The sequence below is a fragment of the Camellia sinensis genome, chromosome 9, assembly GCF_055761805.1.
Source record: "Camellia sinensis isolate YWXY chromosome 9, ASM5576180v1, whole genome shotgun sequence".
NCBI classification, from domain to species: Eukaryota; Viridiplantae; Streptophyta; class Magnoliopsida; order Ericales; family Theaceae; genus Camellia; species Camellia sinensis.
In genome coordinates, this window is record NC_138969.1 from 186,396,938 (window position 1) to 186,469,026 (window position 72,089).

General features: G+C 32.8%; 4 protein-coding genes and 2 pseudogenes across 7 annotated transcripts in view; 1 reads left to right on the forward strand and 5 right to left on the reverse strand.

The window, feature by feature from the left end:
* Window positions 1-14,507: 14,507 nt before the first annotated feature.
* Window positions 14,508-17,383, reverse strand: LOC114268525 (uncharacterized; annotated as a pseudogene). Its single transcript, XR_014341358.1, has 3 exons — window positions 17,156-17,383; window positions 15,748-15,961; window positions 14,508-15,096 (listed from the first exon to the last, which is right to left on the reverse strand). The product of XR_014341358.1 is annotated as an uncharacterized LOC114268525 (transcript).
* LOC145798891 (uncharacterized) lies at window positions 15,761-26,947 on the reverse strand. 3 transcript variants are annotated; one of them, XR_014340719.1, is made up of 7 exons: window positions 26,856-26,947; window positions 26,655-26,746; window positions 23,817-23,964; window positions 22,984-23,513; window positions 22,783-22,862; window positions 22,044-22,248; window positions 21,037-21,217 (listed from the first exon to the last, which is right to left on the reverse strand). XR_014340719.1 is itself a non-coding variant. In XM_082888194.1 (6 exons), exons 3-5 carry the CDS (start codon window positions 23,369-23,371, stop codon window positions 22,102-22,104), a joined length of 318 nt encoding a protein of 105 aa, XP_082744320.1. In that variant the 5' UTR covers window positions 23,372-23,964; window positions 26,655-26,746; window positions 26,856-26,947; the 3' UTR covers window positions 15,761-15,971; window positions 22,044-22,101. The 3 variants fall into 3 exon arrangements, 2 of the variants coding, with proteins under 2 accessions (XP_082744320.1, XP_082744319.1); XM_082888194.1 differs by lacking the exon at window positions 21,037-21,217 and adding an exon at window positions 15,761-15,971 and having other exon boundaries at window positions 22,783-22,893; window positions 23,312-23,964; XM_082888193.1 differs by having other exon boundaries at window positions 22,783-22,893; window positions 23,312-23,964.
* Window positions 26,948-27,635: 688 nt separating this feature from the next.
* Window positions 27,636-30,268, reverse strand: LOC114268526 (PKS-NRPS hybrid synthetase cheA-like). The gene is made up of 3 exons (XM_082889638.1): window positions 29,196-30,268; window positions 27,898-29,116; window positions 27,636-27,812 (listed from the first exon to the last, which is right to left on the reverse strand). The coding sequence occupies exons 1-3, from the start codon at window positions 30,266-30,268 to the stop codon at window positions 27,636-27,638; spliced, it is 2,469 nt and encodes an 822-aa protein (XP_082745764.1).
* Window positions 30,269-42,279: 12,011 nt separating this feature from the next.
* LOC114268516 (tryptophan synthase beta chain 1) lies at window positions 42,280-47,830 on the reverse strand. Its single transcript, XM_082888195.1, has 5 exons — window positions 47,388-47,830; window positions 45,767-46,123; window positions 44,395-44,828; window positions 43,308-43,402; window positions 42,280-42,873 (listed from the first exon to the last, which is right to left on the reverse strand). The coding sequence occupies exons 1-5, from the start codon at window positions 47,748-47,750 to the stop codon at window positions 42,698-42,700; spliced, it is 1,425 nt and encodes a 474-aa protein (XP_082744321.1). The 5' UTR covers window positions 47,751-47,830; the 3' UTR covers window positions 42,280-42,697.
* An 8,610-nt stretch (window positions 47,831-56,440) lies between these two features.
* On the forward strand, window positions 56,441-57,201 carry LOC145798892 (uncharacterized; annotated as a pseudogene).
* Window positions 57,202-66,392: 9,191 nt separating this feature from the next.
* PCFS4 (PCF11P-similar protein 4) overlaps window positions 66,393-72,089 on the reverse strand; it is a 14,435-nt gene continuing 8,738 nt past the window's right edge. The window contains exons 5-7 of the mRNA XM_028209703.2: window positions 70,169-71,164; window positions 69,541-70,089; window positions 66,393-67,110 (exon numbers count right to left, since the gene is read on the reverse strand). Coding sequence (XP_028065504.2) covers window positions 67,066-67,110; window positions 69,541-70,089; window positions 70,169-71,164 — 1,590 coding nt within the window. The 3' untranslated portion in view covers window positions 66,393-67,065. The remainder of the gene's footprint in view (window positions 67,111-69,540; window positions 70,090-70,168; window positions 71,165-72,089) is intronic.

Sequence of the window (72,089 nt, forward strand, 5' to 3'; positions counted from 1 at the left end):
CCATAGCAATCGAGGCAGACACTACTCTTGCACAAATGAATCAACAACAAGCAAATGAATGTTGGAATAGACACTACAACAAAAAGAGTCTTTGGAGATGAAAACTAATGATGAAAATAAATTTTGTCACAAAAGATATACGTTTTAGTGAAGAAAATAATATTTCGTTTCCAAATGTACCATTTTAGCGAGAAAAATAAAATTGTCACCAATCCACCTACATAATAAAAAATTAGGTGACGAAATTATTTTTAGTCATTATTTTTTTTTTTTCATCTCCAAAATTTTTTCCCGCCATTAAAACATTTGGGAGCAATTGTGCCGCCAGTTAGTGACAAATTTTTTTGTCTCCATTAAAAATATTATTAGTGAGGATAAATATTTTGTCACCAAATATTTTAATATACAAAACTACATGCCACCAAATATTTTAATATACAAAACTACATAGTTTTGTGTCTTGAAGAGAAAATCTATTCCTCACCAAGTCCATTCTCTTGACCCAAATAATCTATTGCTATTTCATTTCACACACATAGACACCATGAACAACTTGAATGATTTTAATTTGGGAAAAAATATGGAAAATATAATGATTAACATCTAGGACGAATTACACTAACAGTCCCTATAGTTTGAGGCTCGTATCATTTTGGTGTGACGATCTCGCCGCATATAACATTTTCCAATTAATTAATCAAGGTTATTTGGATTTTAATTAGTTATTATTGTGATTTAATTGTGGGATTGATGAACATTATTGGGTCTGATTCATATATGGCTTTATAAAAGAGTTATTTTGGAGTTAGAAATTGAAACCTTAAATGGCTTAAAAAGGGGAAATCAATGAGCTAAATCAGTTTAATTTTGAGTATTGGACCACATGGGGTTTAATTAAATATTCGATTTAGTTTATTGAAATTAAGATTTGATTAATTGGGCCCGAGTTGGAGTTAATTAAATTATGAGGAATGGGAATTGGGATTATTCTAAATTAAATTCACTTATAAGGTGCCTAATTTGAATATGTAATTTATTGACGAAAATTTTGAATCTGATCAAAAATTGAAGCCTTAAATGATTTGAGAAACCAAAATTGATGATAGAAATAAGTTTAATTTGATGTTTGGAACCTTTTGGGAGTTTGAATAAAAAATCTGATTCAGATTGGTAAAATTAAATATAATTAATTGGGTCTTAATGGAAGTCATATTAGATTAATTAAATTATGCTGGATTTGTGATTAGTTATGATTAATTCAGTTATGTACTAATCAATATTAATTAAGGCTAAGTGTTGTTTAATTAAGCTAATCTTAATTAGAAATTGAATTGTAGAATGGTCTAGAGTTTGAGGGTGGGTGTGGGTGTGGGTGCGGGTACGGGTGCGGGTGCGACCCGTATAGAAAAATTCTATGTGTGTGTGCTAAGAAATTATGTGGGTGTGTTGCGAAGTATATGTGTGTGTCTATGTTAAGGGGTTAAAGGGTTGAAGTCATTTGTTTTTGCTTTCTGCTGAAACAACCAAAAGAAATCGAGAGAGAGAGAGAGAGAGCGAGAGATTTGTGTTGGAAATCCAATTCAAGAGTCCAAGAAAAAGAAGAAATAAGGAAGGAAAAGCTAGGAAAAGTGAAGAATTGAAGGGGAGTCCAAGAATTTATCAAATATTCATCAAGTTGAAGATTTTAGGTAAGAAATTAAAGCTTAAATTTTGTTGATAAATCACCTAAAAGCTGAAATTGAGAAGTAGTTGGTTTCAATTTCATATAATTTGGAAGAAATTAGATTAGAGTCATAGTTGTGGAAATTAATAATTTTGTGTTTGATTATACTTTCAATTAGTTCTATGAATGTTTTTACATGTGGAAAAATGATGAGTTTGATGGTTGTTTTGGAGATTGAGATTTGGGCTAATCTAGGGTTTGAATGTGATGTAAAAATTGGAGATTTTGGTGTTAGAGAATTTATATGTTGAAAATGATTTGATAAATGGTGGATTAGGTATCTCTATGACCTATAAATGATTTTGGAGGAATTTTATAAATGACTAAAGTGGTTTTACCTAAGTTGTTGAGTTTATTAAGATGTTGATTTTTTACTTTTGTGGTTTAATTGATGGTAGTATTGTGCATATAAATTGGTTGGACACTGCCACTCACCAACTACTGACCACCTCTCCTCGCCTATTGTTGTCCTGTCTTCTCTCAACCACCGACCACTGACTCTCTTCTCTCGCCCTCTTGTTTCGCCCCTCTTCTCTTGCAACGACATCACAACCACTCAAAAGTAAACTACGACTTACAAATTTACAATACATAATATTTTTGTGGGTTTATCTCCACTTGGAAGTTTCACTTGATTTTTTCCTTTATAGGGGTGACGAAAAAGGCTTTATTTTTCAACAATCATGTTAGGTTTTTGTTATTGACAATCCCGTTTGACAAAACTCCTTTTAGTGTAATTTTATTCGATCTTTTATTTAAATGAGGCTATGAGTATTTAGATGCAAATCCAACCCGAATTGTGTCTGTGCAAAGCAGTTTGTGATCTTAATCCTATCATATTTGCCACTTTGCAGTTGAAGTTGTTTGTTTACTCAAGCATAGATGCAATCCTTTTAGAAGTTTCACTCGCCTGCAAAAGTACTAGGAGTTATTTTTTTTACGCTCGAGTAGCCTTTCCTGCACTTAAGCGTAGATCCTTGTTCTTAAACATGTGTTTTAGTCAATCTGCTCGATCGGTCATTCTTGCGCTCGAGCGGAGATCACGATTCTATTGTTTATAAATCTATGATTAATTCTATTTCTAGGGTACGACTTACTGATCTTCTTCGTAGGTATTAGGGTTTTCATCTGGAGCTTCTTTGCTTGTTTCCTTTGATATCTGGGAAAGTTTACATCATGAATTGAGTGGATTATATCAAATGGGTTTTGTTTATTTTGTTTTATTCACAAAAGAGAGATTTGTTCTTTGGTGGATTCCGAAAAATTTAGGCCTGAAGCTTTGGTGGATTCTGGAGTGGCTCATTGTCGTGATTCGACATCGACATTGTGGATTCAACGTTAGACAAGACAATTTCGAGCTGAAGAAGGTGTTGAAAGAGACACATTGGGATCAGTTCAATTTGGGCATTGATTAGCTAGTTGATTAAGAGTACACTTGTGTAATTTCATTTTGTCTTCTTAGTGGATTGTTTTGTGGCTTTGGCCCGTGGTTTTTTTAATCACAATTGGAGGCGCTCCAATTGTGGTTTTTCACATTAAATTATTGTGTTTTTTAATCTTTGATTGTTTGATTGGAATTTTTATTTATTGTTTAAAATTGATACATAATCACAAATTAATATCTCCAAGATTTTAGATTTTTCAACTGGTATCAGAGTGGGTCGCTCTATTTTTTTTAAAAAAAACTATTAGGGCGAGATCTTGTTTAATTTGTGATCATGGATTTAATTCGTGGGGGAAATTCTATGGTTCGACCATCCTACTTGACGGATCTAATTATTCTTTTTGGAAAGCTCAATTGAGATCGTTTTTAAAATCAATTGATGAAAAATTTTGGCAATCTGTCATGTGTGGGTGGATTGAACCGGCGATTACCATTAATGAAGTAACTTTCTCCAAACCAATTGATAAGTGGGACACAATTAATTACCAAAATAGTAGCTGTAATAATAAAGCTATGAATTCTCTCTTTTGCGTCATCACACTAGAAGAGTTTAGTCATATTTGCAATTTTGAAGTCACAAAAGAGGCTTGGGATATCTTACAAACTATTCATGAGGGCACTCCTCCAGTTAAATGCTCAAAACTTCAAAGGCTCACATCTAGTTTTGAAAACCTTTCAATGAAAAATAGTGAGACCTTTGATGAATTTTATACGAAGTTGAGTGACATCGTAAATTCTAACTTCAATTTAGGTGAAAAAAAATACCAGAATCCAATATTGTGAGAAAATTTTTGAGATCCTTGCCCGATCGGTTCCAACCAAAAGTTACGGCTATTGAGGAGGCTCAAGATGTTAACAACCTCAAGCTGGATCATTTGGTTGGAAATCTCCAAACTTATGAGGCACATAGGAATTTCAAAAAGAAAGAAAAAGATGATATTGCTTTTAGTCGTGCTCATAGAGTTGGAAAGGATTCTGATGAGGATTGTGAGATTGATTCCAAGATTACGGATGCTTTCGTAAAACAATTTAAAAAGTCTTTTTTGAAACAAGAATCTAATCTTTTGGAATTAACTCATAAATCCAAAGGCAAAGATAAATTCAAAATTAATTCTATAGCCCAGAAGAAGAAAGGAAAGATACAAGGGAACTTTGAAAGAGTCCAATGCTATGAATGCCAAAGATTTGGCCACTTTGCTCAAGAATGCCCTACTCGTTTGAGGAAGAAGAAAAACTTTGCTATCACGTGGGATAATGAATAAGAGTCTGATAAAGATGAAAGTGATAACGAAGCACAAGGCGAAGAGGGGCATGAATAATTCCTTGCTTTCATGGCAGCTTCCGAAACTGACGGACGAATAGAGTATCTGAAGATGAATCCTCAAGGAGTGATGATGAAGAGCTTTAACAAGCTTATAAAAAGTTGTATAAGGAATCTCTTAACTTATCTAAATTGAATGACAAACTCACTATCAAACTCAAAGCCTATGAAAGTGAGAATGTCAAATTAAAGAAGGAGATTTCTAGGCTAGGAATGATGCCATTAAGATTTCTAGTGATCGACAAGCTCTTTGTGCAAAACTCTTGACTTGTGAGACAGAGAGGAATGAGCTACAACAAATCTATGTAACATTTGAAGAAAAGATTGAAACTCTCGAAATGTCTCAAGTTGCCTTGGAAGAACTAATGATCAAGAAAGATGAAGAGTTCAAGTGTGCTATGGGTAACATTGGTCTTTGGATCAAAGGATCAAAGACTTTGGACAATATCATTGGGTCTCAACAAATGTGTTATGACAAGAGTGGCATTGACTTTGGTGATAACAAAGAGCAAACACGAAGTGCATCCATATCTCATGATACAAGAACTCAAGGGCAGGGGGAGCAAAAAATTCAACAAGAGGAAAGACTTCCCAATCTTCTTAGAGTTTGTAAGGTCAAAGAAAATAAGGTATACCCTATTTTTATTTGTCATCATTGTGGTATGTATGGTCATATTCACCCTTATTGTTATGAGTTGCATGTGAGAGTGTCTTATACAGATAGAAGAAATTCTAACATCTCGTGGGGTAGAAGACACTTCATTGGTCATAGTGAGGTTAAGGGTTATACTAGACTTTACTATTTTGATTTGCTTGAGACCAAACATGAAGCGAGTTTGCATTTGCCTAGACCTTGGAGTAAGAGGTTGGAAACCAAGTCGAGACATGTTCCTATTAAAGGGGAAGGGAACCACAACGTCAAGACACCACCCAAGAATCGTAATTCTCATAACTTTGTTCATACTAAAGCAATTTAGGTAAGAAAACTTGACTTTATTCGTTTTGCTATTGGGTTTTTGTTTGTTTTTTTTTTTCTTTTTGGTTCTTTTAGTGTGTGCTTGTTCATTTTCTGTCTTGCTTTGTTTTGAAAAGAAAAAAAAATCCAAAAAGATTTTCTTAGTATGGTTTTGCAAGTTTGAAATTTTTGAGAAGTTCTTGTTGTATATTGGAATTGATAAAAATATCCATTACATGTTAATATGTGTGTACTTTCTCTGGTCATTACTCAGTTCAGAGTGTGTGTACTTTGATTAGTATGTCTCATTCTATACACACTCTTGAGTTAGCAAATTTTGAAATCTTCTGCCTTAGTGATCAATTCTCTCTATGGACTTCTAGCATTGTGTCTTTTTCTTTTATAGAGGAATTGACTTATACTAGCAAATCATGGGTGATGTTGAGTCTCATAACCACCTTCTATCTTGTTGCTTCTTCACGGTTTTCCCCTTAGTTCTTTCCAGCTAAGGCATGAGGAAAAGGGTACCTCAGAGTCACCAACCAGGCTATCTTTATTGTTTCCATGCTTATCTAGTTCGGGTTCCCTACGCTTGAGCGTGAAAGCCGCCAATGAGTGTGCAAAAGAAAGAAAGAAAATTAAAAAAAAAGATTCATTGATTGAGGGGGAGCCTTTGCTTTTACTTAAGAAATACCCCTTGATTTCTAGTGGTTTGACTTTCCATAGTTGTGTTTAGATTCTCTTGTCGGAGGTCCAGCTATCAGATCACTACTAGAATTTGAATCTAGTATTTGTCAAACTCCAAGAGTCACAAACACACTTTTATCATGGGATCTATGCTTTTCACATATTGCATCACTTTATTTCCTGAGGAATCTTCTAGAGACTGTGCACATTGTGTTTTCAAGTAATTGTGTTTCTTGGATAATCTTGTGTGTTTTAAGGTACAAATCTGAGATTCCTTGCTTGCTCCACCATATTATTTTTGTCTTTTTCTTCTTGTTCATTGTTTTCAGTGTTTGTGGTTGTTTTTAGTGAGGGGGAGTTTGGGTTTTGTTAGAATGAACTTACATTAATTGGTCTGTTAAGGGAGATTGGCATTAGTTGGTTTGCATGTTGCTATGCACTGCTTCTTTATTGTTTCCTTCTTGCATGCTACTGGTAATTATATCATCATATCCTTGCTTGTTTGATTTATGCTTTTACTTTAGTTGATTGAGCTTCCTTTGACAATTCATGACAAAAATGGAGAGAATTTTGAAGGGGAGTATTTGAGTGTTTTTGCATGGTTCTTAAAATCTCCAATTTGTGTGTTTTTGCATGTTTTCCATGTTATGCTTCAAGGTAATCTTGCCATATGTCTATTGCTTTTTCATATACTCTTGTGGCGTTAATAGTTGTTTTGCAGATCATGACCTTGAGAAAGAAGTTTGTTTTTATTGGCTGTAATGGGTTAGGGTGATTAGGATTTTATTTGTTAGGTGAGTTTTATCACGGCATTGCCAAATGGAGAGATTGTTAGGTTTTTGTTATTGGTAATCTCGTTTGAAAAAACTCCTTTTAGTATAATTTTATTCGATCTTTTATTTAAGTAAGGCTATAAGTATTTAAATACGAATCTATCCCAAATTGTGCTTACGTAGAGGAGTTTGTGATCTTAATCCTATCATGTTTGTCACTTCGCTGACTATGTCGGGGATTGAGCTGCAAAAGTATTGGGAGTTGTTTTTTTACGCTCGAGTAGCCTTTCCTGCACTCAAGCGTAGATCTTTGTTCTGAAACACACGTTTTAGTCAGTCCGCTCAAGCAGCCATTCTTGTGCTCGAGCGGAGATCACTATTCTATTTTCTATAAATCTGTGATTAATTCAGTTTCTAGGGTATGACTTACAGATATTCTTCTTAGGTATTAAGGTTTTCATCTGGAGCTTCTTTGGTTGTTTCCTTTGATATCTGTGAGAGTTTATATCATGAATTGAATGGATTATATCAAAGGGGTTTTGTTTATTTTGTTTTATTCACAAAAGAGAGATTTGTTCTTCGGTGGATTCTGGAGTGACTCATTGTCGTGATTCGACATCGGTGTTATGGATTCAACGCTGGACAAGACAATTCTGAGGTGAAGACGGTGTTGGAAGAGACACATTAGGGTCGGTTCAATTTCGGCATGGATTCGCTAAGTGATTGAGAGTACACTTGTGTAATTTCTTTTTGTCTTCTTAGTGGATTGTTTTGTGGTGTTTTTATTTTTATTTTTATTTTATTTTTATCACAATTAGAGTCGCTCCAATTGTGATTTTTCTACGTTAAATCGTTGTGTTGTTTAGTCTTTGATTGTTTGATTGGGATTGTTATTTATTGTTTAAAATTGATACATAATCACAAATAGATATCTCCAGGATTTTAGATTTTTCAAGTCAGAATTTGGATTTGGGTCACAGTACCGTTCATGGGTTTTGATTGATTCATCGATTAGATTCTCAAATTTAGATTTTTTTTCTTATGGGTTTTGAGGATTTTTATTAGGTTTTGCAGATTTTGGACTCTATGTGTATTTTTGGTTCTTGCTTGAGTTTGATGATGGGTTCTAATATGTTCTTTTTGAAATGGGTTTGAGAATTTTGGTGTTTTTTTTTTATTAAAAAATTGCTGAAATTTTGGTTGACGGTTCATTTTAAATTGTTCAAAATTTGAATTATTTTTCATATGGGTTACAGTACTCTTCATGGATTTTGGTTGATTAATTGATTGGGTTCTTGAATTTGGATTTTTCCATATGGGTTTTGAGGCTTTTTATTCAGATTTAGATTAGATCATTGAATGAATTTTCTAATTTTGGATTTTTTTCGGGAGATATGGTTGACATTGTTAATGGGTTTTAACTTTTCTTTTTGATTGAATTGGTCACTTTGAATATTTTAGTTGAGAATGTTATGGGACTTGAGTGGGTTCTTTGATGATTTTTTATTTTATTTTATTTTTGGGGAGTCCATACTATATGGCCCCAGAGGTTTTCAAGCAAAGTTATGGGTCGGAGGTTGATATATGTAGTTCTGGTGTGATTCTTTACATTTTGTTATGTGGGGTTTGTTAGGTTTTATTCTTGGCAACCCCGTTTGACAAAACTCCTTTCAGTTGTATTTATTTTTGCATTTTTTTTTCAGTAAGGCTATGAGTGTTTAGATGCGAATCCAACCCGAATTGTGCCTTTCAGAGAAGTTTGTGATGCTAATGCTTTCAAGATTGCCACTTCACTGATTATGACGGGGGTCAACTTGCGGGAGTCGAGGGGACAGCGCCCCTTGGCGGGTCTGGGGCAGCGCTACGACGGGGTCGAGGGGCAGCGCCCCCGAGGCAAAATGCAAAAATGCATTCCAAGTTGCCTGTCCGCTCGAGCGGACATTACCCCGCTCGAGCGGAGAATCCCTGGTTCCAGCAGTTTTGGTCGCCTGTAAAAGTATTGAGATGTGTGATTTCGCGCTCGAGCGGGTTCTCCAGCGCTCGAGCGGACCTCTGTTTTGTCACACGCATATTTTGCTGAAGACGCTCGAGCGGGATGTTGGGCGCTCGAGCAGACCGCGCGAACACAGTTTTTCGGATTTCAATAAGGATTGGGTTTTCTTCCAAATCTAGGATTACTTTTGGTTTTCTATAAGTAGTTGGTTTTCTCCCAAAACTAGACAACTCCTGAAGTCCTCCAGATCTTCTTTTTGGTTCTTAAGGTTTATATCTGGGGATATTTTGTTAGTTTTCTTTGATGTTTTATTGAGTGTTCAACTCATGGTTTAAAGAGGGTACATCAAAGGTTTTGTTTGTTATACACAAGAGAGAGAGAGTTGTTCTTCGGTGGATTCTAAAGAATTCGAGCCTGAAGCTTCGGTGGATTCTGGAGTGGCTCATCGCAAAGACAATTCCGAGGTGAAGACGGGGTTGGAAGAGGCACATAGAGGTTGGTTCAATTAGGCGTGGATTCGATAGGTAATTGAGAGTATACCTGTGTAATTCCTTTAAATCTTCTTAGTGGATTGTTTTGTGGCTGTTGCCCATGGCTTTTTAATCACAGTTGGAGGTGTCCAATTGTGGTTTTTCCACGTTAAAATCGTTGTGTTGATTTGTCTTGATTGTTTGATTGGGATTGTTATATACTACTTAAAATTGTTACATAATCACAAATCAATATCTAGGGAATTTTTAAATTTTTCAGGGTTCCTACATTTTGAGCAGGTATTTCTTTATGTAAAGGTTGTTGATATAAACATGATTATGGACCTATGGTGTCAATTGTCTGATAAATTGTATTGTTGAGTTGTTTTGCTCTCATTGTATGTTGAAAGAACCGAACAGGGTGTTGCTTTGGCAATTCTATTGGGGTGTTTGAGACGTATTCAGAATTTTCAGTTGAAGGTTGGAAGCAAAATGAATCTAACTGGGTGATTTGGACTTTTGGGTAAGTCTAAATGGAGGTTTTTGGGTTGTATTTATTTGTAGATGATGGGAGAATTAAGTTAGATAGAGTTTGTTGTTGCATTACCAAACGAAGAGTTTGCTTTTTTAATCTAATATATATATATATATATTTTGGGCAATGGGTTGGCTACTTCCTATGAGCAAACCAAATGGATCCAAAAGGGTTGGTTTAGTATTTTGCTTATGGAAGGATTTGAATAGTTGCAGCTATTTGATATTTCATTATTATTATTATTATTATTATTATTATTATTATTATTATTATTATTATTATTATCTTTTTCATTTTATTTTATTTTATCTTTTTTTTTTTTTTTTTTTTTTGCAGTTACTGGTCATAGCATTTTAGTGCACCGTGTTAACCCATTAAAGGTATCCTAATTCTTTAATAGGATGCTTGGTTTCCATTGGGAATTAAATTGTTTAGTTTATGATTTTTTTTTTTTTAAATTTGATATTGTCATTTCTAAGTTATTGAAAATGATAAATGATAAAAACATATATATTTATTTCTTATTGCAGAACATTTGTTTTGTCATATGGTTGCTTGGTCTAATTATTAGTTCCCTATTATTTATCATACATCATTTTAGCTACCATTTAAGTAGGTTTGTTTATGTAGTGTTGATTGAATTTTTTTCCTTGAGTTTCTTTATGGATAACTGAAAGAGGAGAGCACAGAAGTTGGGCATAATTGTTTGTGTTTCTTTATGGTTTTAATTTCATTTATATGAATATGAAATGGGTTGGAAAAATTGTTTGCTTTATGAAATAGGTTACTATGAGATAAGATAAGTCTTTTTTAATGCAATGGGTTTCTATGAATTGGTGACCATCACGACCAGAACCCACCCCTATGGGTTCATCATCGTAACCGGCTAGTAATCCTGATATTACCGAAGGCCTCTAAGACAGATTAATATAATAGTAGGGGCTAGTGGAAGCAATAACAAATATACAACATCCATTGAGCTGTGCAGACTTATATGAGACAGAAAAATTTTAAACTTTTATATACATATCTACACGTCATCCTTGCGATGTCATATACATACAGACAAGACAAAAAAGGACTTAGCCCTATTTACAAAATAAACGAAACTCATTTAACCAAACAAGAAGACAAAGCTTAAACTTTATACACTTAGCCATAAACGCTAGGCAAGTCCGGAATCTCCACGGGAGGCACATAGGTTGGCTGACAGAATGAAGAATCCAGGCAGCAGCTCTAGGACTAGTCACATGCCTGATCGCCTACATACATAAAATAATAAGTGAGCTGGAGCCTAGTGAATAATAACAAAGTAAAGGGTTTTTAATGAATGATGTCCATCACAGGATCAGAAATCAGAGCTTATATCAGAAACATATTCTTATCGAAAACAAAGTCTTATGCATATTCAGGTTTCAAATCAGAAATAGATTCAAATACATGTTCATATTCATATTCATATCAGAAATAGAGTCATATTCATATTCATACTCAAATCATGTGTGGTACTTCGTTTAGCGTAACATATCATGTTGGTCAAGCATATCAAGTTCCATAATGGAACCTCCGGTACCGGGTAACATATCTCATATATTGGCCACGGTATTATTTTTCCCGGGCGAGGGCCTGGGCCACGGTATTAACCCCCGGGCTAGGGCCTCATGACCATAAGCCACAGTATTATGTCCCTTGGGTGAGGGCCTCCGCTAAGGATACCGCAATTACATTTCAAAGAAAATTGGGCAATCATTCATTCATACAAAACATAGCATTTCAGAAACTTATCATCAGAAAATAATTAAAGTTAAACATAACTTTACAGTGTTATTACTCACAGTATTCAGATGATTGGTCCGCCCTTGTAGCTGACCCTACACAATTCATAATACACATAGAAATCAGGTCACAATATAATTTATTCCGTTCTTAACTTGTTTAATTCTCTTTATACCAAATTACACACCAATTTGCAATTTTTCAAATTCATCACAAGTCGCAAATAACATCCTTAACTCAACACACTTCTCAACACATATCTCAACACAATTCAACTCAATATTAGTCAACTCAAGTTAATTCAACAACACTATTCAACATAATTAACACTATTCAATATAATTCAAGGTGAACTCTTAAACCTTTATTTCATCATTTCACCTCAAAGCCCATGTCGTCCATATCATTAATAAATCATTTCCCCAATCTTCCTTTCACATTATAGCATGATTTACAATGCCCATAACAAGGTTCAATCGCTAATTTTTAACATAATTTTCAAACATTTTCAAAATTCAATTAAACTTATGTATGTATAATTCAACCTCTCAATTTCATGATTCTACTTTCAATTTGGACAAAATCTTTGATTATCATCATGAATCAACCTAGGGTTTTCAAGAAAATCAAGGATTTCAAGAAAAATCCAAACTTCCCAAACCATTGCTTTTTATTCCAATTTTTCCATTGATTACACACCTAAGGTTCATAATCCATCATTTTAACCCAACAATTGCACCCCCAACATTTCAAACCCTAAACCCCCAAATCTCATATTGGACACTATATGCTCAAAACTATAGATTTTGTATTTATATAGTCAAAATACCACAAATCCATCCATTAATGCAAGTATTGAAAGGGAACTAGGACCCCTACCTCAAGAATCAAGCAAAAGAACGAAGCACCAAGAAGAATCCTTCGCCAATCCAAAATCCAATCAGTTGAAAAGTGAGTTCTTCAAGCCTTCTTCACTTTTTGGTGGAAGATCTTGATCAACCCAAAGGGAAATGGAAGGCATTTGAGGTCAAAGACCTAGGGTTTTCAGACCTAGGTGAGAGGGATGAAGAGAGGAGATGAATAGTGTGAAGAATGATCTAGAAAAGTCCCTTTAAACTTGCTAAATTCGCGTGGTCCGCTCGAGCGTCGATTTTCCCGCTCGAGCGTACCTGCTTTCAGCACAGATTCCAAAACTTCAAACAGGTATAACTCTCTCATTCGGACTCCGTTTTAGGTCGTTCTTGTGTCCAAATCAAAGCCCCGGAAATAATCTTTCCAATGGTTCTAGCCTCACATCCAAATTCAAAGTGTGGACAAAGAAAAGGGCAAAAGAGTGACAGCTGCTAGTAAGAAAAATCATCCGAATTAAATTCTTGGTTCACTCTTACTTTACCATTATGCTACCACTTCGATCAATACCCCAAAATAAAATAAGGAGGCTCCAAATACACTAATAAAAATGTCAAGGACAATCTCACTTTCCACGCTCAAGCGTCGCTTTCCACGCTCGAGCACGCAGACCAACAAAGTTGTCCGCTCGAGCGACCACTCCTACAGTCAAGCAGGAATTCACAACTCTCAGAATTCCAGACCGTCTGCAAAAATGCTGGGAACCTCTCAAGTCCGCTCGAGCGGAGGGAAAAATTCCGAATCGTAACAGTGACTTCTATTTATTTTTCTGCTCTGAGATGAGATAAGTATTTTTCTATAAATGGATCTTTCATTGGAACAAGTTGTTAATAAGGTTGGGAAACAAGCATGTGGCTCCCTATTGGAACAAGCACTGACTACTAGTTTGAAAATTACTTTGAATTATGTATTTTCTGAACACTTAAGTTTCAAAATAGGCCATTGAGGGACAAAATAGTAAAGTATGAACAAGAAGGCCCGAGAAACATCATGAACACCTCGAGAGGAACCAATGTAAATTGTGAAAACTTATAGAACAAGCCCGAAACTCCCAATTTAAAAACTACTTTGAAATTTGTAAATTTCCAACACTTAGGCATTAAAATAAGCCATTGAGGGGCAAAATTGTTAAATCACTATAGGAAATGCTACTTTTGGCGACTAAAATATTGGTTACCAAAAGCCTAATTTTTGGTCGTCGAAACTCATTAGCAACTAATTTTTTTTTTTTTTTTTTTGTCACCAAGGTCATCGCTTATACCCTGTCGGCGATAGTATTGGTGACTAAATTATTTTTAATCGCCGAAAGTGAACGCTTGGCTGTTAAACTATGGTTAGTCAACAAAGGTTATGTTTTGGCGACTAAAACATTCGTCACCGAAAGTGAATGTTTGAATACTAAACTTTGGTTAGTCAGCAAAGGTTATATTTTGACGACTAAAATATTAGTCACCAAAAGTTCTCACATAAATTGAATTCAACTATTAGAGACTAAATTTTTAGTCGCTAATAGATTTTTTGTGGCAAATAATAATTCATTTTGTGACTACACATTTTAGTCGGGTAATATAATACATACATTTAGCGACCAAATAGTTTAGTCATTGTTACTTTTACCGACTACAAACTTTAGTCGCCAAAAGCCTCTTAATTTTCATTTCATTAGTTTTTACCACCAAACATTTTAGTCGCCAAAGGATGCCGTGTTTTTCGTAAGAAAAATATTTAGTCGGCAATAGCTTCTTCCCTGATTTTTAGCTACCAACATATTTAGTCGTCAAATGCTATGTTAATTTTTTTTTTTTTTTAATTTGTGAACCACCTTTATCCATTATTAGTGCAACCTACACCTTGTATAAACAATATAATCCATCAATACTGAATATATTATCAACCATTCGACAACGTGCACACATTTCACTTCCATCCATCCAAAAAATTCATATTAAACGTCCAATTTTAAATGTAATACAAATTCCATACGAACCAAGTACAATCCAACATAATCCCATGCATAATAGAGGGTTAATCAAATTTATTATCTAAAAGGAAATTTGTACCACACCAAAAATTTAATTTATACCGCCCCTAAAACTAATTTGTACCACGTCCAATGGGTTATGCTTAGGTTGAGTTCTTTGACAAGTAATGCTCAGCCATAACTGTAAGTATATCCTTCAACTCGGTGCTATCACCTGTGAATCAGATTCGTCCATCTGAGTTAAGTTCAATCTTTGATCTACGGGCCAAATCCCCAACAAGCTCCAAGAGAGGCAGTGGGGCATAAAATTCATTACTTGGATGGTAACTAAGGGAAGACTGAACCCCAGCGCCATATAGATTATTTCTTGTCAATGCTTGAGGCCCCATTAAGCTAGATAGCATAGACATATCCAGTTCACATCCTTTTACTTCATTTGACCCAGACATGAAGAACTGCATAATTTTCTCATTTCTTGAGCATTGTTCAGCAATCCCAAAGCTGAACAGTACAGAGTTTGGGTGGGTGTCTGCAACCAAAGTAATTAAGGAATATAGGATTTCAGAGCATAATACAACAATACAAAAATGTTAAAAAAAAGAGTAAGCAACACATAAAGAGGAATTGTCAACATGAAATATGAATCATGTTACTAAATTCTGATGCTTTTACATCTTTGACACACAAATCAATAGTCCATATTTTATAGATCAAACCAATCTCAAGTGTATTCCTCATATTTATTTCTATAACCCAATCAGGCAACTCCCTTTTTTTACCAGTGCCAGGTTCCTACTTGACATTAACACATTCACTACTGTCTTCTCATGAATGTCACATTTGGAAGTGAATTGATTTACTACATAATAGCAATAACTTGTAACTTTGTAACTAATTAAATCTTCGGATCAATAATTCAAGTAGCCTATCAACACAAACTCCCCATCTAATTAAGACATACTGATTTATTAACCATGAACAAGTGACTTCCACAAATAAGAACAAGAAATTCATTCACAACATTAGTTGAATTGGTGAAATGACCTTATATATGTTACAAAGTGGGCTCATCACCAACGCATTGGCCTACAGAGTAGACAATTGTATCACTTGATCTCACATAGTTTTCAAACCTCCCCATATTTATGAAAATTCATAGCAATATTAACAGTAAAATGACATTCAAATAGTAAAGAAAAGTAGCCAATTATGAACCTTGCATCGATAAGTACAGTCCTTGTAATGGCTTAGTCAACCTTGACAAGTTGGGTAGTCTCTGAAAATCCACTTATGGGTTTCCATGGCTCCTCACTCTGATATGGCCTCATATTAAGGGTATCTAAACTTATCATATCATGTCTCGATCCAGGAATATGACAAAAAGGTGGACAATCCTGCAACAACCTCAGATAATAAAGAATTCATTAATCAATTAAAGAAACATAATCAAACATTCAAGAAATTATCACTGATATTAGGACCAGGTTGGTTGCACTAAGATAATCTTAAACATGTAAATGGAACTAATTAAATATCTAATAGTTGTAATCTCATAATGAAATTGGCACTATGATATATAGAGAAAATGAATAGAGTTCAAAGCAACAAAACATGGTTGTCAAATTACTAAACGCACGTGAATAGATATGGAAACAAGAATAGTGGTGCAAAACTATAGCCTTGCAGATATAAAGAATCCAACCAATAATGGGCTTATTTCAGTCAATAAAATTTTGCACAACAAATACATCAGGAATGAATCTGCTTAAAGCAAAAAGACATCAAACTAACAAGAGGTTTGGACGACATCCAAATACAAGATTAGGAACACAGACCCATTGAAACAATGATTTCAATCCAACTTTAATGTGGGGATTATCTAGTGAACAAATTAACTCAACAAAAAGTGTTATATGTGAAAGTGTTGTATGCAACTTGCTTGTTTAGTTATTAAAATCCAATTTTACTATCATTAAAACTTCTTATTTGTCAGTATAGATATGGATATAAGACATATATATATATATATATATATTACAACTAAGGATATGTTTATTCTATAAATTCTGAATAAAGTAAACTACTCTTTAATCTCACTTTTTTCTCCTTATAATATTGAAAAACTACTATGGTACATGATTTAAAATACCCAAAAAGTATGGGATACTTGTCAAAATTAAATTCAAATATCAGATAGTTTAGAAATATCATATGCACATCCACAATTATCCGAATATCTGTATGGATACGACTCGCTTCTAGAAGTATTTGTGCTTCATAATTAATTCAATCCCATACCAACCTTATTCAATTAATCCAGGAGAATCATAAACAAAATACCAAAGAAGATTTGATATAGATACATATAATATATGTGAGCAACGTATATGTCATCAAACTCAAATGACTTGTTCAATATGAAAGTAAATCACAGGACTGCCATAAATCAACAACCCTAATCGTCACAACACAATAACTCATCATCAACCTCAATAAAATAAAAGTAAATTCCAACAAAATACCAAATACCCAGATATACAAATTCAATAAAATCAAATCACAAACATATGAATCGACCAATTATCTACCTTAGAGACCCTGCCCGAAACCAATTCAGGGTGGAACACAAGCCCTGGAGTTGGAGGGCACCCATGAGAAGCCATCAAAGAAAGCTTGAACATTTTTCTAAGAGAAACCCAGATCAGAAAACAAGTTTCTGGAACCACATCTCTCTTTTCTCGCTAAGGGTCACAGCATTTTCAACTTATCCAACACATACCTCAAATTCCAAAGATAATTATTGTGGTTTTTGGGGCTACGATTGAAACCCCAAAAAACAACAAAAAAACGAATTTGGGAAATTCTAGAAAATGGGTTTTATGTGGTCCGATTGATTTCGCAAGAAAAATAACAATTTAACAAGTGGGTTTTGGAATTTGTGGCCTTGAGAATCCAGATGGGTTATGCTTTAACGTTTGATTCAGAAGTATATTTTTTTGAGATCAATAATGGAGCAGATTTAGGAAAAGAACTTACTAATATATATATATATATATATATATTGTTATTTTCCTTAGGTTCAATGCAACAAAAATGCTGGAATTGATCAGAGGGAAGAGAGTAGTTTTTGTGGGTGATTCAATGAACGGAACTCAATGGGAATCAATGCTATGTTTGTTAATGGGTCATGACCAACATATCATAGATGGAGTATGGAAAAGAGGCCTGGGGCTGGGTCGATTATTAAACTCCAATCGATTCAGCAAGGTCTGTTCATCATCACCAAATGACAATGCTTCGAAAACTAGTGGTTTCATTGTATGAGTTGGGTGTAGTGTGATTTTGCAGTGAATTAGATGGATAATACACAAGATCTCTGTGATGAAGAGGTCGATGGAGATGGAAGGAACAATACTTGTTCCACTTCTTCAACATGTGGCGCCTCACAGTTCGGAATGGAGGAAAATAGAGAGAGGAAGACACAGAGACAAATCGACAGAGAGGAGGGCAGATGCGAGAATGAGAGTGAGAGTGAGAGAGAGAGAGAGAGTCACAAAGGCGTGAGGTAAGAGTGAGAGAGACAGTCACACAGAGGCGTGAATGAGAGTGAGACAGATCGATTTTGGACTTAATTTCTTAGGTTTACTTTTTTTCCCGATCAGTGTCTATTAGTCGCCAAAAAGAAATAAACTAGTTTTTCCCGACGAACTGGATAATTTAGTCACTAATTGTTTTAGGAATCCCTCAAAAATTGGAAATCCTCCCACCAAAAATTAATTACAATTGCTGACCAAATAGTTTAGTCGTTAGAAGTAAGATAAATAACGACTAAATTATTAGCTAAAGATTGTATATTTAGGGACCAAAATTTTTTGTTGTAGCCCAAAATCCTATTTTGAATGACTAAACTTAAATTAGTCGCCAAAAGTAACATCTTTAGCTATTAAATTATTCTTAGTAGCTAAAGATTGTACACTTAGGGACCAATTTTTTTTCTTGTAGCCCAAAATCCTATTTTCAACGACTAAACTTAAATTAGTCGCCAAAAGTAACATCTTTAGCTACTAACTTATTCTTAGTGGCTAAAAATAGAACTTTTCCTGACCAAAATTTCTTCTAGTAGCTAAAGTTTGTATCTTTGGCGACTAAATTTCTTTTGGTAGCTAAGGTGTGTATCTTTGGCAACTAAATTTTTTTTAGTCACCGAATGTGTAAATTCTTGTAGTGAATAAGCACGAAAAGGTCTAAAAAATATCAAGAACACCTTGAGAGGGATCAACATAAGTTGTGAAAACTTACAGAACAATCATATGACTCTTGATTGGAAAACATTTAGGCTTGAAAATAGGACGTTAGGGAGTAAAATTTTGAAATAGTCGTTAAAAGGCCTAGGAAACATCATGAACACCTTGGGCAAAACTAATATAAGTTGTAAAAATTTACGGAACAAGCACGATAGATTTTGATTTGAAATTTACTTCAAAATTTTTATTTTTTCTCTTCTAGGTTGCACGTTAACATATTTAGTCAATGGTTAACTTAACTTTTTTTTTTCTTTTTTAAATGGCAAATTGGAGATGAACGAATTTGATAATCTGCATAGCAAGAGCTTTTATTGATATTACCAAACACGTATCCATCACAGTGTAGTTGTACTTTTTGTTGAGAACACGCATTTTGACTATGTTGTCATGGGTTATAATTATATTATGATGGATCTTATCTTTTTGTTAATATTATTAAACATATATTTTCACTATGTTGTTGCTTTATACAAATGAAAAGGTTTTTATAATGATCTGTAATGGATATTATATTGAACAGGTTATTAAAATATGCACAAGTTATTTTGATTGTGTTGTTATAGTTTTTTATTTTACTAGAATAGATGTTATAGTTTAGATGTTATATATTAATTTTTTGATACTATGAGACATGTATTTTGCTTGTGTTGTTTTATGAAAATGAACAGTTTAATTTTATATTGATTTGTATTAGATATTTTATTGAATAGATTATTAAAATGCACAGGGATTGCTTATTGAAAAAATATATATATAAATTGCAAATATCCCCCCACACAATTTTTAAAATTTATTTATTATTGGCAACGAAAAAAAATTGATGCTAAAATTTGCTAATTCCAGCAAATAATTTCGTCACACATGTTCAGTATTTCGTCACTAAATTTGGGACCATAGTGACTCATGAAGCAGACAATCTTCGCAGGGGCACTATTATTATTCCTTATATCTGAGACACATCTTTAGCATCAACAAAGACTTCGACTTCTGAGCCACCGCCGAAAGAGACGCAAGTTACCTTTGATCAACTTGAAAAACCAATGTTTTCCATGCCTTCAAAAAAGCCGTCAGAAACCAGTCACAACGAGCATGCACCGTTATTTCCATGAGCTAAGAAATGCTAATCTTCTCAAAATCGTTCCATTAGTCATGAGGTAGAATTTTTACTAAAAGAGAACATAAAAAGCTTATAGTGATAAATTTTATATCATGGACTAGCATATAGTATAATATTCCATTGTATTGGTATGTTATATAATTCGGCATAATTGGAACCGTATTGCAAAAACATGTGACATTCTCATTACTTTTAAAAAAAAAAAAAAAGACTTTGATCGTATCCAATCAATCAAATCCATCATACCGCATAGAGGTATCTATTAGCTCAAGTTCATTTGCACATCGCATGATAGATGCATCATATTGCACTATTATTACACAAACATGTGCTTTGGTCGTATCTATACACATCCAATTTTTTTCATATCTCGTAAAGATATATATTTGCATTGTATTGCATTTTCACTTCAAGATAGGGACTACATAACCTCACATAATAGATTAATATGACCTGTTGCTATCTGATTTTCATTACAGTACGCATGAAAATCTCAAATGGAAATCCTCGTATGTGATTTGTCATCTAATACAAACAATACCTTCTCGTATGATTGGTCACTACTATAAAATCAAATAAATATCACACTTTTTTTTGTGTGATGTATGTTATTTAATCACACCTTTTAAATTTTATTAAAGTGTGATATTTGGGAGTGTGATTAAAAAAGGTCATTTTTAATCACACATTTTAAGTGTGCTTAATAACATTTAAATCACACCATTTAAATGTGATTAATAACATTTAGATCACGCCTTTAAAATGTGATTCATAGCATTTAGATCACACCTTTTAAGTGTGATTAATAACTAATAAAACCTGTGATAATCAACATTTAGATCACAGATTTTAAGTGTGATTAATATCTAATAAAACCTGTGATTAATAATCAAATGAGATCACGCGTTATATGCATTTTTCATCACAGTTAATACGTGTGATAAAAAAAGAGTTCGACATATTTGAAGAGTAATCAATATTCTTTTTGTACGCATATTTGAAAAATGCAATACACACTATATACTATATTTTGAATCACAACTATATATTAAATGGAATAACGTTATATATTTCATAAATGAAAGTTCAATATGTTCAAAAGTATATACAAAGGAATTAAATAAAAAGTTTTAAATTATGCTTACATATATTAAAAAATGAAAAAACTTGAAAAACTAAGTTCTTGAATTCTTTGACCATATTTTGCATCTCTCCAAGAAATTTCTAACCTGAAAAATAAAAACACAAATTAATTTAAGCATATGAATAAACTTACTATCTTTGTAGAAACTGTTCTTGTCTTACAAAAAACAATGTCCGACTAATCACACACCTTCAAATGTCTTAACATTAAATACCTCTAGCATAACATAAAGCATATAAAAACAAAATGTCACTTTACCCACAAAAATTGCAAGTTCAACAGAAATTTTACTATAACCAACAACTTAGTTATAGTAAAATTTGGGTTTAAGAAAATAATTGATCCATCCAAATTCAACCAAAAGATACTTATATTGCCTTTTTTCATAGAAACATCATATTTTTGTTTAGATCACCAATATGATGAATTTTACAATTACAAACAGAGAACACCGCAACACTTTTCTTCAAAGAGTTCCACTACCTAGTCGCACACAAAAATAAAATAAAATAAAATAAAATAAATACTGTGTAGCCTACACTGTGTAAAATTAAAGACATATATTTGATTAGTTCATTGTATTATGTTTATTTGTTTTTAGTATCTAAAAATGGTGTTTATTAAATCCACAATTTTAACATGAGTTCAACAGGTCTGGGAAAAATCCTAGCTCCACCCGTATTCGAAAGGAGCACCTAACATAATTTGTATCTTCACTAAGTGGCCACAATTTTCGGATCTCAGTGAAAATGATCTCATATGCAGAAATTCAATAACCTTTACGTACACTCCATCATGAATATATAAAGCAAATTGTATCTCCAGATAGGCTAAGTGGTTTAACAAATTCGTGTCAAGACATGTTGAATTAAGCAAAATTGGTGCACAATTTTCATGATAAGTGGACATACCTTGTAGAGGCTTAAAACTTCTATTGTTAGCTTGGTAGCATCATACCATGCACGCCGATTAACCACTTTGAGTAATTTCTGTCCGCTGCAAAGGACGAACTAAGTATTTCTTCCCAAGTGATGTATGCAAGAGCATTCTAGCAAAGCCAGGAACCACTTCCCTTGACAAGCTTACGCTAAGTAATACCACCCCCTTGATATCAACCTAGATAATGAATGACCAAAAATAGAAAAATAAGAACAAGAACCTTCTAAATACCCAAGAGGTCGCATACACACTTGCAAAATATTATCTCATTATGGCTCTGAAGCAGGCAACTACAATTAATCAGAACCTAAAGAACAGTTACGCATCGTCAAACCTATTAAATAAGCCAGGCTTGTCTAGTTAGAAAAAATCCAAGCTGCTAATCATAGAACTTAGGACCTAAGAATTACTAATTTGCAGAAAATGAATTAACAACAAAAACAAATAAGCCACGAATCATATTGGGGGCATTCAATAACAACAAACACGAGAAGCATAGACCACGTGGACAACTTTTGTTTTCCATATCAAAATTTGGTGGCTTTGATGCCATGTGTACTAGAATTTCCATTCAGTTATCATTTAGCTCTAAGCTGGCTCCCCCAACACATTTTTAGTGATTTTAAGCAACTGATAATTGAACATGTATGATACTATAGAAAAATTAAACCACGCAGACTGGATAACATCAGTTGGGCTTTGAATTGGTACCTTCAGATAGCAAAGTTGTCCTTTTATACGTGATAATGAGGTCAAGGCCAGAAACTTATCGCTAGAATTTTCAGCGCTAGCTGCATCCAGAGTAAGGACGAACAATTGAACCTAAGGTAGGTGTTGCCTTGTCAACATTGATAAACATTAATCTAAATACAGTAACACATAATTATAGTACTTTTCAACAAACTTTAGTACCTTAAAGCAGATAGAACGCAAACACCAGAAACTCTTAACAATTTGATGTTAAAATAAGAGACCAAAGAATTGAAGAGCTTCATTTATCAAACTTGGCTCAAACCAAAAACCAATTGCAGAGGAACATGAAGGGATTAAATACCTCAATAATGTAAAAATAACGCAGTAATTATGGTTATTTGATTGGAGTCCAAACCACGTACCATGTTGAACACTACGGGAAGACAACTTTTACTTTGTTTTCTTCTCTCATTTTCTCTCTCCGCATATCGAAGATCCAAACAAAGCATATGTAGAAGCTCACACAGATTTTACATCTAAGTCTTACCTCTGTTGCCCTTGAAGTGGAAGGCACGGAAGCAGAATCAACAGCACAAAGCTCATCCATAGATATGCTCGTGGATGCCTCAGTACTTTCAGAATCACTAAAGCTTGCAGAGTCTAAGAATTGCTTCCGAACAGGCTGCTTGCTACTACTGCCAGATGTTAACACTTGTCCTTTAATATTCCTCAACTCTGCCCCCAATAAACTTTCGTACAGTCCAAATAGTCAAGGGTTAAAGTGAAGACAAATCCAAGATCCAAACACAGCATAAGTATAAAGACATTGTAACTGTGGCTGAAGTAAATAAGAACTAGATATAGAAGGATTGAAAATCCTATGAAAACATCTCAAACAACAAAAATAGAACAATCGGATATAGAAGAGCAAGTTTTACATGAAATCAAGTTGATCTGTTGTTTCATGCAAAAATGACCTTAGTTGAAAATCCTATCCAAACATCTCAAACAACAAAGATAGACAAACAATAGAATAATCTAAAGGAAAGTACCTCAGTTCTTTGTTTCCAGCATAATGTACCTCTTATCTGGTTTCATATAATCATGAGCAAACATGATAAATTCTCTCATCCCATCAATGTATCGAGGTGACCTTCTATTATGAAGTTGCATCCAACTCCTATCCATGGTGCAAAAGAACTAAAGAAGAAAGAGAAGAAGAAAAAAAAAAAAGAAGTAATAAATGTACTGAACTAGGAGGGGATAAAGAACATAACATGCTTAAAAAATAGGATATACTAAAAATAGGAAATATGATACTACAACTGGATGTCAATCAATAATAAATAATTAAAATAAATAAGTCATTAACATTTAAACATAACACCAACAAAATAAAACATTGTTTAATACAAACCAATACAAATTAAATCCAACTCAAGCTAAAATATAACCAATACAAATTAAATTCAACTCAAGTCTTGTGCTTGGCCAAAGCAATTCAATCCTTTTTCATTATAACCTTGTTGATTTTGTGCTATTATGCCTCTACCTCTGTAAATTCTTATGGTCTATAAGGCCCTTATTAAAATCTCCGTAAAAATAAGATCGACAAATGGGGACGAATATTAATTTTTGTTTTTTTAAGCTCTTTTTTTATTTTTTTTAATTCACAAATGGGTCCTTATATTTTGATTTAAACTGTAGTAATATACATTAATTTTTTTATTTAAATTCAATTATAAATAAATAAAAATAAAAAATCCCTAGAGTTATATTTCATTAATATTTTTTTTCAAACTTATTATGAATTTTAACAACATATGCAAATTTTCTGATTTGGATTCCAATCTCCAAGATCTCAATACCAGTAACTCTCTCTAAAAATCATCTTGTTACCAATCAGGCCCTTACAAAAAAATAAAAAAAAATAAAAAAATCCAGGATTTCATTTCCAGCTCTAAGATGCAAGTAGATGAACACTCAGATCTTTTGTTATTAATAAACTACCCCACTATCCCACAACAAAAGTTAACAAAACAATCATTTGGGCCCTCAAAATTTCACTAAAAAACACTACTCGTAAATAATTTTAAATTTTTGGGGGGGCAAATGGAACTTTCATACCAAATCAACTATGGAACTATACCATTTTAGGATATTTATTCCCTCTAACATCATTATACAATTGATTTGCAATATATTAAGTGACCTGGTAAAATATGTGCAATCATCAATTGTAAGATATTCTTGGCTTGTGGGTGTGTGTCCGCACACTTTTTTCTTGATGATAAATGTGGTTAATTGTTGAAAATCCAACATGTGCATAAGGTACTTACAGTCACAAGTTGATGAGCATGATTACCTTTAAATAAATTCAACATTTATACTAAGTTTAAAACTTAAAATTATTTTTGGTCGACCTCAATTAAATAGATTAGCTACGTTATCCATTGAAAAAACATTATAGATAATCTTCATTAGACAAACTTAATTAGTTATTTGGTAGTTAAATTGCAAGAAGATGTTTATGGAATTGTAGATATATATATATATATGTGTGTGTGTGTGTGTGTGTGTGTGTGTGTGTGTGGGGATTGTAACAGTGTAGCCCTGTAATAGTGTTCTAATTTTGTGTTCCATTTTAAGTTTGAGCATCCATTGCCTTTGACAGTTGGGTTGGGTATAGTCCGGGCCAACTATTTTTGTAACGATATTCATTTATTGGGTATAGTCCAGGCCTGCTAGTATAGGGGCCAACTCCAAAGGAATCCACCACACTTGAGGCCTGTGGTAGTTGATCTGATCACCTGATTCCTTTATTTATACCTTGCACATGCATATGCATTGCATTGCAGGTCCAAATGTTTTGATATTCATTAAAATGTTTAACTCATGTTCCTTCATTGAAAAAATTTTGTTGTTTTCTATAATCAAAATTATTTGGTCAACAAATACAGTTTTTGTAAAGCTTTAACAAACACTAAAGTAAATCAATTAGATGTGGGTAGAGATGTGACTAAACACTATGAATCAAACTTAGGTTGCTTACAAAAGAAATATTAAACAAGTCTCTAGTACATTTGATCCCACATTAATGATGCTCTCAAGTCCTATATATATATACCCTTGCTCTGTTGACAGAAACTGACTTACACCTAAAAGATGTAGTTTAGCGGATTACTAGGTGTGTAGAGCTGTGTATCAAGGGGAAACACATGAGATTTCCCAATCCACACAATGAATATAGTTCCTGATATTTTCATTCTCTACTCTTCTTAGTAACAAATTTGTGTTTCAACCTTCCTCAAAATTTGCTTAAATCTGTGGTAACCAAACCAATGACATGAAATCATACAGCAAATTTAAAGGACAGAGGAGTGCAAAAAGATTTCATCTAGCAAATTCAGAGGATTTCAAGAATGAATGAAACGATTTCATCCAGCAAAATCAGGTAGTTTCTATTTTCCACTTCATTATGTCACAATTCATTCAACCAATACATTTGATTACAAATCACTGAACACAAGGAGCTCGGAGTAATCTATTCAACACCAATACAGAACTAATTTAACTTGAGACTAGTCCCACACGCTACTGCTAAGGATCAAACATGAAAATGTTTTTAGGTAGAATTAGATGCAGTTTTGAGTCCACAATATTATAAACCTCTTTGCTCGCTTACTTTCTGGTATTCTTATCTACCAGAAGATGAAGTATGGAAAATCATTACTTAGATCTGCATATTTCAATTTGGTAAATTTTGATTGAACAAACACATGAAGCTATACATGTATACAAAACCATGCACGAAACCGAGGGCTAAAATTACGATATCAAATCGATGATACGGATACGTACATGTATGTATATACATATATATGTGGTACCTGATTGGAATCGCTCCGCAGAGTCGCCGGGAAATCGAAGAATCGAGGAGAGATGAGGCGGCAATGGAGAGATCCAGCCCTGGAGAGAAATGCTGTGAGACAATGATGAACCACAGATCAGAATCCGTAGAGAAGAACCATTGAGTTCATATATCGAATCCGTAGAGAGTGAGTGATGAGAAGAAATTAGGGATTTGAAACCTGACATATGAAGAAATTAGGGATTTGACAGAGAGGGAGAGAGGGAGAGAGTGGGTACGAAACTGATGCTTTTTTTTGTTTTTGTTTTTGATACTCCCGATTAATATATAAAATACAATAACATATGATTTGGATTTATTAGGGACTAATTAAAATTGTAGAAAAAAGTGATTGATCTTTTTACAATCAAGTAAATTTGTCTAGAAAATGTAATAGTATGATTAAATATATATATATTTTTTAAATTTTTTAATTTTGTTCTTAAAAGTATAATTTTTACAGATAAATTATTTTTGTCTCTAAAAATTTATTTTTAAAACTTTAATTTGTTGTAGTGTTTGTCCATCTCCTTCTCACTCATTGTTATGCCGGTTGGGGTTTGGGTTTGAGATTTGGGGTATGATGGAGAGAGAGAGAGTGAGGGTTTTGAAGAGTTTTTGCAAGAGAGAGAGAGAGAGAGGAGGGGTTGGGATTTGGGATTTGTTAGTTGATGAATATTGTTTGGTGTTTTTTGTAAGATGACATTGTTGTAATGGTAACAGTGGTTAATATTTTCTTATTAAAATGGAATGACAACAATGGTATTGTAATGACCTTTTATTATTAGAATGAAATGGTAACAATGGTCGTTGATTTTGTAAATGATATTTTCTTATTACAATGGAATGGTAACCATGGTCGATAACATTCAATCCACATTGCAAAATATAACACATCAACATAAAAAACACATTCATTAATTTCTTCCATAATTGTAACATTGTCCAATGCATACATGTGTCATGCGACATCAACAACATCAAAAGTCTCTCGAGTAGCTACATTATCATGAATAATGTCCTTGAAATGTTGAATGCGACGCACATATGCATCATCCCAGTCCACAACGCAAGGGTGACGGTATTTTCTCCAATTAGTGGCAATAGGAGGAATTGGATGGCCTGGCTGCAACAAAACCTGTACCAAATATCAATTGACGTAGTGGTCATACCTCATAACTTCTTCTACATGCATAAACGCAATTGATAAGTTTCTGTTATACCTGCACGAAATAATTTCCGTTGACAAACCCAATGGCAATCTCACGTCTATCAAGTTGAGGTACTGGCACGGTTCTAAGAGGTAAAAAGGTGAGACATTGCTGTAAAGACAAGTGGTATAACACAAGATTGTAGCACGATGCAACAAGATGGCCCATGTCTGGCATAGTCATCCAATGTGAGTATCCAGGACTGTCTTCAAAGTATGACAATATGCTTGTCAATTCTTCAAACCTTTCATACGACCCATAAAGTGTAATGTATTCCTCTTTGTGTGTGTGCAGCTCACCCAATAGGTCACGCCTAACCTGAGCCCAATCATCTTCTGTATGACCAATTGAAGCAGCTATAGCCCTGAAACCACAATTCCCATCTGCAGCTACATCCTTGACAAACTTAATATATGGTTTTAACCCAATAGGGAAAGCATCAACATATGCACCAGGTTTCACTGTTCTAGTAATGTATGCCTTCCCTTTCGGGTTCACCTTCTCATTTCCCTTAACAGGTCGCTTCTTCTTGGTTTGCAGAGTAGAAGCTAATGTAGTGATTTGAGTGTCCCTAGGTGAGAAGGAATCATGTCCAGATTGCACTAACTCAAATGCACACGGGTCACGACGGGTAGAAACATTGATCTTCTTATGATCCCGAGGACGTGTTTTGGGCTTCACCTCCGGCTCAACAAGAAAAGTGCTCTCCGGATATACAATCTCTTTCAACTTCTTCAAAAGCTCCAATCGCATGGTTCTATCACTTTCATTAAACTTGTTGACAAACAACTCTACTTCTGCATGACAAGTCACCTCTGTTTCCTCTTCTTTCTTGCATATGGAGATATGAAGTTGCCTCCACTGTGAGTGTATGGTAGCAAGTGGTATAGGACGATCTTGTCTGATGTAGTCAGCAATCTCATGGGCGCAAGGTAAACCATGAGTGTGGCGAAGGACACATCCACAAGCTTCAACATCAATACCAATGGAATTGGCTCTCTTACTCTCGACAAGCAAATACTCCAATGCAGAGATAGACACATTCCCCCGTAGCTCCCTGAATTGAGAAGGTTTAAATTGATGTTGCACAACAGTTAGACTTTTCTCAAATGAAGCCTTGATATCAGTGTGTTGCAACTCAAGCAGACTGTGTATTTTCTCAAATGATGCCTGAAATGAGACTTGACATGAACCCAATTGTCTTTTAAGTTTTGCATATGCACTCTCAGCCCTGTTCAATTAAATGTAAGTCAAGTTAAAATCAAGTACATGGCAGTTATTAATAACATATTCAACAAAAGTAATGTTACCGGTTCGTTGTAACATTGCCACAATGCATACACGTGTCTGTCCATACCGCCACAAATTTGTCCTTGTAAGGAACCAACCAAGTATCCATGACATATTTGACTGCATCAGGATAACTACTGAATTCCTTAAGTAATGATTTAAGACGCTCCTCGTATTGAATTTCAGAAGATGAATACACTACAGAGTTCCACTCGTGGTTGAACTTCTCCCATTTTTGCTGTGTCTCAAACATTTTCTTGCATTTCGTCAACACATTCTTACTGATATGCCAACGACATAATAAATGTCTGGCACTTGGGAATATCTTCTGTATGGCATTCATCAAGGCTAGCTCTCTGTCAGTAACAATAACTGTTGGCACAACAAACCCATCCATGACATCACGTAATGTGGCTAACACCCACGCATAGTTATCGACCCTCTCATACTGTAAGTATGCAAAAGCTACAGAGAATGTCATTTTAGTTGATGTCACTCCCACAATTTCAAGAAGAGGAAGCCGATATCTGTTGGTTTTATATGTGCAATCCATAATTAATATACGTGGGAAAGACCGAAATAAGTCCAAACTGGTAGGATGTGCCCAAAACAAGTCAATCACAGTCATCGTGGACTCTTCAGACCGATGGCGCTCAATGTAATTATACTTGGCCAATTCACCCAATAAGTGTTGCATCTGTGATCTTCCAGCTCTCTGTACCACCCTGTTTCGATGGCGTACATTGTAAATGGTTTTAAGTGTGCTTACATTGAGGGCATCTCGCTGTTTCAAGGTTACTAGGATTTCTTTTGGCCGAACCATGCTCTTTGACATATCCATTAACAATGCTTTCTCATCCTTGGATAGCCTCCCCGCATATGAATGTCCCTCGAGGTGCTCCGTAGGTGGATGATTATGCGATCCGCATACTACAGTCAATGTCCATTCATCATATGTGGTAAACCTGTGAGCCCTCATATCAAAAGGACAACCACACTTCTTCGTACCGGTTATTCTTGATGTATTGTTGCCATCATGTTTTAACTTCTTTGTTGCTCTATATTGGCCACTCCTCTCACAAGCAAGATACATCCTGGGTCTTTTTTTCCATCCACCATAGTCTGATGTTTTGATTACAATGACCAAACCATTTCTCTTTCCAACTTCACGTACCCAGTTGAGCAATTCATCCTTACTTTTGAATACCTACAAAGTTAAATAAATATTATCAAACATTTACATTTGGTGAGCAATTCAAAACATAATCGTTATAATTTCGTAGACTGAACCTGTTCAGTTGTGAAATGAGTGGTGTAATCTAACACAAAATTCGCGCAAACCTGACTCCCTTGAGTTGACACATATTCCTGCATGTTTTGTATAACATTACAAATTTTTAATGGCATTATAAAGATTAATTTGCAATTTGAAACTGTAAATTTGGTATGCAGTTTGCAAATTTGGAATATAAAATGGAAAAAAAAAAATTTACTTCATTCGGAAGTAGTTGTCCGAATGTTTTTCCAAATTTCGGAAGTAGAATGTTGTATAAGTTAACATTTTTCGGACAACAACTTCCGAATTTATATAAATTTTTCGGACAACAACTTCCGAAATTTATCAATTTATTCGGACATCAACTTCCGAAAATACATAATTATTTCGGTAGTACATTTCCGAACAAAATAACAAAATTCGGCACTGGCTATCCGAACGACGCTGCAAAAAAAAAAATTTAAACTCACATTTCCTTCGCTCTGCTTCACATGAATACTTATTTGCTGATTTTCAGAAGACAAATCCTCCATCACAAATAAGTAATGAAGAATGAGGAAGGAAGAATGAGGAAGACAGCTTGTGGAAGGAGTGTGGAGCTTGTGCAAGGAGTGTACACTAATGAAGAATGGAGTAACTTTGGAGCTCTGGTATGGAGTCTGTGTGTGTGGATCATTTAGCAAAATGAGGAAGCAGAGGCATTGCAACGTCTGTGTGTGTATTGAGAGGATGTGTGTTTATTTGAATTGTGTGAGATGTCTATAATGGTAATTTTATTTAGGGATAAAATTGTAATAAAAATAAAATTCATTAAGTGTGTGCAAAGAGTGGAATTGGTGTGTGCAAATAGAGGCTCCCTTTGGAGAGACATGAAATAGAGAGAGAGAGAGAGAGAGAGGGAGATGAGGAGAGATAGTGTGATAGAGAGAAAGTGAAAGGGTTTTGTTCAGAGTTATGGCTCAAAATGACGTCACTTTGCAATTTCAACACCTAATATTTATGCTTTATATATACGAATCGATTTTTTAATTTTTAAAAATTACTCATATCCTTTGTAAAGTTATATAAAATTGATAAATGTTTTTAATTTTTTTACGAAACTAATTTTTAGTCTTTTAAAAAAAATCTTAAACAAATTTCAGAAAATTGAACCAAATATGACCACCAATAAGACTAATAGTTTTTTTTTTTTAAATCCGAAGAGAAGTTTGAAAGTTTAGGGATGAGCGAGAAAAAGGAAGGTAGTGGGAGACAACACGAAGGTAATAAGGGATTAAGTTTTTGTGACGAGTTTAAGGACCATCATTAATGAGCAAAATAAAAAGGCACTGCAAAAAAAAAAAAAAGGCAGGTAATGTACCGTCGCGTATAATATTACTTTTTGTCACAACCTTGGATTTTCTGTCTCTAATAATGGTATTTAGTCGATGCCTTTTTTGCGACAGTCAAATGCCGTCGCAAAAAAAATAATTTTGCGATGATTTTTTTGCCGTCACAAAATCTTGCTTTTTGTGACGATTTTCAAACCGTTGCAAAAAGTTTGGTGTCTAAAGTCTCATTTTCTAGTAGTGAGTCGTCCTTTATCATTCATGGGTAGAATAGAGGCGCGGATTTAGAAATTGTATATTTTATATAAAAATCAAATTGAAATATGTTATACAATCACACCTATTTAGGAAGTGTGATTAAAAAGTATAAGTATATATAATCACACTTTAATTAGAATGTGTGATTAAAAAGTGGTAGTGTATATATAATCACACTTTAATCAGAAGGTGTGATTAAAAAATATATAAATAATCACACTTTAATTAGAATGTGTGTTTTAAATATATATATATATATATATATATATATAATCACACTTGTTTAAAAAGTGTGATTAAAAAGTAGTGGTGTATATATAATCACACTTTAATTAGAAGGCGTGATTAAAATATATATATATATATATATATAATCACACTTAATTGAAAAGTGACATAAAAAATAAATATTATCACACTCAATCAAATTAAGTGTGATTAAAATATTAATCTAATTTTTTTTTATCACACTTCCAATAAAAGTGATATCTTTTTTTTTTTTTTTTTGGTCAAAGTGTGATCTTTAACTATTTTTGTAGTAGTGGGTATTGCAAGCATGATATATCATCTCATATGCATGATATAGTTTGCTCGTACGCATAATGGAATTTCAATATACAATTTTCAAGAAAAATAATTCAAAAAGATATCTATTTGCATGTCTGATTTTATTCAGATATCTCAAATGGAATCCTCATATGTGATTTGTTCTCCAATACAGACAAATACCTTCTCATATATTTGATATTGCAAAAATGAAATATCATCTCATATGCAAGATATATTTTGCTCGTATGCTTAATGAAAATTCCAACAACAAATTCCATACATTCCATGAAAATCCTCATATGTGATTTAGCATCCATAGAAACAATACCTTCTCATATGTTTGGTATTGAAAACATGGTGTATCATCTCGTATGCATGATATAATTTGCTCATAGACATAATGAAACTCCAATAAATAATTTTCATGCATCATTCTTATATAAATATTTGTCTAATTTTAGATAAAGGATCCAAGCTCAAATACAAGTGGGAAAAAAAAAGAATTTCAAAATTTCAAAAAAGCAAAGAGTACAAAAAAATTCAAATTACAAAAATACCCAAAAAATATGTATATATACATATATATAATTAAAATACAAAAAAAAAAAAAAACAGAAGAAAAAAAGGTCGTATGTCTCAGATTTCGGCAACGTGTAGAGCTCGGCGGCAAAGGTCGAAAGCAGACTTCACTTACAGACAGATACACTGCTCGACTCTACCGTCGGCTGCCTCACATCATCTTCATTTTGCAGAGGCCATTAATGACTTGTTTCAGCATTTGCAGGGCTTCTAAAGGAAATGTATCCCCATTGGCCATCAAAGGGGGTATACACAAGTATCAATGCTATTTCCATGATTGTTGCCCGGTACTTCAACTCCTCGTTTTGCCTCAGTTGGCTTACCTCCCGTTGAGCGTCTTGATACATACGCTAGAAGAGGGTAAGTTGTGCAGTCAGCCGTTGTACCTCATTTACCCTACCCTACAACCAGCGTGACAAATTGAATACAACAGTTACGATATCCACACACAACTTCAAGGTATGGGAATTAGCTTCAGTATCAGAATGAGCCACCATTAGTTGTTCAACTGACACTGATGGAAAGTTGGAAACAAGATGAGGTGCATTATAAGTAGGCTCTGAAGAGCCATTGCTGGGTATCTCTACCAATGAATCATTAAGGTTAGAAAAAGAGTAAGAAGACGGGAGAAAACCATGAGAGAGAGAGAGAGAGTTGTCACAGACTGACGATTTGCAAATTTTTGCTTCGTGTCTTTCTCACAGGCTTCGATTAAAAAGAAGATCGAGCAGAGGAAGAAAACAAAGAGGAGGAGATCAGGATAAGTGATGGGCGAATCGAGGTGTTGGTTAACATACGCCGTAGATGTTAAAATTGCAAATTCAAAATACGGCGCTCAACGTTTCTGGAGAAGGAGGAGAAGAAGAAGAAGAAGAAAGAGAGGTGTCTGTCGCTTCAATGAGGAAAAAAAAGAAGAAAAAGAAAAATAAAGGAAAAAAAAACAAACAAAAAAAATTAAAATATTAAAAAAGAGGGGCGGAAGATAAATAAACAAGAAAGTAAAAAGAAAAAGGAAAAAAAAGAAAGAAAAAAGAAAAAGACAAAATGAGAAAAAATAATAATAATATTCAGTACTCTCGGGGCAAAATGTGTCTCACTTTCAATCTTGTATAATTTTGATCAAACAAAACTATACAAAGAAGGGCATTTGTTGATACCCCATTTTGCCCCAAGTCTCAAGAATTTGTAGATATAGAACTCACTATTGGATTCGGAATGCCCAAAAGCCTTTGAGTACAAATTTTTGTTAAAACTGAACATTGGTTGGGCAATTTTTCAACAAATCAAGGAGGAGAACCACGAAATTATGGTGTACTGTGTTGCACCTAATTATTTCCTTGTTCGTTAAGCAAATCTCAACCGTCCAAATCAAGAAGTTCATGTGCCTCAACCATACCAAATAAAATTCTAAAAGGTTTGGAAAAAAAAAAGAAGAAAAAGAAGAAGAATAAGAAGAAAAGAAAAGTCGGTGGACAAATTCTACCAAAATAATTAGCTTTTTGACTTTCCAATCAAACAACATCATCATCATCAACCCATTCATTATCATCATATCTTCATCATGCCTTTCTTCAGCTCTATAAATAGAGCAGCTCAAGAGGGGAAAAGGGGAAGAGAGTTGAGAAAGAAAGAGAGGCTCGGGAAGAAATGCAGAATTGAGAGAGTTAGGGAAAAAAAAAGTTCATTTAAGAAAAATTATGAGTAAAAAAATATGCGTTAGCTATTTTGATTTTGTTTAAAACTATAGGTGGATATTTGTATACATTGTTCACCGTAATGAGCCATATTTATATTATCTATTTACTTCCTTTATTCCATTCAAGTTAATCTATCTTATTTCATTTTTATTCATTTTATCGTACTTGTATCATCATTGTATTATTTATACGTGTGTACATGTCTATCATAATATGTACGTGTATATATTTTGGTGGAATTACCCTCTATATATACATGTATATAAATAAAAATAAATAAATAATATTTACCATAATTTGTATGTATATATATTTTGGTGGAATTGCCCCTTATACATATATACATGCATGTATTAAATAAATATTATTTATTATAACATGTGTGTATATATATTTTGTAGATTGTGATTATGATTCTTCGTGATCGTGATCCATGTATGTAGTGTTTGTATATATATATATATATATGTAATGTATAGGCATATTTCAACATATGTATGTTTCAACAGATATATGTATGCAATGTTTATATATATGTTTCTATATACATTTATATATATATGTATGTATATATACACCTGTCCCCTGTAATGTTATTCTCTTGGTTCGGTTCTCTTTCTCTATATATCTATTGTTGTTGTTGATGATGATATGAAGAAACAAATTCAAAACAATGAGATATATGACAATATATATGTATTTTAACAGATAGAATTTCGTTTGATAAAATCAATTTGTAATAGTGTCTGTGGACGTCCTCGAACGTCCCGAGAGGATGAGTCTCATTCTGTTCATTTGGGCTCACCACAGTTCAGGACTAAAAGTCATGGTCTTGTATCTAATCTCGCAGAGTGTAATGCAAGACCGATGAATCATCAAAGAGTCCAAATCCGGCAAATCATTTTTGAAAACAGATTTTTTGAAAGAAGTGCCAAACATGGACTGTTGTGCCAAACATGGACTGCTTTGCCAGATACAGAGTCGCCACTTAAATATTTTATTTTGAGAAATTTAGGAAACCCTGACTCGTTGCCTAAGGCCACGTGTCTGTCATCACCAAAGTTGCCTTGACTCGGGAACTTGGGTACGATTGGGGAAGGTCACTTCATGAGCACCCCCGCTAGCCCGATCAAAGATCGGCCTCTACTAACCATGATATCAAGTTTTGAAAACATTAGGCATTCTTATTCCGGTTATTAGCCTAGATTTACTACGTGATGCGCACAGCATACAAGTATAGACTGGGTCGCCTGAATTGGAACGAAACATCTCATGTTTGTTTTGAAAACGGTTTGCTACTCGCAAGTAGGCTAAAATGTGGATTTGCCACCCTCAGGTGGGCTTAGAAAACATGATGATTTGCCACTCTCAAGTGGGCTTAAAACTCACAATTGATGAATTGTTCCAATCCAAATAACCCAACCTTCACCCACAGGCATTCAGGCAGGTATAGCACATAAGCAATTAGCCTCATGGTAAGCATGCTATCATGGCAGTCACTTACACACATGCAGGGATGCTAAAGCATAAACGCTAACCGAGTACTCCAAACCAAAACAGAAACTAGTTAGAAATCAATGCATGATCCTAACTATACAGAAATGCCTAATGCAACACATGCAAAAATGCAACTACAATAGGCTCGGCTATTCTAAGATGGCATATGATGATACTACAGCTAACACGTATTCAATTTGGAATTGAAATACGAATGCAGTTAGTATGATACGCCGAGCCCTGGTGCATGCAAGACAGATGAATGATGCAAACATGCAAGCATAAGTACGCTAATTGAAACATGCCCTAATCTAACCATCATAAGCTGGTAAATAAAAGGGAGAAAGACGTGGGGTTGGAAGACATACATCACACGCACGTACACTTATTACAATTGTGCCCTCGCTCGGAGGGTCCGAAAGAATAATACAGTCCGAATAAATAATTAAATATTACAAAACCCTAATTAATTAACAAATTAACTAGGAAAGCGGATAAACTAGCATGCAAGCTTATGGACCGCCTCAGCTCTGTTCCGAATAATGAAAGATGTATGCTTGAGTTGCCTGGCGCGGAAATCCATTGCGATGCGATGCCCCGATTTGCCTCTGTTTGCAATTAATCTCGGAATGCTATGCAAGGCTTTGGAAGGCTGTTGATTTCTGATTTGCTGCAACAGAGAGCAAGAAAGGGGCACAACAAAGTATTTTCACATATGTATGCATGACTACTCTTCAGGGAGTGTAGTCCTCGATCCTCGTGCCACCAATCACGTATCTCGATGCATGATGGCCGAGGAGTCGAATTGCACGACTCGATGTGATATGAATGCACATGAAAACATAGCAAGACCTAAACTCCATCATGGGTAATCCGGAGTGTCGGCGACCGGAAATTGAGACAAGTTCCGTCACTCGGAGTACGAAACGTCCCTCGTTTCCCGTGCTTGGGCTAACTCCTATCCCAAACACAATGCAAATGAGAGGGCATACACAATGCGACTAACATACAAACTAGCATACGCAATGCTATGAAATGGCATGCACAATGCTTGATGTAACATGGCATATACAATGCTCTAACATGCAACCTAGTATACACAATGCTATGGACCGAAATGGCATACACAATGCACGATGGACTTACACCAACATGAGTGGACCTCAGCCACACCCACATCAATGGCCATTAGATGAAAATGAGACAACCGAAATGTGTGCACACATGCACGAATACCAAGGACCGAACCTAAGGCATGGAATGCCACTCTACCAAAGCATGGCAAGGGATGAAAGATGGCATAAAATGATACATGATATAGCTCTGAAATGTGATAAAAGATGGTCCCAAAACATGCAAACATGTCACACAATGCAAGCTAGGGGGCCCGGGTACCGAAACTAGTGAAGTGCGTTACACTAGAGGTACCCAAAGCAATGCACCAGTGGCAAAACCAATCCCAAACAGACCCTAGGAAGGTCTGAAACAGTGGGAAAATAACCTAAAATGATGGCTCGGAATGCAACGAAATGAAGCTCATTCAATGGTCGGCAAATGGGGTATACAAGTCCGACTCTCAAACGCATTTAAAGAGATGAAAAAATGGCAACATGGCATTCAAACAAGCTCTGAAATGTGATGAATAATAGGCTCAAAACATGAACACACCTCAGTATATGCATGGAATGGATCTCAAAACTCAAAGCTAAGCATGGACCTTGAACTACAAACATGCAAAACTAACATCATTCGACCACAAAACTCAAAAATAGAGCTAGGGCAGTCCAAAATAAGCACATTATCAGCTTAAGGCATAGCCAAAATATGCTAGAATCAATGGCCTATAAAGCATGCAAAGAAAGCTAGTGAACCATGAGTTGTACTACACCTATATGAAGCATACGAGATCTTACTAAACCAGCCAAAAACAGAAGTATTTCATGCTAAAATATGCCCAAATAACCATTGAAGCTCAGTCAACACAAGCAAGAATGATGAGCCCCTTTGGAAAGCCATGCGAGGGGTTGTTCTACACATACATGATAGACAGACAAAAGGGCAAAACCACCTCTTGAAATAAGTTATGACAGCCCTAAAACTCACCAAAAAGGCCCTGAAATTAGTCTAGGAAGCATGCAATGAAAGGCCCCTTTAAAAGGCCTTGAATGGGATTGTTCTACACATGCATCATAGACATAAAATATGGTAAAAGAGGCTCCGGACAGAGCTAAGGCAGACCTTCAAACTCACCAAATTGGGCCTAAAAAGTGACTTCACAACATGCAAGTAAGGGGGCCCTTTGGAAGGCCAAAAGGGCTAACAAACAAGACAAGGAGAGAGGGGGTCACCCCCCTCTGATTTTGGCTCTCAAAAATACATCTAAGCCACTAAAAATTCACTAGATTTCAGTGGCCAAAAGGCCAAACAAAGGCCAATGCAAATACTCTAATGCATAGCCCTAATCATGAGGAAATGAAGCATGCCAAGAGGAAGATGACCCCAAACAGAAAAATAACCTTAATCAAACTTCAAGAAGGGCTCAAAATAAGACTTTTTTTAGTTCATGTAAAATCTCGGAAATGCTTGCAAGTAAGGCTAAGATATCATGCAAAATAAGTCCTAAAAGAGAGATGAAGCATACAAGGATGTAGGAGACCTCAAACAGAAAAGTATCCTTAATCAAATTTCAAGAGGAGATCAAAATAAGACACTTTTCAGTTTATAACAAAACCCAAAAATGCTTGCAAATAGGGCTAAGCTATAGAGAAAAATAATGCAAGAAAAGGGGAAATGGAGAGTTACCCTTGTAGCACAACAATGCAGCAACTTCTGGACTAAGTTTGTGAACCTTCAACCCTTGAAAATCAGTCCCAAAGTGCTGGAATGGATGGTGGAGGTGATAGGCTATGAGGTGTAGTGTAAATGACCAAGAACAAGGGTGTGTTGAGCTTTGATGAGAGAGATATGGAGAGTTGTATGTATATTCCTCAGCTGTTTTTTTCTAACCCTTGAAAATGGAAGAGGAGGCCTCCCTTTATAGAGAAGAGAGGCCAAAGCTTCTCTAAGAAGTTTCAAAACCAAGCTCAAAGATCCTCCATACACGTGTATAGAGGATCACTTCTGAGGCTTCCAGCTGGTACAGCTGGCTTACACTTAAAGAGACCAAAAAGCAAGAAGCAGGCCGACCAGTTAAGGTGGTCGGCCGGCCACTCCCCCTGGTCGGCCGACCAGGGGTCAAAAGGTTCAAGGAGAAATGCTGGCCGGCCACCCCAGAAAGGTGGCCTCCTAGATGAGTGCAACACAGCTGTATGGTAGAAAACCAGAAAATGTGACCCAAGAGAGAGAAAAATCAGCTTTTTAGCAAGGTTCAAAAGGTTCAAGAAGAATTACTGGTCGGCTTACCCATATTGGTGGCCTCCCAGATGAGCACAACACAATGGTGGTATGAAAAACCAGAAATTGTGGCTCAAAAGTGAGAAAAACCAGCTTTCTGTCAGAAAAACCGGTTGGAGGAGAGAGAAAAAGAGAAACCTGGTTTTCATGGGAAAAAGGTGGCCTCCCACCATACTACCACCTCCCTAGCAATAAAAATAGGGTCTCTACCAAAAATGGACCAAAACGGATGCAAAACGAAGGTTCAGGGGCCAAAACGCGCAGTTCGGGGCCCCGAAAACAGGCTGTTAGGCACCGGAAGTGGCGTATGACCACGAAAGTGGTCTCTTGGGCCACAGTGTCCCTCAAAAGAGAGAAAACAAGGTGTGTACCAAAAATCAGAGCAAACGGAAGTAGTTAAGCGGTCCCGAATCGAGGCATACGACCAATGGCTCCGAAAACCGAAAACTGGTCTCTACACGGGAAAAATGGCCTACGACCACGAAACGTTGCCTACGGCCACTGAGAGATGGTCTACGAGACCTCTCCCTCCCTTCGGGAAGTGAAGACAGGACCTGGTTCGCAAACCGAGACAAAGCACAAAAAAGTCCCGAAGTCCGGAGGTAAGGCTCGTAGCCGAGACTCTGAAACCTCAGAACAAGCACAATATGCATCATCACCGAGCGCTCAATTGGTGACGTCTGAGTCTTAAGGTCTGTCAAAAATAGGGTGTCTACAGCGTCAAATTCATAAATCAGTTGTTCAATTATCATTTTTCTTAGTTATTATTGTTGTTGTTGTTGATGATGATAATGAATGTTGTTGATGAAAAAGAAAAAGATTGCAACAGATTAAAAAAAAATTGGACAGATTTGTTCAAAAAATTGAACAAATAATAAAATTTGAACATATTAAATTCAAGAAAGATAGAGAAGAGAGTGTAAAAATTCAATAAATAGAGAGAGATAAAGTGATGTGTAAAAATTCAACAGATAGACAGAGAAAAGAGAAATAGAGAGAGGAACAGTTAGAGAAAAAGTTTGAAAATGGCTTGAATTTGAATAAATAAATAAATAAAAAGTTATAAGAATTCAATAGATAAAAAAATATTTGAACAAATAGACAAAAAATTTGAACAGATAAAGAAAAAATTTTAGATAGATATAAATTTGAATATATAGGTCTCGTTTGGGAACATACTAATTTAGTAACTTTTTGGCTATTTGGCTAAAATATAAGTTAAAAAAACTAGTATGTTTGGGATGACTTTTTGACTTTTTACGAAAAGATGTACAAAAAGTAGAGAGAAAATAGAATCTTTGATTTTTTGGTATGAGTTGTTGGCTTTTTAGTTTTTTTAGTGACTTTTTGATTAAACGGGCCACTTCCCAAACGAGGCCTAGTCAACGAAAGTCAAATAGATAAAAAAAAAAAGTCAACAGATAAATTAAAGGATAAAATTGAAAACAAAATGTTCTTGTGAACAACAAAATGACTTTTCACCAAACTATTTTACAAAGAATGGACTCTCACTAACAAAAAAAAATATTCACTGGACCTAATGTATTATACCCTCCTTATCTTAGATTTTTTTTTTTAACAATTTACTCAATAAAATTATATTAAAATTGAAATGTTGCTAAATGTAATTGATTCAAAAAATACTTGAGGAAGTTTTAAATCCACCAGCATCTAGTGTTGATCCATCGTGATGTTGACCAATGCACACACAAAAAGATAAGATAATGTAATAGCAAACTTTAGTGGTGAGAATTTTTCCGAAATTTGATGGATTGGAGGATGTTAAAATATTTTTATTAGAGTCAGGGTTGTTTGGGGTGTTCTAAATAAGTACACTTTTTATCTTTTTAGATTAAAAAATTAATGAAGAAAATATAGATGTTTGGGTTAACTTTTTGACTTTTTATGGAAAAATGTGTTATAAAAAATTGTAAAAATTGATTTGTAGGAGAAAATTAGGATGGGGGGTTGTGCAGCCGTAATTGTTGACTTTTGATGAATAGTGTTAACTTTTTAACTTTTTGAGTAATTTTTTGACTTTTTGACTTTTCTTGAACATGCCAAACTTGACCTCAATTTCCTTGTCTAGAAGAATTATCAACAGCTAATTCCTATGGCCACATTGATTTTGGGATGAGTATAGTGTGACAAGTCTATTTATTGCATGATAATAAAATTATTTTGAATTTGATTCAATTTTTGTGATTTGAGATAACTAATTCTCAAGAGAGGTGACACAACTTATTTTTGAATAATTGTCTTGTAAAATGACTAAAATATTCCCATCGAGATAATTTATTCTACCACTATCCACAAATCAGACATATTATATTCTCAAATCTTGGGATTGGCTTAATGCCTTATCATATGTCAAAATAAATAGAGAAGGTTTGGGCGATCTCTTTTAGAGATCAAGATCCAACATTGAATAGACCATATAATTAATCAGAGAATAATCACAAACAATCTTATGGGTTGATGAATATTCAAAAAAAAATTCAAAAATTTCAAATGTAAGAGACCCATGTGATCATAATTAGGTTTAAGTATTTATTGAGCATATACCTATACAATATGTTACATTTCGGGCACCATTGCCACTTCGTCCAATTTTTTTTTTTTTTTTTTTTCTCAGCAAAACTAAGCTTTATTGATGAAGAAAACAAAAATGATTACATTTGTCACTTCATCCAGATTAATGGTTACATTTGCATAAATGCTATCCTACATCAGATTTTAATGATGTCTAATATAAACTTTTTAAATGGTGTATGACACTTTTATTTAAGAGATGTCTTTCGAACTTTGGAGTGTGAATGGGCAAAACGATGAGGCTGTGATTCTTGGGCTAAACCATAGTCGATAATTCTTTTGAAGGTAGAGACTGTGCCGCCAATTGTTTGGCTTATTGTTGAGTTAGATCAAAGCAAACTATGGGGTTCCACTTAGTATAGTTCATAGTTGAATACTGTTCTAGCATCCTTATCTCCACGCCCACTACAATTAACTACAACTTTTGTGCCATGGGGTAAAGTAGGGCAAAGTTTCTCTAGAAATGCCAATGCATGAGAGGCCTCCAAGGCTGGAAAAATTCCTTCAAGTCGGCATAGTCGTCGATATGCTGTGAGCCAAAAAAGAGAGATCAAACTTCTATATATGGCCAATTAAGACACAAAGATCAGGCCAGAACAGTGGTAGGCTTAGAAATTTTGTTAAGCAGACAATTTAAAAATACTGTTTTAGAAGGTATCATGAATTTTTGAGGGCAAAAAAATTATCTTCTATCATGAATTTTTTAGAAGTTTAGGGAGCCATGTAAAATTTCTTAATATTACAGGGTCAAAAATACTGTTTTTTTCTTTTAAATACCCCAAAATCTAGGGATCCTCATTAAATTTGTCCCATTTTTTTTGGTTTTTTGTATCTTTGTTTATAATGCAAAATTTCAGAACGATCAAGGTACATTAGAGACGTAAAGAAGGGATTTTAGAATAGACCATCCGGTGTTTGAAGATTATAAATTTTATTTCTTGTATTCAAAGTTAGCAATCTTACCATCAATGGCTTCTTGGTCAGTGACAGTGTAGAACTCTGCCCTTCCAATGTCTTTAAGGAAGCTGAGCTCTGGACTAACCCCTGGGTACTCCAATCTGCATTAAAAAAAAAAAAAAAAAAAAAATTGAAGTGTTTGTTTGAATCATGATCGAAATTTTTGTAATACTTATAATGTGCAAAGGAAGAATTTTGGTCTTAATCAATTATATATGACTAGTCATCTCAGTAACGCTGTATTTAGTTATGGGATTTGTGAATGGATTTTGAAACGGAAAGGAAAAAGATAAGTGAAATATAAATAAAATATATTTATATTTTATTTAGTTTCACACTATTTTTCTTTTTTTTTTTCTAAATTCATTCTCAAATCTCTCAGTCACGACGTAAATGTAAGTTTGAGATCCATCGTTTGTTGAGAGTCTAAGACTCTCTTCTTGGAAATCTAGCAAAAGCGGATCTTGAGATGACATTTGTTGCTATGGCCAACGATGATTAGTCAAGGACCAAAAATACCCACAGTAATCTCAAGCCACAGTATAATTAATTAAAATTTTAAAGGCAAAAATTTTAAATATAAAATCGATTTTTAGGGGCAAAATATCTTAAACGCTATATCATTTTTATATTTTGAGCTACGAATTTTGTTAGTGGTGAATTAGTTTCTTTTGAATCCAAATTTTTTTGGGTCTAAAAAGGCAAACATTTTTTGAATGAATCTTTTTTATCCCTAAAAGTACATTTTATTAGCATCATTATTAAAAAAAAAGAAAAAATTCACTAAAATTCAGTTTTGGTGATAACTCCCGTGACGATGAAAATTAGTTTCCTAAAGTTTTCGTAAGTAATTTTTTACTTTTAAAGACGAGAAAGTCTGATTTCTAAAATTTTTATATATTGCAGTATCATCTAATAATTTGAAAAATACTATTTATCACTAGATTTATAATTCATATATAGTACCTACTCTATTTAAAAAAAATAAATAAATGAGAAACTACAATTTAGATGAAATATTCCGATGATATGTAGATTCGTGCTATAATTTTCTCATGCATAGCTATCAGAAATCAAAGTTGCAAAAGCATACCCAACACCAATAGAATGTGCCCCAACAATTTGCCCTTCATCATCTTGCAGCAAGTAGCTCATGGCTCCATGATATACCCCAACTTCACCTCTAACCAGAGTTGCAGAGTGTCTCCCACTGTCTACGCCAGAGCCACCGGCCTCAACTCCGATCAGTCTCACATCTTCATCTCTCAAAAATTCATGGAACAACCCGAGTGCATTGGAACCGCTTCCGACGCAGGCAACTAGGACATCAGGCTTGCCGCCCCACTTCTCCATAGCCTGTTTTCTTGTCTCTTTTCCGATGATCGACTGGAATTCCCGAACCATGGTCGGAGATGGATGAGGCCCTACTGCTGTTCCTGCTAAGTAGTAGCTTGTTTCAAGGTTCCCAACCCAGTTCCTTATTGCTTCTGAGGTTGCATCTTTGAAGTTTCCATCAACAAATTTAACCTACATACATGCGGAAGTAAGAAATTACTCATAATTCGAATAACAATATTATGTACACAGAATTAGAATATAAAAATTGTATAAAAAATACATTATATGGTTATTATAAAATATATTTTATGTGTTCTAATTTTGTATACCTACTCAGTTCACAAAAAGTGTGCATTTTCTTTGGTGTTTGAATAGACTAGCTCACTGATTGTGAGAGAACGTAAGTCGCGCAATACTGATTCCAAAATTGTGAGCCCCACTCTTTATAGTTAATTGATTGAATTGGACCGTCTACTCTAAAGGAGTGAAATTAAACTTAATAATTAAAATAGACTGCTTCTCACAAGTCTAGTTCGATAATCTGATCTAATTATTTTGTATTTTTTTATATAAAAAAATTAAATTGATCAATAATTATAAGAATACGATTTCATTATGTTTATATTAAAAAAATAGAAAATTAATTTTCAAAATCATACTTGTTCTTTTTTTTTCCTTTTCTTTTTTTAAGGAAAATTATGATAAACTTATGCGTCTATGATTATCAAATTATGTTAATTCTTTTTACAGATAATTTACGGTTAGAAAGATTACAAAATGAATAGACTAAATCATCATTTAAAAATAAATTAAAAAAGCTCTTTACGCTTTTGAGTTCTACTTGAGAAAATGGACGAGAAAAGTAATTTTTTTTTTAATTTTGAAAAAAAAAATTAAGAAAGAACAAAAAAATTCAGAAACAGTTGCATTTTTTTTTGTTTTTGTTTTTGTTTTTAAACACTTTTTAGATTAGTTTACAAAAGACACACTTGAAAAAAAAATTAACATAATTTTTAAAAAATATCACTAAAAATAAAAAGAATCCAAAAAATAATTTTTTTAGTAATATGCCAAACTTCACTTAATTTTAAATACAGTAACAAATAAATAAAATCAATCTACTATACCTGAGCACCTAAAAGATTCATTAGGAGTACATTGGATGATTGTCTCTTCATGTCTAGGCTACCCATGAAAATGGTACACTCCAAAGAGAGTTTGGCACAAGCCGCTGCGGTTGCAACCCCGTGTTGCCCTGCTCCGGTGGCTGCCACAATGCTTTTCCGGCCCATTCGCTTGGCAAGCATTGCCTGAGCGATGGCGTTGTTGATCTTGTGCGCTCCACCGTGGTTGAGATCCTCTCTTTTCAGATAAATTTCTGGTCCTTCACCGTTATTATTCTTGTAGTGATTTGTGAGCCTTTGAGCAAAATATAGAGGTGTTTCTCGTCCAACATAGTCCCTTAGGGCAATTGCGAGCTCCTCCTAAATGACATATTTATTTCAACACTCAATTAGTTTCTTTTATAAATTATCCTACTAATCAAACTAATCCTTAATAATTAAATAACAATCTATAAGACTATTCTCAAGATGATAGGCCTTTGAGAATTAAGGAAGATTACAAAAAATCATACATGTACAATCCCATGTTCGAAAAGACGTGATTGAATACATTATCGTATTATTATTACTAATATTTTTAATAAATGTTTTATTTTATCGTACTTGATCCCAACTCACTATAGGATTGAGTTATCTCACTACAATATAATACATAAATCCTATTTTCTCCCCTATCTTGACAGACTATCTTATGATACATATATCCTATTTTCACACTACAATATGATACATGTATCCTATTTTCTAAAAAGACAATAAAACATGTGTCAATTGTTGAATAGTGAAACAATGGTGGAAAAATGACTGAGTTGCACTAAAATGACTGCACATTTTGTATGTAAAGTACAATAATGAGACCTTGTACTGTTAAATAGACCACCGACAATGAGTTCAAAAGTGACTTTGGTCTCGATTAGAAAACTTGGATGGAATAAAATTTGTTTTTATTTTTTATTTTAATTAAATACATATATATATATATATATATATATAGGATTTGGAACCCTTTTAGTCTTTGATGTGAACTTGAGAATGTTATTTGGAGTTATGAGATACAGCACGAATTTTATTTCGATAAATTGAATTATTCATTTTGTAATCTATCTGGTAATCGTAACTTATGAAATATATCGCATTTGTCCAAAACAAAAGTACGATAAAAATATTTTTAAAAATAAATCATTTATTTTTTAGTAACAAGCACGGTAAGTTAAATAGGTTATGAATAGTATAGACTTAATTTTTTTTATATAAATAACATATACGAAGGATCTTACAAAATAAATATTTTAAATTATTAAAACAGGATCTTAATAAATCCAACAATGATATAATGTCGGGTGGTCTAATAATTTATTTATATTTTTATCCATTCCTTTCATTTTAAGGATGGTCCCTTATTTATATTTTTATCACGAAAGACCTTCCATTCATTGTGGCTCCGCTGCTACAATCACCACTCTATCGTTGCGACATCGAAAACCACCATACCACAAATATAATACTACAGCAATTTTAAATTCATAACGAAGTATAAAAAAAAAAAAAAATAGTAAAACAAAAAATATTTTCTTTCGAACCTACTAACAAAGATGGAAACAATAGAAATGAAGTGATGACAAACCTGAAACTCAGCATCATGCATGGCCAAGTTAAACTCAGCTTCAAGCTTGTCCAAGCAAGTTATTAATGTCTCGGGGACGAACCTCCCTCCATACTTTCCAAATTTTCCAGTACTACCGGCTTTTCTCTCTTCCGGCTCAAGCAACCTCCGTGTCAATGACTTCGTCGTGATCATATGTGGGCAAATCACTCCTCCACTACTCAATGTCTCTTTACTTGTCACTGAAGGCATAGCCGGAGCCACGGTCTGGGTATCATTCTCAGACTGTGCCTTCAACGGTAAGTTTATTTTCATCGACACTATTGATCCAAATCTAGAAAGCTTTCCTTGAGGAAGAAAAACAGATTGAAAATTGCATGCCATGTATGGATAGTATATTGAGAGAGAGAGAGAGAGAGAGAGAGAGAGAGAGAGAGAGAGTGAGTTGGTTTTGTTGTTTGATGATAATTTTGAGTATGAAAAGTGGGGTACTTATACAGCAAAATTGTGGTGGTGGGACACGCACGTGGGATGTACTACGTAAAACATGATTCTCGTTGTGGGTGGATACAATGGCTTCTCACCTACGTGGTACCAACCAGCGAAGTTGAGTGTGACAGGACGTCCTAACATAAGCTATATAACACATGACAAAATTAATTACCCAAAAAAAACATATGACAAATAGTAGCATCAGTGGCGGAATTGGATTTTAACTCACAGAGCATATTATTGAGTTGAAATCTTAACAAAAATTATAATTCAACTTAATTTTTATATTTTGATATTAAAAAAATGACATATAAATTTATTTTTTAGATTTTTTTTAGACCTAATGATATGTTAATAAAATGATTGGTTGACATTTAAAAAATAAATGAGAGAAAAAAAAAAAGTTAACTTAGATATTTTAATAGAATGTCATATCATTGGAACTAAAAAATTAGTATAATTTTTAGGCGTGTGTGCTGTGTAAAGCAGAAAGAGATTATCCCATATGCTATGAGGTGCCTTCCTTTTATAGACGGGAGTGGGCCGAATAAGCCCAATAGTTGGGCCATTGGCAAGCCTTGTTTGGGTTAGGCCCAATGAATTAGTACCTCTAATTTTCTGGCTCCCGCATCTATAATTATCTCGTGTATAGCACGGGTGATAGGTTAGTTATTATAAATTAAAATAAAATAATTAAATTAAAATTTTGATAATAGTGCAAACACAATGAATTTAGCCTTGTCTATTTTTGAGTGGTGAAAACAAGATGGTTAGGTAAGTGGCATGGTTCGGTTACACTTTCATTTCTTCTTTGGTTTTTTTGTCTTTTTTCCTTCTTTTTTTTTTTTTTTTTTTTTTTTTGCTTTCTGTTTTTTTTTTTTCCCTTCTTTTTAAATGAAGTTTTCAAAAATAGTGAAATAGATTCCGAAATTTTCAAATTTTTTAAAAATAAAAAAAATGTATTTTTATTATAAGTTTTCATTTTCTCCTCTTTCCCCCACCATCTATGGCCATTAATTTCAAAATATTTGTACACACAAAACAAGTATTTCTTATTAAAAAAAAATAAAACAAAACAAAACAAAACTTATTTCCTATTTTGTGTAAACAAAAAACTCAACACTGACAACGTTCTAAACCATTATAGCTTGTCAATTTTCTTTTTCTTCCTCCAAATCATTCCAAATTTGATCCTCAACTCTATTTTATTTAAAGCGAATTACACTAATCGTTCCTATAATTTAAAATTTGTATTATTTTAATTCTTAACCTTTCAATTGTAATACATTTGATCTTGAATTTTGAATCTCATTCCAAATAAGAATAATTGAAGACACTGTTGCCCCATTTCAAAAGCAAAGTCGTTAATTTGATAAAATATAAACTAGTTTGACAAAAATAAATATCAAAAAATTATTTTTTCCCACCAAAGATAAAATTATATAAAAATGATAAATCTTTTACGTTTTATTTTTTTACCAAATTAATTTTTAGTATACGTTTAGATGATTATTATGTAATGGGTGATTATTTTTGTTGATTTTTTTATGATTATCATGTAATAGATGGCTATATTTATTATTAACAGATATTTTTTGATGATTATCATATAATGGATGATTATTACGCTTTTAATATGTAATCGATATGCTTAACATATGTAATGTTTTTAGTTTTGAACTTTTTGATTTAATGGATTGGTTTAATAATAATATCAAAGTTGTCTTTATGTTCGCCATATTTGACTTTTTTAAAAAAAAATAGAAACTAATTTAACGAAAATAAATGTCAAAAAAATATTTTAAAATTTTATTTTTACCTTTCCAAAAGATAAAATTATATAAAATTGATGTGTGTTTAATTTTTTTTTCTTAGAAAAAAATTTTGAAAATAGATTATGAAAACCAAACAAAACGTAACTTTATAATCAAAAAAGTTTCAGTATTATTCATTAAAAAAAAAAAAAGCCATTACATTTCAAATAATATACAAGTTAAACTAACACAAAATAAGTTATATGACGACTTTGTCTTTAAAATGGATCGTTTACAAAAGAAACATTTTTAATTGTTCTTACTTTGAATAATATTCAAAATTGAAAATCAAATGTATCACAAATAAAAAGTTAAAAATAATAGTAACATAAGTTCCAAACTATAGGAATGATATAATTTGCCCTTTTATTTAGTGCTTCACGTTTTAATTAGCCATCTCACAGCCTCTGTTTCTTGTTGATGAGGAATATATGAAGAGGCAATTCACATGAAACTTGTTTTGTCCATTGCATTTGCATCATATGATGAACTATCAAGAAATCAATGCCACACTTTTAAATCACCATCACACCATTAAAATCTGTTCTTTTGTGTGGAAAATGTTAGTGCCTGGTTGGAAATCTCTCTATCTCTTCTCTCTTCCTGTGATGGCTACAGTTTGTCACAACCCAATACCCTATCCATCCTTTGGGGTGTTTGGTTTGGAAAGAATTACGTGGAAAGAGTGAAAATGAGGAGATATAAAATATAAAATATAAAATAAAAACATGCAATTTTTTCAATATTTTAAAATGGATGAATCAAATTATTAAATTTAAAAATTAACTAGAGTGAAATTTAAGCCAAATTATGGGAATTAAAAATTTAATTTATTCTTCAATTTTTTACCCAAAAAAATGATTTTTTGAATTTTTTTATATTTAGTGAGTTTTTAAAACATTTTTTCTTAAATATTTTACTTTTCAAATATATATAAATTTGTAAATGAACAGAGTCGTTCGTGAACAGGCTCAAATTCGGCACAGTAAGATTTCGTTTGAACTCAGTTAGTTAAATTTTGTTTGCATTCAAACACGAACTCATTAAATTTTTAATAAATAAGTCCAAATATACTAAAATTCGGCTCGTTACCTGACTCGTTTAATATTTATTATTTATATATTAAATAATATAAAAATATGTATAAAAAAGGAAAAATTATCAGAAAATCCTATTTACCAATCTATTACTCTATCTAGTCCCACATTCATTCTCTTAGATTGACAAGTTATGTTTAGTGAACAAGCAAGTCTCATTTTAAATTTATGTGATGTGTGTGTGGACGGATTTCACCCTTTTTTATTTTTTCTTTACAGATGTATATTGAGATTGATTGCAGATTTTGTGGGATACGTTTTTTCTTGAATATACCGTTCCTTCTCTTGGAGTAAGTGACTTGCCTATTTGTTGGGTTCTCTATCCTCTTTATCTCAATCTTTCCACGACCCATCTCTCTCTCTCTCTGCAACTCCAAAACCGCAACCGCCGTCGCCGTAGATCAGAGTAATGAAAACAAGGGCTTTTTTCAATGAGGAAGGAGAAGAGAAGAGAGAGAAGAAAGAGAGGGGTGGGTGGGTTGGTTGCTATATCGGGAAAGAGAGAGTGAAAGGGGACTGTTGAGTTACTAAAAACAAGTGTTTTGCCAATTTGATGAAAGAGTCTTTGGGCTCTCTGTTTATTTTTACTGATAGACACTCATAATGTGTCAATGGCCATCCATTTTGAGCTTTGACAGGACATAACCATAGAACGAGGACGTGGCCAGTTTTCATGCTGTCATTCTCAAGCAAAGTAAAGGGTATTGTGGATGAATTAGCCGGGCCACCGTAGCGTAGATCAATTGTGAAGGTTATTCATGGATCTAGAGGGGTTTTAGATTCGGTGTGTATGTTGTAGAATGTGGGATATTTTCGGTGTAGAGTGTTGTAGAAACGTGACACAACCCACGTCAAAAAAAAAAAAAAAAAAATGTGTCAAATAATTTGTGTTCACGTCACAACTCACGTCACAAAAAAAAAAAAAAACAAAAAAAAAGGGTCAAATTACTTGTGTTCACATCACAACCCACGTCACAAAAAAAAACAAAAAAACAAAAAAAATGTGTCAAATTACTTGTGTTCACGTCATAACCCACGTCTCATGTTTTGAGTGTTACACACTTACTAAATTAAAAAAAATATTAGTATGCTTTTTCGATCAGCGTGGCATACAAACACCCATTCACCTTATCCCATACAAACCCACACCAAATGTTAATCAATAATACTAGCAGTGGCAAAACTGTCAACAAACAAATTAAGGGACCACCCAGTCATTAAGAAAACATCCAGGACCTTATAGATTACAAGTTCATAAAATGGGATTTACTGATCAATTCCCCTATAAAAAATAAGATAAATATGTTATTTATATATTTAAAAAAATATAAATGTAAATAATAGTTAACTATAAATAGTACATTTATATAATAATAGTGCTAGAGATTATTATTTTGATAAAATATTGACTTTTTTTAGCATGTTTATATATATTGTATATATAATTGTATAATCAAAATTTTAATTATAACTTTAGTCTCATATGTAAGTATGAGTTTATAAATTTTTTAACTCGTTAAGGCTCATGAACAGGCACAAGCTCGTGTCAAGTCTAAGTTAACTCGCTCAAGCTTAATTCGTTAAATTTTTATTGAGCTCAAGTTTGAATTTGAACTTGTTAAAATCTTAATAAACAAGTCCAAACATACTAAAGTTTGACTCGACTTAACTCGTTTGCAACCCTATGTGCATCTAAAAAATAAAAAAATTCGTGTCTCACTCTCCAATTTTTATACAACTTTCTCACAAAATAAATAAGTAATCCATTTTAACCCTGTTCATAAATAAAAAATAAAGGGCTAATTAATGAATGATCGTAACTGATGTGCTTTATTGTATTTTGACTATAAATTTTTAATTTTTTTAATTTGATTCACAAATTACAAAATGTAAATTTCAATGATCACATTGTCTAAATTTATTAACAAAACTTGAGATATTTTTCTAGATTTACAACAAAAATAAAATAATGTTATATGTACTAACTAATATACTGACAGTTTATGACATAATTTTAGAGATTTTGAGTATTAATAATTTGTATAATAAATGGGATCAATAATAATAATATAACACTCGTTAATACATTAATTAGTGCATGTAGCACCATCGGAAAAAAAAAATTCAACTAAAGTAAATGATTAGGGATTAAAAAGCAACAAAACTCATACATTGGGACTATATGTGAGTATTTGATCATTTTGATTTTTTTTTTTTAAGCCATACGAAATTCCTAAAATACATCTTTTCCTGTTAAAAAATTTGGACAGTAGGATCATTTAAACTACATTTTATGGTACCCATCTAAAAATTTAAAAAAAAAACTACATTTTATAGTTTGAGAACTAAATTAACAAAATTACAAAATTCAGAATTAAAGTGCAATAAAGTGCTTACTTTAATAGTGTATTTAGTCCACGTATTTTTATTTTCTTTTTTCTTTTTTGGGGGGAATGCAAGCAAAAATTAAAAATAAAAATAAAAAATAGAGTAAATTAGAATGATCTCTCTTGAAATTTAGACAAAATATATCTAGCCTTACATTTTTAATTACACTGACCTTCCTTTTAGTAAGGCTTAAGAGACCGAGACTAATGTAGATAATGTAAAGATACAAAAATAAATATTGTAAAATATACATTTCAATGTAAAATAAATAACAAAATCATTTTTTTTTTCATTCATATAATTAACGAATTTATGATGAAAATTGTATTAAGTATTTTAAAATTAAAATCTTAGGAAAAAGAGCTCAATATAATTATATTAAACTTAGGAGACTCACTGCAATTTTTTCAAAACTCATTAGAATTTAGTATAATTTACCCTAAAATATATGGATAATGTTATAAGGTACGTACCATATAAAAGTTGTGATATTTGTGGGTTTGATTGCCACAAATAATCCTCTAAAGTCTTAACTAAAAAAAATGAACATCGCATAAGATATAATCAAAGAGTTTCTAAATCATAACTAAAATAATGTTATAACTAATATCGCAATGAGTCATAATTAAGACCACAATAGATCATAATCAAAAATAACAAAAATCGTACCTAGAATGCATATAGTACACACCTCATATAAAATTTTCCAAAATATACATACAGCATACAAGGATAACACTAAAATAGTGGAAAACCATTGAATAACCTATATAGAGAAGGAATAAGTCTATAAATCCAAACTTATCTATCTGAAATTTACCCCCCGAATAAGTATGTATGCTTGGAATTAAGTATGTGTAATGTATTGTTTTATGTATTGAATAAATCTAAATTATAATATAATAATTCTTGGTAATTTTTAAATAAGTAAATATGAATTTATTATATTACTGTAAAGAGAATACATGTGTCAACCATTTAAAACAGGCAAGGCCCTTACCCAAAGTCCCATCATAAAAGAACAAACAAAATGCATCACCAAGTCAGTTTTTTAAACCCTACAGTTGACTACTTTCATCACCTATAGTGACTTCTCTCTATATTATTTTTTTATTTTTTATTTTTTATTTTTTTTTTTGTGAGTTTTACTATATGGCTCACAATAATGATTTAAATTATTTATCTTGTAAATTTTGTAATAAATATCATATATATATATATATATATAATTTTATTAAATATAAATAAATAAATTATATTTTATTTTATAAAATTGACTATTAAAGACATGTAGTTAGACTCTTTAAGTGCTCATTAAAAAGATTGAATTTACAATCTCTGCTTTCATTAGCTGCACATTAACAACAATATTAGGAATACTTACAATCTTACTAACACTTTTAGCCTCCGTTTGGCAAGAAAAAGCCCAGGCTTTTTTGGCTAAAATAGCCACAAAAAACAAAATAGGCTATTTTAGCCACAAAAAACAAAACATCAAATCCAACCCATAATCATTACAATCCTCTCTCACAAAAAAAGTCAAAAAAGCCAAAAAGCTCTTCCCAAACCAGGCTAAAATAGCCCAGGCTAAAATAGCCAAAAAGCCAAAAAGCCAACCCACTTCCCAAACGGAGGCTTAACACACTCACAAGGTACACAAGTTTCGATAAAATCAACTATCACTTGGTATGGAGCCCACATCAACTTGTGAGTGTGTTAGTAAGATTGTAAGTATCCCTAGCATTTTTCGCACATTAAACTGGTTACTTCAATGTGCTCAAAACAAGTCAAGAGTCGTGAGAAATGTAAACAACTCTTAGCCAAATACAAAAGTGTTATTGTCATGAAATTAGATAAAAGTTCTACGAAATGTAGACACCTCTTAGCCCAATACAAGCATGATGTTGTCACGAAATTAATAGTACAATGGATTTATTATGGCAGACAAAAAAATGAAAAAAAACGAAAATTGATATGAGTTAAATCACACGGTTTGTTTTGATTTTTTTCAATGTATAGTTTGATCCTAATTCTTGAGATAAGCAAACTGTATTTAGTGGCTTGGTCCATAGTTTTATAGCTACGGAACCATATATTAAAAAATAATGTCCAATTAGTATACATTAATGTGTATTGAGAGAGGAAAGATTGAATACATACGTAACTTTTAGTATAATGCACAAAGTGGTAGTCTCAAAACTTGAACTCATAAGCTTAATGTTATTAGGGCAAGTCTTCACTATTAAACCAATGATCACCCTTTACGGAACCATATATTACTTACCATAAATATTCAAATACTTAATTATTATCCTACTTTTATACATAAATTGTCAATCCTCTATTCTTGCAACCGTGTTAGTAGAACTAATTGTAAATAATTATCTAAACTATTATTGTTTATAAAATAATGACATATTGCTTGACATTAAAACAAGTTGTGAACAATATTTGTGATCACGTTGTAAATGACAAGATTTTTAAAATTTGTGATTTCAAACTAAATCAAATCACATTTTACTAGTTGGATTTAGTTTGATTCTAAGATTTTTATAGTTTGATTTAATTAAATTTCTTAGAATTGTAAATGATGGTTTGATCTTGATTTATTCATAAACCGAACCATATTTAACCGTAGGATTTATCAAACGATTGTGTGTCTACTTAGTACTAGAGATGTATAATTGTTTTATCCAAATTATAAAAGGAAAAGTAAGTAAAAATAGTATACAAACAAACAAACTTATAGGTCATGTTTGATTTATAAGACTAATAGTAAAGGTATTAATAATCTAATCAAATTAGTGTGGTATTTACTATCCAATTGAATTAGTAGGATAAATTATTCTCTTGTCCATTATTTTATTTGCATTGGATAAGAAAACATATGAATGTAGAATTGCACATATATTTATCTTCTTTTTCAATCTTACCCTCCATCAATATTTCTTCACAATCTTTACTTTATCAAAATTTCTTCATAAACATGGTTTTCAAAAAAATTATAAATAAATAAATAAAAGCAAAATAAAAATATAAAATACAAATGCCATGTTTGGTTTTTTTTTTAATATAAACTAATTTGATAAATAAAGAGAAAATTAATCTAAAATCCCTCTCCCATTTTTAATAATGGAAAAGATTCACGATATTATTTTATGACGTCTAAGATCCCTCAATTCCACACCCATATATCACAGAGAAATTTGACTCCCTCAAATCAAATCAGTCCATAAAGAAGAAGCTGCGAGAGAGGATGAGGCAGTGAAGACGGTGATCATACCACACGATCCAAGCCATTCCCAGAGAGTACACTGGCTGCAAAGTCTTCGCCACAAACAGACTCCAAGGCCGCATCCCCACCGCCATGTTAGCACAAGACAATAGTGGCCACACCACCACCATTACCAACAGGTTGGCCTCCAGAAAACACCTCGTCACCACCGAGAGGAAGCAGATTCAGGCCATCCTCAACTCCGTTCAGCTCCCCTTCTTCTACTCCACCACTTTCCCTCTCTAGATCTGCGATGGTTTTGGTTCCTCCACTCTCCACGAATCCGGCACTGTTCTCCCCATCAAGATTTAGAGGAATGAGGATAGTGGAAAGATTTTGAATTTGGTGTTTGTTTCGACTGATAAGGGATCGGAGATCGGAGTTGAAGGTTGATGTGCCGATTGTTTTCAAATGAGGTGTTTGTCCTGGTCTCAAGAAATGAAGTACTTTAAAAAGAATAAGGACCACTTTAAAATATCTAGACACTAAAGATAAAGTGTTCATGCACGATATTGAGGTTCACCCATCGTTGAAGCTTCTCAATAAAGATGAGAGTATTCCCATATGCAAAGTTGTGGCAACGACATTGGAAAACTCTGAATCTGCACTGTAGGCACCGGAGCAGCACGATGCAAGGAATTTGTAGTTTTCACTAGCCCAAATCAAGAATTTTCAAACTATGAAATTCGCTTAGCTGTTGTAGTGCTTTCAGACGCCTAGTGAAAATGATTATGACTTTTGTTCACAACATAATCAAATGCAAGTTAGTTTTTTTTTTTTTTTTTTTTTTTTTTTTTGGGTTGACAACTAGATCATTTTTGCTGTTACAATAAACATGTAGGGTGGTGTGAATTATTGTCAAATGTTATTGAACAATTTTAATGAGATGACTATTTTAATGGGACTCTGTAGATGCACATCTTCGACCAAACAGATGTTGTGTTTTCTTAGCGGGATTGTCTTTCACTTTTGTGCATAACAATCATTGCTTTGTTTTGTGTATTGGATTGAATTTCTCTGGTTTGGACTAGAGAAATTCTCTGGTTTAAACTGAAATTTCTTTGGGTTGGTCTAGAGAAATTCTCTGGTTTGGACCGAATTTTATCTGGTTTGGCCCAGAGAAATTCTCTGGTTTGGATTGAAATTTCTCTGGATTGATTTGAGGGATCTTAGACATTATGAAAATATTGTATGTCCTTTATGCTATAAAATCTTAATGCCAAAGATTCTAAAAAAAAAATCCCTAAAATAAATATCAAAAAATATTTTAAATTTTTATTAATTATTTTTAGCCTTCTGAAATATAAAATTATATATAAATAATATGGATTTTAATTTTTAATCAAGGGTAAAAGAGTCTTTTTATTTTATTTCCCAACTCAGGATATATAATTACATCCCTACCCCATTATTAATAATCCTACAAATTTGTTGGATTAATTATCTATTGAATTAATAATCTAGAAACAAAATTTCAAAACAAACGCAGGATTATCAGACCCACGGATTAATAATTTCAATCTCATACTCTAATCCTGTCAATCAAATATGCTCATAATGTATAATATATGCCCAACCTACTAAAAAATTCATGTCATTGTAGGAAAATGAAGGCTTGATTTGGAAATTGATTTTTTTAATAATTTTTAGTTTTTTATCAAAAAAAATTATATGCAGAAAAAATTTTAAAAAATAAATTAACTTTTTATATTATTTTTTTGACTTTTTAATAAATATTTGCAGTGAGTACTATCTAGTAATCAACCTAGACACGTTCATCAACTTATTTTCACTTATTTTTGTACTATGTTCTCATTTTTTGCTCTTTCCCACACCTATCTATGGCCATTAATTTCAACAACTCATCAAATATTTTTTTTTATTTTTTTTTCATTTATTTTCAAAATATAAACACACGAAACAAGTATCTCTTTTTTACAACCAAAAAAAAAAAAAAAAAAAAAAAAAAAAAAAGAAGGCAAAGCAAAACTTATTTCCTATTTTGTGTAAACGGAAAACTCAATACTGGCGTTTTAAACCATTATAGTTTGTCAATTTTTTATTTATTTTTTTCCAAACCATCCCAAATTTGATCCTAGCCTCCGTTTGGGAAGTGGGTTGGCTTTTTGGCTTTTTGATTTTTTGGCTATTTTAGCCTGGGCTATTTTAGCCTGGTTTGGGAAGGGCTTTTTGGCTTTTTTAACTTTTTTTGTGAGAGGGGATTGTAATGATTATGGGTTGGATTTAATGTTTTGTTTTTTGTGGCTAAAATAGTTTATTTTGTTTTTTGTGACTATTTTAACCAAAAAAGCCTGGGCTTTTTCTTGCCAAACGGAGGCGAATTACACCCATCGTCCCTATAGTTTAAAATTCGTATTACTTTGATCTCTAACATTTCAATTGTCTTACATTAGATCCTGAATTTTGAATCTCGTTCTAAATAAGGACAATTAAAGACATTATTGCTTCATTTCAAAAGCAAAGTCGTTAATTTGATAAAATATAAACTAATTTAACAAAAATAAATATCAAAAAATTATTTTTAAATTTTTAAAAATTATTTCTACCCATCAAAAATAAAATTATATAAAAATGATAAATCTTTTACATTTTATTTTTTTACCAAATTAATTTTTAATATGTATTTGGATGATGATCATATAATGGGTAATTATTTTTGTTATATTTATTGTAAACATATATTTTTTGATGATTATCATATAATGGATGGTTATTGCGTTTTTAATTTGTAATCGATATGTTTAATATATATATAATGTTTTTCGTTTTGGATTTTTTTGATTTAATGGATTAGTTTAATAATAATATCAATATTATCGTCATGTTTAAATTTTTAAAAAAAATAGAAACTAATTTAACAAAAATAAATGTCAAAAAAAATTTATTTTAAAAATTTATTTCTACCCTTCCGAAATATAGAATTATAAATTATGTGTGTTTAATTTTTTTTCTTCGAAAAAAAAATTGAAAATAGATTTTGAAAACCAAACAAAGCATAACTTTAAAATCAAAAAAGTTTCAGCATTATTTATTAAAAAAAAAAAAAGCTATTACATTTCAAATAATGTACAGCTAAACCAACACAAAATAAGTTGTATGACTACTTTGCCTTTAAAATTGACCGTTTACAAATGAAACATTTTTTATTATCCTTATTTAGAATAATATTTAAAATTCAAAATCAAATTTATCACAATTAAAAAGTTAAGGATAATAGTAACACAAATCTCAAACTGTAAAAATGAATAATATAATTTGTCTTTTTATTTAGTGATTCACATTTTAAGTAACCATCTCAGAGTCTTTGTTTCTTGTTGAAGAGGAATACATCAAGAGTCATTTCACATGAAACTTGTTTTGTTCTTTGCATTTGCATCATATGATGAACTATCAAGTAATCAATGTCACACTTTTAAATCACCATCACACCATTTGCATCATATTATTATTAAATTTAAAATAATATTAACTAAAGTGAAATTTAAGCCAAATTATAAGAATTAAAATTTTAATTTATTCTTCAAATTTTTACCCCTCAAAAAATGATTTTTTGAATTTTTTTATATATAGTGAGCTCTTAAAACATTTTTTTCTTAGATATTTTACTTTTTAAATACATCTAAATTTACAAATGAACAAAATCTTTTATGAACAGGCTCGAGTTCGGCTCGGTAAAAACCCATTCGAACTCGAGCTCGAGCTCGTTAAACTTTTAATAAATAAACCCAAACATACTACTTGACTCATGAACTTGACACTTTAACTAACTCGTTTAACATTTATTATTTATATAATAAATAATATAAAAATATATATAAAAAAATAAGATAAATATGTTATTTATATTTTTAAAATATAAATGTAAATAATAGTTAACTATAGATAATAGAGTTATATAATAGTGGTGGTAGATATTATTATTTTGATAAAATATTAAGTTTTTTTTAGTATGTTTATATATATTGCATATATAATTATGTACTTAAAGTTTTAATTATAACTTTAGTCTCATACGAAAGTATAAATTTATAAAAAAATTTGCTTGCTAAGGCTCATGAACAGGCTCATGTTTGAGTCAAGTCTAAGCCAACTCGGCTCGAGCTCGATTCGCTAAATTTTTATTGAGCTCGAGTTCGAATTTGAACTCGTTAAAATCTTAATAAACAAATCCAAACATACTAAAATCTGACTCAACTCGAGTCGTTTACAACCCTATATGCATCTAAAAAAATTATAAAAAAAAAATCGTGTCTCACTCTCCACTTTTTATACAACTTTCTCACAAAATAAATAAGTAATTCATTTTAACCAAGTTCATAAATAAGAAATAAAGGGTGATCGTAAATCACGTGCTTTATTGTATTTTGACTCTAAATTTTTAATTTTTTTAATTTGGTTCATAAATTACGAAATGTAAATTTAATGATCACGTTGTCTAAATTTATTAACAAAACTTGAGATATTTTCTGGATTTACAACCAAAAAAAAAAATGCAACTAAAGTAAATGATTAGGGTTCAAAAAGCAACATAACTCATACATTGACTATATGTGAGTATTTGATCATTTTGATTTATTTTTTTTTTTAAGCCACATGAAATTCCTAAAATACATCTTCTCCTGTTAATAAATTTGGACAGACGGATCATTTAAACTACATTTTATGGTGCCTATCTAAAAAAAAAAAAACTAGATTTTTTAGTTTGAGAACTAAATTAACAAAATTAAAAAATTCAGAATTAAATTGCAATAAAGTGCTTACTTTAATAGTGTAATTAGTCCATGAATTTATTTTTTTATTTTTTTATTTTTTGGGAATGTAAGCAAAAATTTAAAAAAAAAATAGAGTAAATTAGAATGATCTCTCTTGAAATTTAGAGCAAATATATCAAGCCTTATAGTTTTGACATAATTATATTGATTTTCCTTTTAATAAGGCTTAAGAGACCGAAACTAATGTAGATAGTGTAAAGATACAAAAATATACATTTCAATGTAAAATAAATAACAATATCATTTTTTTCATTCATATAATTAACGAATTTATGATAAAATTTGTATTAAGTGTTATAAAATTAAAATCTTAGGAAACAGAGCTCAACATAATTATATTAAACTGTGGGGACATAATTTTTTAATGACAACACGTGGCCGAGGTGGCACCGGAGTGTCAGTCGAGGTGCCACGTGTCCTGATCATGACGCCGAAGTAATCTCGGCTAGGCGGAGGTTATCTATGAAGATACTGGAATCCAGGATAAGAAACAAGAGTCCTATAATGAGAGAAGATTTCAGTTTGGATAAATATAAGACTGTAAGAGAGTTTATCCCAATCCTACTAGAAGTCTAAGATTAGCAGTAATCCAGAGTCCATTGAAACTAGGCATCTATTGGGACTAGGTTTGTGTTGGCTATAAAAGGGAGGCACCCTCATAGGTCTAAGGTACGCATTTATATTTTAAATAGTGAATTAAGCACTTTCGCTATCTTTGAGAGATAACTGACTTGATCGTCGGAGTGCCCCTGGGTGGACGAACAACAGCCGAAATCTCTTCTTTTTGTGACAAGTCGGCCTTAATTCTACCGGTACTCTCCAGCTAAGTACTAGTTTGGCAGTGTGGTCAGAAATCGACTCACACATAAACTTATGAGACTTACTATAATTTTTTCAAAACTCATGAGAATTTAGTATAATTTAACCTAAAATATATGGATAATGCTATAAGGTATGTACTATAGGCAGATTATGATATTTGTGGGTTTGACTGTCATAAATAATCTTCCAAAAGTCTTAACTAAAAAAAATGAGTTACCAAACATCACGTAAGATATAACCAAAGAGTTTTTATATCGTAACTAAAATAATGTTATAATCAATATTGCAAAGAGTCATAACTAAGATTACAATAAATCATAATCAAATATAACAAAAATTGTAACTAGAGTGCATATAGTACACAGCTCATATAAAATTTTCCAAAATATACATACAACATACAAGGATAACACTAAAATAGTGGAAAAGCATTGAATAACCTATATAGCGAAGGAATAAGGCCATTAATTCAGACTTATCTATTCCCAATTTATTCTGAATAATTATGTGTGCTTGGAATTGCATATGTGCAATGTAGTGTTTTATGTATAAAATAAATTTTATGCCTCTGTTTGGGAAGGAAAAGCTCAGGCTTTTTTGGCTAAAATAGTCATAAAAAACAAAATAGGTTATTTTAGCCACAAAAAACAAAACATCAAATCCAACCCATAATCATTACAATCCCCTCTCACAAAAAAAGTCAAAAAAGCCAAAAAGCTAAAAAGCCCTTCCCAAACCAGGCTAAAATAGCCCAGGCTAAAATAGCCAAAAAGCCAAAAAGCCAACCCACTTCCCAAACGGAGGCTATAATATAATAATTTTAGATAATTTTTAAATAATTAAATCTGAATTTATAATATTAGTAGGGTCCAGCTTCTATCCAGTCCGGGATCGGACTGGACCGTGTTGTTGGGCCTGTTGAGGCCTACCACGGGTCCCGTTTTGAAAATCTGAACCGTTCAATGTGTAGAACTCGTCGAGTACTACATGCCTATAAAAAATCACATTGATTGGATATCGATAGCTATGTGATCAATTCAGTTTTGTATAAAAAAAAAATGGACAGTGAAAAAATTAACGGTTGATAAAAAACTGTTTTGTTCACATAGCTATCGATATCCGATCAACGTAATTTTTTACAGGCATATAATACTCGACGAGTTCTACATATTGAACGGTTTAGATTATTAAAACGGGACCCGTGGTGGACCTCCACAAATCCAACAATACGATCCAATCCGATTCCGAACTGGACACAAGCCATGGCCATATTAGTATAAAGAGAATACATGTGTTAACCATTTAAAACAGGGAAGCCCCTTACCCAAAGTCCCATCATAAAAGAACAAACAAAATGCATCACCAAGTCAGTTTTTTAAGCCCTACAATTGACTACTTTCATCTCTCTATATTATTTTTAATATTTTTTTATATTTTATTTTGTGAGTTTTATTATATAGCTCACAATAATGATTTAAATTATTTATCTTGTAAATTTTGTAATAAATATCATATATATAAAAAATTAATTTTATTAAATATAAATAAATAAATAATATTTTATTTTATTTATAAAATTGGCTATTAAAGACATGTAGTTAGACTCTTTAGGTGCTCATTAAAAAGGTTAATTAGAGTTTCTGCTCTCATTAGCCACATATTAAACTGGTTACTTCAATGTGCTCAAAACAAGTCAAGAGTCGTGAGAAATGTAAACACCTCTTAGCCAAATACATTAGTGGTGTTGTCATGAAATTACATGAAAGTTGTATGAAATGTAGACACCTCTTAGCCAAATACAAAAGTGTTGTTGTCATGAAATTAATAGTATAAGAATTTATTACGGCGGAGAAAAAAATGAAAAAAATTGGAAATTGATATGATTCTGATTAAATCGCACAGTTTGTTTTGATTTTTTCAACGTATAGTTTGATCTTAATTCTTGAAATAAGCAAATCGTACTTAATGGCTCGGTCCGTAGTTTTATAGTTACGGAACCATATATTACTTACCATAAATATTCAAATACCTAATTATTATCCTATTTTTATACATTAATTGTCAATCCTCCATTCTTGCAAATGTGTTCTTGTATAGTACCAGAACTAGTTGTAAATAATTATCTAAACTATTATTGTTTATAAAATAATGACATATTACTTGACGTTAAAACAAGTTGTGAATAATATTTTGTGATCACGATGTAAATAATAAGATTTTTAAAAATCGTGTTTTCAAACTAAATCAAATCATGTTTTAATAGTTTGATTCTAAGATTTTTATAGTTTGACTTGATTAAATTTCTTAGAATTGTAAATGATGGTTTGATCTTGATTTACTCACGAACCAAACCATACTCAACCATAGGATTTATCAACCGATTGTGTGTCTACTTAGTAATAGAGATGTATAACTGTTTTATCCAAATTATAAAAGGAAAAGTAAGAAAAAATAGTAAACTAACAAACAAACTCATAATGTATAATATATGCCCAACCTACTAAAAAATTCATGTCATTGTAGGACAATGAAGGTTGATTTGGAAATATATTTTTTTAATAATTTTTTAGTTTTTTATCAATATATATATATATATATATATGTGTGTAAAAAAATTAAAAAATAAATTAACTTTTTATATTATTTTTTGACTTTTTAATTAAAATATTTACTTTTCAAATATTCCCAATGGGTACGATCTAGTAATGAGCCTAGACACGTTCATCAATTTATCATTATGGAAAACTCTATAATATCAGAAAAGTAAATATTGACCATGGATATTAAATTTTAAATACTTTTTTGATTTGTTTCTTCTGAAATTGTAGAACTGCTGATCACCATATGATTTGTATCGGACGATTCACAAACTAGAAGTTCATTACATCTTTTGCTTCCTAACATTTTATAAGTCAATTTATTTAGGAATAATTATCAGCGTATCTTATGGTTTTAAGTGTTATTGATAATGATACTGAAAATTTTATCGAACTGATAAATGATTCGGACATTTTTATTTTTGTTTGTAAGTTTTGATTTATATTAAATACATTTGTGTTAGTTTGTATTGAAACATGGCGTAGAAACAATAAGTGAATGAATTGTATTTTTTTAGATATTTTATCATGATAAATTTACATTGGTAAATAAGTTTAGTACATAAGATAATTTTTTCAGATATTTTATCGTGATAAATTTGTCATCGAAAGTTGTAACACAATTTATTGATAAATAAGTTTAGTTGATAAAACTGGACCATATCAACACTCGATTATTTAATTTAATTTAATTATTTAAAAATAGTTGTTTAATAATGTTTACTTATAATTTATTTAATCAAAAAAATATAGAATTTCCTTAAACTACAATTTGTATCTTTTTTTTGTTTTTATTTATTTATTTTTAAACTATTAAATACATATGGACATAAAGGCATCATCTGCTTTGTCTTAGTTATAACTTAGGCCTCGTTTGGAAATCTTCATTCTTAGCCAAAAAGTCAAACAATTACTAAATTAACTAAAAAGCCAACAATCCATACCAAAAAGTCAAATATTCTCTTTTCTCTCTACTTTTTGCACATCTTTTCGTAAAAAACCAAAAAATCATCCCAAACATATTAATTTTTTTTAGCTCATATTTTAGTCAAATAGCCAAAAAATTACTAAATTAGCCTGTTTCCAAACGAGGCCTTAATTTCAAGAGATTTTGAATATTTACCCAATAAAAAATTATATAATTTATTTGATCAACAAAAAAAATAATTTAAAAACATTAGACAGTAGCACCAAACAAATGTCTCCATATAGAGATTGTTGTGGCACTGACTATGCTGGGTGAAACACCTCAATAATTTTGCTTAAACTTAAAAGGCATTAATCTTAGATTACAAATAAAGTAATCATTTTTCTAATTTTCCAAATTATTCTGGATAGTTATAGAACAAGTACTCACATTCTTAAATATTTATACAAATATCCTTGTAATTAATTTTTCTAAAACCAATTTTTCAAATTATTACCAATATTTTCTCAAACATCCCAAGTTACGAATCATTTTGTTGCCAAATAATTTGAGTGCCCCAATTTTGTCAATATAGCCAATAATTTTGGGATAGATAATCACATGCATCATTACTACACGCTAATAAAGGGAAATGATTTGTAGCCCTAAAAAACTCACCCCTAATCCCCCTAATTTCCATTTTTGGCAACTTTTTCCTTTTTTTTTTTTTTTTTTTTACTTAATATGGAAATTAGGGGGATTAGGGGGATGTTTTTTAGGGGATGTAGCATGACCCATAAATAAAAAGAAAAATGCAGAAATCCAACATAAAACAATTACGATGCTCACCCAACAGGCCAATTCAACCACTTAATAATCAACTGTCACTCCACAAGTATTGGTAGGAAAAAAGAAACAAAAAAGAAAAAAAAAACTAAAGCTTCAGAAAAATAGGCAAACATTAGAATACATTGCTATAGTCCTACTCGATAAAAAGTTAATTCAAAGAAGAAAAGAAAATTTTGGGGGCACGGTGTCGCTAACGCTGTCCAACGAAAAGGCTTGTCAATGAGTCAGCAAGGAGGCCACATTCTAGGTGCTGACATGAACTATTGCTAATCCAGGCCCCCCCTGCAAAAACAGAAACAAATGGCAGAAAATTTCGGGAATACCCATCTTGTAGATCTCGGCTCTGTAGATTCTGATTTCATAATACAATTCAAAGGTCAAAAAAATGGAAGAAAATGCCTATTAGTAACAGTATAAAAAACAAGGTTTTAAATCCCTCTTTAAGTTTGATCGATAAGTGAAGAGCAGAGTGCCAGAAAAGAGATGTATCTGTAACCTTTTTTCTGCAAGAGAATGCGCATGGTACAAGTTCAACTATACATGTACATGATTCTGGCAAGAGACCAAGGCATCGCCAGCTCCAAAGCTACGTAAATTAAAAGCATACCATTAACAGACGAAAGTCAGGATTATGGTAGAGAGAACCTAAAAGACAATCTAAGCAAGCTAACTCCGCAACCGTTTCCTTTGACTACCCTCTTCAGTATATCCCTGCAAATCAAGGTGAACAGGTCAGCTTGGTGTATACACTTTTTTGAATTTGTGTAATGCTTTTTTCGTTTTCAAAATTGTCCAACAAAAACAACTTTCTGACTGTTTGAAAAAATTTTGTTTGTCTTAACTGTAAGGGTAAAGTCGTAGAATTCACCATTCAAAAGCAACCGTCTATGGCACGCAATGTGTGGGGCATCACTTTTAGTTTCAAATAATGCAAGCATAAGAGGCATGCACAACCCACTACACTATCTCTTATCAAGAGCAAAAGAATTAAATACAAGTTGGGCTTCAATAGCCACCAAATATGCCTAATATTTCTGAATGAATATATCATGATTTACTTCTCTAATTCTTAAAACCATACTCCATTGGGTATTCTCCTAGGGCACGATATAAAATACGCCCCAATTCATTTACACTCCATTTGGATCGAGTAATGAGAAAAGAAATTAAATGATTGTAATTTCTCACTTAGGTGAGAAAAGAAAATGAAATGGAGGTTTCTCACCACCTTGTTTGGATAAACAATATTAAAACAGGATGCATATGTCTTACTTTATTTGCTTTGTATTTAGAGAGGTAGTTTAGGTATTATAATTTTTTCTCACCAAATCTCACTTTTGGTGAGAAACAAAACTTAGGGGTTGTTTGGGGTGTCGTAAATAAGTGCACTTTTTATCTTTTTGGACTAAAAAGTTGAGGAAAAAAATATGAATGTTTGGGTTAACTTTTTGACTTTTTACGAAAAAATGTGTATTAAAAAATTATATAAATAATTATGTAGGAGAAGTTAGTGGATTCGGCCGTACATATCGGGCAGGCTAATGGGTTGGTATGAGATGGGAAATGATTACCTACTTTTCGGGTTTGAATTGAACGGTGTTGTTCAGCTGGCCGGAGCCCACCACAGGTCCCGTTTTGTTAATCAGAACCATTCAATGTGTAAAACTCATCGAGTACTATATGCTTTTAAAAAATCACATTGATTGGATATCAATAGCTATCTGATCGTGTTAATTTTTCTTGTCAACTGTTAACTATAACACCATTCATTTTTTATACAAAACTAATTTGATCATGTAATTAGCAATTTCCGATCAACATGATTTTTTACAGACATATAGTTCTGGACGAGTTCTACAAATTGAACGGTTGGAATTATCAAAACGTGGGTCCCCATGGGCCTAACATTTTCGTCCAACTTAGTGATTTTATATATGTAATTCTTTTTTTTTCCCTCTCACGGTACCAAAGGGTCAATTCAGTCCCGAAAATTGTGTAAAGTTTGTTTGTTTAAAATGTTATGTATATTAATTTTTTAATATTTTTAATTTGTGAATAGTGATAACTTTTTTGTTTTTTTTATAACTTTGACTTTTTTGAAACACCCCAAACCAGGCCTTAAGTTACGAAGGGTTTGTCTTTCTCATCATTTCTCTTCTCTTCTCACCATTTCTCACATCATTAATCATCCAAACAAGTGATGAGAAACCTTATTCTCTCCATATCTTTTCTTCTCTCACCAACCCCTCAATCCAAACGGAGTGTTAGTATATGTCTACCCCCCATTAACATTCCAACACTTTCGCCTACAAGTTTTTTCTAAAGAGTCATGGTGACTTTTCTTCCCATATGAGAACAAGGACAGATTTTTGCTATGAAACACTAATGCCATAAACCAGCAAGAAAAGATACGATTAGACAGGGAAAAAATAGAGAGAGAGACACACACATACATACAAAGACACGGAATCTAGAATATTACTTGATTGATGTTTCACGTTGGCAAAGGTCTAAAAACTAATTTATTTGATTTAAGTATGCCAAACTTCCAAGTTATTGCACTTATATTCATTCTTCCATCATATACATCCCATCTCACATAAAATGAAGCACGGACACTTCGAAATAGGCACCGTAGCGGTGTCGGACATGGGGACATGTACGGGACACACCAAATGGTGTGTCATTTTAATTTTATTATTTTTTTGCCAAAGGGCACGGCTGGGACACACCAGAGAAACGGCTTTCATTTTTATTTTTATTTTTTTGCAGGGACACACTGGGGACACATATGTCCAAATATGGATGATCTATTAATTTGTTTAAATGTATTGGTTCATATATATATACATATATTAAATTAATGTTAGTTTTTATTAATTTTGATTGTTTGGTAAAAAATATATATATATAATAACAATAATTTGTTGTGTGCCCCACCGTGTCCCCATTTTTATGAAATCATCGTGTCTGTGTCCGTGTCCGTACTTCATAGCATAAAACAATTGTGTGCATAGACAACCACGCGCAAACCCCATAGTTGCATTATCTCCAATTATATGATTACCTATATTTTGACCTAAATTAGACAATAATATTGAGAAAATGAATATGCAGAAGTAAAGGAGAAGAAGCACATACCCCTCCATCTAGTCCAAAACCTTCAGGGGAAACCACACTAGACTCGGACCTGCATTTAGCATGTACTATGGGGCCCAACTGAGACCTATCCATGCCTGCTGTTGACTCATTGGGAACATTCATGTATACAGCTCCCTTGTACATCCATTCCTCAGTCTCATCACTATAAAAATCATCAAAAGGCTCTCCACACAGTGCACAGACATTCTGATCCTCATCAGCAGGAACAGCAAATTCTTCATCATCCTTCTTTTCCACAACACTCTCAGCAGGTAAAAACCCAGGGGCTGCCTCAGTTCCCATTGCTTCTGTGCCAGTAAGCCACATGCTAACACTGACAAACCACTTACGGGAAGGCTTCTGCTTACGTGTTTTGGATATCCGGTTTCTTGTGACATGCCAATCCATATGACTACGGTGCTCCTCTTGGGATTTGAACCTAAGGCCACATGTCGTGCATTGTCTTGGGAGATCAGCATATAAAGCAGTTATTGCAGATTCGTGGCGCACCTTAAGAACATCAGGGTTGAACTCAAGTCCAACAGAATCCTACACATTGAATCAATTGACTCAGATACAATCATTTACAGAGTTGAAACATATGAAGCAATTTTATACAAATGCATACCTGCACAGGAGCTTGTTTTGTCAATGAGATCAAACCTTGAGCCATGAGAGAACTAAACAAACCCGAAAATGCACTCCCAGATTGGGGATTAGGGCCAATGGGAACTGGATTGTGTGAGATAGGTAACATTTGTGATGAAGTAGGACGAGGCCCTGGAGGTAAAGGCGGCAAACCACCCCCTTGAAAAAGCATAGAACTGCTTGGTGTACTGAGAATCGGCATATATGGATGCACACCAGGAGCTGAGTTTGACAGTACATTACTTATAGTGGTATTATTCCCTTGTAGGTTATATCCATGAGCCAAGGGTGGTACCAGAGATGGCATGGAAACCACAGCAGGAACTGCAGGAGGTGGAACCAAATTTTGCCGAACATCCTGAGACAATGGCAATTGAGGATGTACAGAAGTGACTTGTTCCGGGTTCTGTGGATTTGAAGGGAATCGTCCAGCCTGCTGATTGTGAAATGAAGGCAGCTTTATTGAGCTCAGTGCCTTGTTTTCAATACCATTAAACTGATGCTCAGGCAAAAATGACTTATTTAGACCTTGATTCACAATTGTATTGCTAGCATTTATTGAATCAAACTGGCTCTTACTCTGTTGCTGCGATGGAAGATGAGGTAGCACAGGAAGTGGGTGAGATTTTTGTATATGTACTGGAGGCCAAGCCCCTGTTGATGGTGGTACAGAATCTGACAGAGGCTCGGACTTCCAAGAATCAATACTTGCAGCTCCCATCCTTGATACCACAGTAGAGGACCCGTGAAGTTGTGAATCGGCATCTGGAAAACTGTTGATTGGAGGATTTTGCTCACCACCTGACGAAGGAAATTTTTGGAAATGCCTTGCACTTCCTTTGAAATTAAGAGGATGTTGCGAAGACTGAGCAAGATAGTGCGGAAAATTCCGAGCTTCTTGAGGATAACGAGATCCCAAAAATTGTGTAGTCTCATCATGTAATCCCATAATGTTACTGCTTGATCCACCGCGTGACTGCAGGAGAATTTTCAAATTTTCAAATGTAATAGCAAGGCTGTAACATAAAAGTTCATTTTAATTCTAAGCATAAATCAACAAATTCATTGCAACAAAAGAAAAAAAAAAATCGAAGATGGACAATTGGGAGACACATATCGATCACTTAAACACATTTTTTTGAGAGACACACATGTCAATCACTTAAACACATAAGAAACACATATTAAGTTTGGACAAAATAACTTGGGATTCAATGATAAAAAGAAAACCTATGTATATTAATATATTTACAACTATTATTCTTACCTACTTCAAAGTTTGGAAATTAGATTTATGTTGTAATCTTTATTATCTTTGAAAGGAATGCTCATATATATGACAAGATAAATATATAAAACTATATTTACGCTCAAGTCCTCCACATGTTGTGTTCTGCATTGTGAAAATTTATCATGTCAACGTATCCGTATCATATCATGTTGCATGTTCATGCCCATGCTCTTTGGATATTATACAGTTGACAAACCTAAAAGGGGGCTAGAATAACTGAAAAGGACCAACCCAAAGTAGGTAGTAATAATAGAATGCACCAATTAAAGCTCGTACATCAGATTGAACAAAGCAGACAACGATATGCTCAGACTCATAGAGTAATAGCTTAAATAAATGAGAATTATAAGACCAATGTTTTTATGATAAATTACAGTTACCTACAAATTCCCCTTGTGTTTCTGAAAATTGCAATTCCCCTCTGTCAGAGTTTTGACTTTTAATGGGTTAACAGAAAAAATAAAATTAGCATATTACCCTTACAAACTAAAGCACAAACAGTTTACTAACCCCCCTTCATCCCCTCATCCAGCCCTATACCACAACCAGAGCATCAAACATCTCTGTTCTCTCTCACCATCACCTCTCACAGCCACCTCACACAGACACA

What these genes read in the sequence shown, in the direction of transcription:
- LOC145798891 (XM_082888194.1), bottom strand. Translation starts at nt 23,371, where the DNA reads ATGGATGAGCTTTGTGCTGTTGATTCTGCTTCCGTGCCTTCCACTTCA. An exon ending in CCACTTCAAGGGCAACAGAG is followed by an intron (nt 22,894 to 23,311) that starts GTAAGACTTAGA and finishes CACCTACCTTAG; the next exon opens with GTTCAATTGTTCGTCCTTAC. An exon ending in GACAACTTTGCTATCTGAAG is followed by an intron (nt 22,249 to 22,782) that starts GTACCAATTCAA and finishes TTCATTATCTAG; the next exon opens with GTTGATATCAAGGGGGTGGT.
- LOC114268526 (XM_082889638.1), bottom strand. Translation starts at nt 30,268, where the DNA reads ATGTATCTTGCTTGTGAGAGGAGTGGCCAATATAGAGCAACAAAGAAG. An exon ending in GGCAATGTTACAACGAACCG is followed by an intron (nt 29,117 to 29,195) that starts GTAACATTACTT and finishes TTAATTGAACAG; the next exon opens with GGCTGAGAGTGCATATGCAA. An exon ending in ACGGAAATTATTTCGTGCAG is followed by an intron (nt 27,813 to 27,897) that starts GTATAACAGAAA and finishes TATTTGGTACAG; the next exon opens with GTTTTGTTGCAGCCAGGCCA.
- LOC114268516 (XM_082888195.1), bottom strand. Translation starts at nt 47,750, where the DNA reads ATGGCATGCAATTTTCAATCTGTTTTTCTTCCTCAAGGAAAGCTTTCT. An exon ending in TGAATCTTTTAGGTGCTCAG is followed by an intron (nt 44,829 to 45,766) that starts GTATAGTAGATT and finishes GCATGTATGTAG; the next exon opens with GTTAAATTTGTTGATGGAAA. An exon ending in TGACCAAGAAGCCATTGATG is followed by an intron (nt 42,874 to 43,307) that starts GTAAGATTGCTA and finishes TTTGGCTCACAG; the next exon opens with CATATCGACGACTATGCCGA.